Genomic DNA, 72089 nt, shown 5'->3' with positions numbered 1-72089 from the left:
AAGTGAATGTTTCTCTTCTTGGACTTACATAATTCGAAATTTTAATTGTTCTTAGGTTTGAGTAAACTCTAGACATATTTGAAATAATAGCTAGGTTTAATTTAGAAAATATGAATTGGAAATATTTTGAGTTGTGAAGAAGATTTTAATAGAAAGGGGTATATATACACACTTACAAAAGAATAGAAAACAAAGGGAATATGATCATGCATGCATAATATGTACGATATACTAAAGTTTTCCTCTTTCTTGGTTATTTCCTTCTAGAGAATGGCAATAGAAACGTGTAATATATTAACTTACTCCTTTAAAATTATTTTAGTGGTAACTCAATTATATTGCATCGATATATCCAAGAAGATTTAAACCATGGTCTCTAAATATAACATGTGAATTTTCGATGGAATGATCAGTCGGTAAATTTCTGACGAACTTTCTATAAAATGTAATATTTATAATGGCATTATGATATAAATATACGTTAAGAATTGATCACTAAAATACACCTTGAAGACTGATATTACCCCTATTAAATTCCTTATAACTAAATTATTATTTTTCCTTAAAAAAAAGTTGCAAAGGGAATATATGTGCAAAAGTCAAGCATTAGTGTTATTGCTATCAAGTTTACATGTTGCCCTGTTTTAGGGTGATTTTTTATTTGTATCTCTTAATTTGATGTTTATTTTTTATTTAATGAAAAATTACGAGTTAAAATATTTTTAAATTTAACCTAGTTTCGGAAGTAAAATATTTAGAGAATATAATTTTTTATCTTGTGTGATATGAGTTGTGTACTATTGTCTGATAATTATTTTGTAAGAATAAGTTATGCTTAATAATTTTTTGTGGGTTCTGAAATTGAAGTTATGTCTCTATTGTTGACATAAATTTTGTAGGAAACAAGTTATATCTTACAAAACATAACTTGTGCTTTGCGAATTTCGTCTTCCAATTTTTTTTGTCTTGTGAATTTTGCCTTGCGTTTTTTTTTTTTTAGTTTGAGTTCTAATAAGCCTTATATCACCATCTTCTAGATGTATGTATAACATTAGTTTTAGAGCTATGAATATGGGTCGACTCAAACTATTATTTCTTATGAGTTTTGAGGTTATTCTGTTGTGGAATCATCACAATAATTTAGCTTGTTATTCGTTATTGATACGGTTCAATTATTATTTTTCTTTAATGTCACCTTAGAGTATTCCTCTTAATTAAATAATATAACTTGAAGCACCTCTTTAACAAGTTAAATTTGATCAAATTTATGTGTCAGTGTTAAAGATTCAATTTGCACTTAATAATATAAATAATGTTTGCATATTTTATAGTGTTAAAAATAATTACATTCTACCCTTACTCTTTTCCAAATTACAAAAATCTCTTAAATTTAGTGAAATTCGGATACATTCCAAAACGTCACGATACATTGTGTTTCGGTTTCAGATACACGCTTAACATCCTGATACATCACATCTCAGTTTCGAATATATCACCCAATATCTCGATACATGTATAAGGATGCATGTATCTGACCGATACATCACGTAAAGTGATGTATCCGAAAATAAGAAAGTGTAAGAATTAATTTAAAAAAATTTAAATGATAGAAAATTTTAAAAAATATGGTAAATTAGTTGTGAAGAAGTTTTTTTTTCTTCAATACGTTTTTAACAAAGTCAATAAAAGAATGTTAAAGGCTATTTATATTGCGGATATAGGAATATTTTATTCAATTGACACCCTTAGCTTTCTCCTACATTATTTGTGATTAGTTTAGTAGTAGTAGTAGAATCAATGTGCCAAAATCCCTTTTTAAAACAAATTAAGGAATGATATGGAAGACTTAAAAATATGCTAATCCCTTTTATAATTGCTAGATATGTCATTATTGTACAAACAAAAAAATGTTAGATAATTTTTATTATTACTGTAATTTACTTTTGTGGATAGAATTATTTTGTATCGAGTGAAATACAAAATTTCATTTTTAACAATGTTTTCTAGCATTTTTAAAAATATTTTATTTGTATTAATTCTTGTATATGCAAAGAAGAGAAATTATTTCACTTAATTTAAACACATTTTTTATATTAAAACTTCTTTAATATTATAACTAATTAACCATGACGATTTTAATGTTGAAAACCCTAAAGTGTCTATGAATGCAAAATTGGTCTAAATACTGCCTTTTAAATATTTTTATCTGTTATATATTACCGTAACTTATATTACTTTATGTTTAATTTAATTTTTAAAGCTTAAAGATATTACGTTCTAATTCATTGTTCAAGTTACAAAAATTGACTTGAAATTTAAATGGTGTAACATAAATTGAAACAGACACAAAATTAGTGCAATTCACACTTAGAAGGTAAACGGAAAACGGAAAAAATAAGAATGTCGAAAGAATAAATTGATGAAGAGAATTAAGTCAAATTCCTTCACCTAATAAAAAAAAACATCAACCACATGGCTTAAAGTAGAAGGAATCAGTATATTAACACATGTTCATATGACTTAATTAATTTGTCCTAAGAGAGTGTATTGGTATTTTACATTTATAAGTTCACATGAAATTAATCGAATATAATAGAATATTATAAATACTGGTTATGGATGGCTATGAATAGACATATGGGCCAAGTCAATTACTTTAAGTTATAATTGACTATCGTTAATTCACATCGCGTAAGATTCACGAAATTATTTTCTAATAGAATTTAAGGAAATTTACATAAACTTTATTAGTTTATGAGCTAATTACTTAGATACACTCTAATTTGTAATATTACGTATCTTACCAGATTTTGATGCCTTCAGATATATGTATCTGGGATACATGGGTCAAATTTAGGTGTAATTTGCTCTAGATACATTGTAATCAAGTAGATTGTATGTATCTGGGATACATAGAAAATCTCGTTCGCCTCTCTCCCATCTCGCTCACCACTCTCCCATGTATTCGATATCTCAGATACATGTGAATCACTCCAGATATATACATATACATGTATCTAGTGTGTATTTAGTGCGATTTACATGTATTTGAGATTCATACAGATCTCGCTCGCCTCTCTCCCTATTTTTGTGAATCTGGTAGCAAAAATACATGTATTTAAGGGTAAGATGCGTAAGAAACTCTTAATTAATGATAAAATACATAATGTTTTGAAACTATAGTTAATAACAATATATATGACAGTAAAATACGTCTAATTATATAGTTTTTTCCAAAATTGTTTAACAAATTAAAACTCTTTTGATCGAATTATTAATTCAAATCGATTGTCGTAATGTCCTTATGTTGCAGTTGGAGGTTGATGAATATAGACGTACATATATAATTGGCATTTGGTATTATAGCTTGCAATAATATTTTTTTTAATCATGATAGTATTATATATTATAATTGGTCTTAATTAGTATTTTTTATTTTCTCAAAACTCTCTATGAACATGTGATTTATTAACTTGTTTCTTTTTTTGATTTTCTCCACTCGGTGTTCGAAGCCCACATTGGAGCTCCGACTAAATCCGGACCTCGCACTGCAGGGCCATTTGGGGGTGGCGCTCCCAACAAGATTTTCTCCATATCCGGAGCTTGAACTTGAGACCTTTGGTTAAGGTTGAAGCATTCCCACCAGTGTACCACAACTCATGTTGGTAATTAACTTGTTGCTACCTTACTTTGATTCACAAAATAAAATAAAATCATATATGATCGTATATTTCTGATTTGCTGACCTGTGATATATGTATGTGATTCTTCTAGCAACTGCCATTGCATTATCATTTCATACCAACACACAATTATTAATTAATTAATATTATCATGTGTTATTATTACTAAACTTTTTTTTGGTGGGTACTGTTGAGGTGTTAAATCCAATTAGACCATGACCATGCATGTATCTTCTAATTAAGCAACCTTGTTTTTATATATTTCGACTGTATACCAGCCCAATAAGTGCGGGATCAAGTCTAAAATGAGCATGTACGAGCTCGAAAAATAAAAATATAGTATATATTGTGTATTTTTTGTCGAGGAGTTTCGGATGGCTTGTTTGATCAAACTTCTAAAATCAATTTATTTTGAAGAATGTTTTTAAAGTGTTTTTTTCTTTTAAAAATAAGCACTTTTGGTATATGAAACAATTTGTGTTTAATCAATAAAATTTTAAGAACACTTATAAACGGTTAGTGTTTGATCAAACTTTTAAAAGTGCTTCTAAAAACTTGTTTGAATTAACTTATTTTAAAATATTTTGGGAAAAAGGTCTAAAATATATCCGAATTTTGACCGAAATTGTTGTAACGATACCAAACTTTAGAAAGGACCTTTTACCACTCTGCACTATTTAATACTCCATTTTAAAGGTATATATGTGTCCACGTGGACATCATAAATATTGCATAATTATAAATAGTAACGTATCCACGTGGGCACATATATACCTTTAAAATACACTATTAAATAGTGCAGGGGGTAAAAGGTCCTCCATAAAGTTTGGTATCGTAACAACAATTTCGGCCAAAGTTGAAATATTTTTCAGACCTTTTTCCCAAATATTTTTGTACTAGTATTTATGTAAAAGAAAAAAAATGATTTTAATCAGTCATAAGTTAGAGTTTTTAACTTTTGACTTTCGACTAATAAGCCGAAAGTCAAATGTCCATCCAAACAGACTCAAAGTGTAATTTTCTCAAAAGTGTTTTTTCAAAAAAATACTCTAAAGGAAAAACTATTTCTTTTGAAAAACAACTTTTGCTATCCTTCAAGTACTTATTTTCTTTCAAAAGCTTGACCAAACACCTCTTTTTTTAATTAAAAAATAAAAAACACTTTTAACTTCTCAAAAACCTGATTGTGTTAAAACATACGCATCATTAATCCGATTAGTTTATATTATTTTTTGATACTGAGATACAGTTCAATTTGAAACATATCTCTTGATGATTTGGTTATTTACTTATGTCACCAACCATAACCAAACATTGATTTCAATAATAGCGTTATTTTTTTTTATATTTTATTAATAAGTTACTCCATGTTAGTATTAATTTAAATTTAGGCCTAATGATCACGTTGAATATATGTGGGGAAAAGGTTGATTAATTTTGTCATTAATGTTTGGCCCTATTTGTTAGTGCAATTGGGAGACACTTTATTTTTCTCAGTACATTATAACATTTAGACAGCCAATTATTTTCACTTTACTCATAGCCCCCATCTCAACCACCACACGTCCCTACCTCTCATAGTTATTTAAACCGTACACAAATATTTTTAAAATAATATTTTCATATCGAACACACTTAATTGGTACAAGGAATAAGGAATAATTAATGATCTCGGAATGATTATTTTATCATGTAGTATTTGGTTTGAGGTATTATCCTGCATTTGGATAAGGGTATTAGTTAGTTTCGAAATTATTAATCTCACCATTTATATTATAATAATAAGATAAGTTATCATGTATATATATATGATTGAATAATTAATCTCGAAATAACTTTCTCTATCTCATCCCGTACCAAATGACCCTTTAAGTATAGCTACTTTCTAGTAATTTTGCAGTAGTTTTTTGACTTAAGAGCGTTCATGTCTTAAGAACAAGAAACATATATACATTTGTTAATGTACTTGTGTTTTCTTTTGTCACCATTTGTAATAAAATTATTTAATATCTTAATTAAAGGTGACGGTCATATAAAGTTCAATTGGCATTGTAATTATTATGTTTTGCTATTAATTAGCTCAGTTAAAATATAATTGGTCATTGATTATATGTGTTTCATTGCGCTTGTAATGTTAAAAAAATACAATTATATATGTTTTTTTTTATGTTATATAGTGTATATTGGGACAAAGTTCTTAATAAAGTTTTAATCTACCTCTTCATTTTTTTAATTGTTTTTTTGTTTCTCTCATTAGAGGACCGATTAAATTCAAATCGCGCATGCAAGGCACATTTGGGGGTGACATTCCTAATAGGACTTTCTGATTTTCTCCATATCCGACAAGGGCTTGAACTCGAGACCTCTAATTAAGGGTAAAGAGGTCCCACTGCACCACAATCCATGTTGATCTACCTCTTCATTAATATATGATAAGATCAATCTTTTTAAAAGCCAGAGTTATGTGTTTCCTAGTAGGACATGATAGTATGAATTTCCATTTTGGTTTTAAAATAATTAAGACCTAATTTGTGCAAAATGTCAAAAATAAAAGCCCATAAACTTGGGACACGCAGGATCAAAATGGAAGAATTAATCTAAATAGTCGTTCATCGAATTATTTAAATTAAAAATAGCAGACGAACATATTATATATGCGTAATTCATGTTATGATATGTGTATAACTAGTATATAATTTTATATATTTGTGATTATTTAAAATAACTATAGCATACTTTTCAAGAAGCTTAGCCTAAGTGTGTACATATACTTTTAGACCATCTATATTAATAACAAAATATCAGATTAAATTAAAGCCATAAGCATTTGGAAACACGTACAGTTTATACTAGTTCAAATTAGCAATTAACTATTAACATCTAGAACTTGCATTGAGTAATCAGGTGCGGAGCCAAGTAGGGTTAAGTGGTTATCTGAACCCTTCGACAGAAAATTATACTATTTATATATAATTAAAATTACATTTTATGTATTGAAGCCTCTTTGACTTTTTTATATGTTTACTTCTTTGTATTTTGATTTTTGAACTTTTTTAATAAAAATTCTGACTCTGTAAATATATTATGAGCTAATACATTTCAAGGGAAGTATATGGCTATCGAATAGAAATAATTTAAAAGCTCTCAATTATTTCATTTTTAATATGTAAACAGATTAGTTATCACATGTGAGATTAATATATTGTCGAGAATAAACATTATTTGTGAATAGATGGAACTGATTAATTATTTTTCATCAAAGTCAGCCCAAACGTAACACTCAGTCAAAAGATTAGAATTGATATTAATTTGGAATCATATCTTATATTATACGTATAAATATAAATCAATCTACGCAATTGATGATGCTGTATTCAGTATTCTTATCCTCTCCACTGTCCACACTTATATATATTTAAATACATACATTAATATATGTAGCGTTGCCATGTTAAACGTGATGTGAGTATTAGGTTTTGTTTGGTATATATACGGAGAAAAATGTTTTTCAGAAAAATAATGAGTCGGTTTCTTACTTTCTTATTTATTTTTTGTGTTCGGTATGCAAATAAAAATATTTATGAAATATCGTAGATAAACTGTGTTGGAAGATAAGGAGAACACAATCTAAGGAATGTCATTCCTAAACTTGTTTTTCCTACTTCCACACTGATGCATAGTCTTAGGCTTAGAGCTTCACTACTGTAAATAATTTTTTGAGTTTTTATTGTTATTATCAAAACTATTGATACGAGCAAATCATTTTAATTAATTAATTTTTTTACTATGCTCAATTAAGAACATTAAAGATGCTTGAAAAATATTTTTCATTTCTTTACTTTATAAAATAAAATTTATATGTTCTATACGTAAGTTCACAATATAGATTAAAAAGAGAAAAAATTATTATAACATTAGAAAAGTAAAATACGACAATGGTTGATAATTTAGAGGGCAAAACAGGAATTTGATTAGTTGAGTGACCTTTGAGTGCTATAAATATAGTTAAATGAGTTTTGAAGAAATGATTTTACTAGATAATTGAGTGACGATTTTAATAATAAACTCTTATGACCTATGATTAAAAGATGTTTTAATTTTTTTTGTTTAGACTATAGTTTAATTAGTTTTGTTAGGGGGAGGCAAAAAATTCCATTCTTTTCTCTTTAAATTGTTATATTAAATATATTTGGAATAATAAAAAGTAGTGTTAGAAAAGTTTTTTTTTTTGTAATGTTTTTTTTATAAATGTGGAGATATATTATGTTGTAGAATGTTCCCCATAAAGCAAAATAAAATAATAGTATTGGAGAATTTTTCTTTTTCTCCACTAATTAATTATAAAAATGTAATATCTGTAGCTCTTTCGGCATTATATATGTACAACTTTCTATACCATATCTAGCTTTTGACTCACGTATTCCCTTTTTGTTACTGTTTTAAAATATTTAACTTCAGTCGATGATAATTTATAAAAAATAATATTTTTTATTTTTACGAGATAAAAGTAAGATTTGCATAAACTCTATCATTTGTTACCGTTAGCTTTTATTTTTGTATTCCCTTTTTATAACTATTTTTAAATGTTTAACTTGAATATTCGCCGATGGTTCAAAAACAAAATTCTTATCTCTACGAGGTAAAGTAAATTTTGCATACACTCTATTTTTTGCTACCTCTAGCTTTCATTTTCGTATTCCGATCCCTTTTTGTTACTGTTTTGAAATGCTTAACTTGAGTCTCAGATAATTCAAAAATAAAATATTAATCTCTACAAAACAGAAATAAGATCTACAATACACTCTAATTTTTTCAGACCCGTAATTCGTAAAACTAACTTAGATATATGTTGCAAACTCTTTAGGTTCAAATATATATTAGATAACTCTTTGTTAAAAAAGTGGAATCTTCACTCACTATCAAAAAATATTTGAAGGACCATATACGTCCCCTTCTTCATGATTTTGCCAATTCGAATATAGCTGGTTTTATATATACATATAATAACCCAATCTATTAAATACATGGACCTTTCATTGTTTAATTAAAAAAAAAAACATAAACACATTAAAATACATGATGTGTTTTATTGTCGTTTCCAATTTTGTGGTACCAAATTACACAGAGAGGTTTTTGTTATAGATATTTTTATTTTCTATTTTTGTTTCCTAATATACAAACAAATTTCCAGGGTCTAGTCAAGTTTGATCAGGTTACATGACCCCTATTATAGAGTATGGTCACATGCACATTTTTTATATTGGTTTGCAATGAATTATGATAGCTCTTTTGAATTATCAGAATTATCAACGCTATTGAATTTATCGGTGATAAAATTAATTTATGAAATTGTGATTCGTCCAAGCTTGAACGGGTTAATTTATTAACTAAGTCATTTTGATCTCTCAATTTCGATCATATAGACCACTCCCTCTATATGATATTGTTTAGCCCATCTTAACTCAATTCATATTATTCCAACTTATTTTTGTGCAAATGTTGACTATTGATTTTTTTTAAAAAAATGACCTTGAAAATGAACGGCCTTAAATTTTAACTCTGTTTGCTCCATGACTGATGAGCAAACCTTGTAAGTTTAACAAGTTTTTGACCATGGTAACACTATTGACTATTGATCTTGAAAGTTTGCCCATAGGACAAGCAAAGGATCGAAAATTTAAAACCACTTATTTTCAATACCATGTAGCGTAATTTTTTGTATTTTAAGAACGATCAATAGAACGATGATATTGTCAAATTTATCCTAAATTGCCCATTTACTATTTAAGAGGAAACTTTAAAGGAAAAGTTACTGCGATACACATTTTAATAAATAATTACTGATTCTATTTATTATCATTTATAGCAATACTATGATAAATTTGTAATATGTATTAAAACTGAATTATGTATGCAATATATATATATATATATATTAATTGTTTTTTTTAAATATAGAACTATCAGACACATGAGCTCAATAAAAGTATGTATTAGTTTCTTGACAGGTCCTTTGCTTGGGTAAAATAATTAAATCATGCAGTCTGAGAAACTATGTTAAAATTCTTGTGTATTTCGATTCTTATGTAGTTGGACTACCTCTAAGGATATTGACTTGCTTGATCTATGACTGGGCGGACCACCGCCAGGTCAGTGATCCTGTATCGTTGGTATCAGATCCTAGGAACTTTCATGGTATATATATAATTGATGTGAAGAATTTCGGCATAGATATAATCTCTCTTTCATGGATGAAGAAGATATTAAAATTAGTACTCGGTTAGAAGAGGTAGATATACCTCAAAACCTTGATTTGTTAAACAAATGGACTATTCTGAAAGTGAATATAAAAACTATTTATGATTATGGTTGGTTTGATAAAATCTCAAATAAACAGTTGATTTTACAACAGAGCAATCTTTGGCGTTAAACTCATCTGAACAAACTATTCGTTTATTAAATAAGCGAGATATTGATTTATATAGATCTCAATATAAGTTTTTGCATATTGGCATGGTTCAAATTGCTTTTAAACCTTTAACTCTTAAAGGGCTACCTGAGACTTTCTTAGCGGCTTTACGAGATGCGAGAAATTTAAATTTTCGACAATCTTTGATGGGTTCGATAGAATCTACAGTGGCCTATGGTCCAGTCTATTTTAATGCTCAACCTAATTTGCCGTTATCTTTGACTGATTCTAATATCTTAGATGCTTAAACTTTGAATGTTAAAACGCATGGTTATAACTATGCAGCTGGTTCTGAATTAATCTGTTTGTCTTATAGAATCTATTTTAAATTATTTGCTACTTTAAATCCTAGATGTAAGTTATATGATACATCTGATCAAACTATTTTGGTAGAAACTAATTTTGCCAGATCTAAGGTCACTGCTAGAAGACCTATAAAATGGGAAGAAATTAATTTTCCTACAACTTGGACTCTAGATTCTGTTATACCCCCTGAACAACTGACAGATGTTGTCACCAATTCTGAATATTCTCATACTAGTCAAAATTCCGATGCAAAAATTGTATACAGTTTGATGAAAAAAGTGTTCCTTATAGTAGACATTATTTTGCTTTTGATAGAAAACTGGCTATTCAACATATTTCTCCGATAGAACCTTGTTATGGTCCAGCTAGAAATCGCGCTGCTTCATTACATACTTTATCAACAATTATATCTGCAGAAAAACAAAAAATTAAAATTGATCCTCGGTTAAACATTGTTCAAACGAATGATAAATCATCTGATGTTTCTGATAAGGATATTCCTTCTGTATCCGAGATGGATTTTAATCTTAATGATACATAATGATGAGTGAACATCAAATTGATTTTAGTCCAGGTTCACTGGCAAGAAAATATATTCAAAACGACTTTTTAAATAAAAAATGGAACCGATTTAAAACTTGGGTTTTTGACACTTATAGTAAAGAAGATTTAAATAATATTTCTCAAGAGTTTTATGAAACTTGTGCATTACATAATCATATTATGTTCTTTGTGCCTTGGTTTATAACCACTTATTTGTCTTTATTCATCAACGTTCTTGAACGATCTTACAAAGATGAATTAGGTAATATTATTCAATCCATTTATCCTCCTCAAGCTCCGTTTATTTTACCAAATAATACTGGTATTACTTTTACTGCTTTTCATAAATTTATTGATAATGAAGTCGCCGCAGTAAGTATAAATGAAATTAATCGTCTTATTTCTCAAAATAATAATTTGGGTCTATATGTTAAAATTATTGGTGAACATATTTGTTCTCTAGACAAAAAATTAGATAGTCTGTCTAATCTGATTGTTCAAATTGATAATAAGCTAAAATCTGTGAAACAAGTTTCGGAACAGGCTTCTTCGTCAAAACAGTCTGATGTTCATATTCAAAGCCCTCCTGAGATTCAGGATTTTATTCTTAGACCTTTGCACGACCTTGAAAATCTTCTTGATAAAAAGTTTTCTCAATTTGGTGCAAGTGCGAAACCGATAAGTCTCGCTGAAGATTTTGCAGATGAGATGGAAGCCACATTTGATTTCAAAACTCAAATGGAAATGAAAGTTAATAAACTTCATGGGTATCCAAAGAAGAATAGTGGTAATATTGCTTATGCTAGAAAACCTAGCATGCAAACATATTACTATCCCAGGCCTACTCCTCAAGATGTTTTAATAGAGAAAAGAGATTGGAATCAAACTAACACTTCTTATAGTGGAAGTGAGATTTATGAATGGAATCTCGATGGGTTAACTGATAGGCAGTTGACGATTATGGTTCATAGGATGCTTATGTATGCTACTATCTGCAAAAGTGTTAGTAACACTGACAAGACCATTTGCAAGATGATTATTGCAGGATTTACCGGTCAACTAAGAGGATGGTGGGATAATTATATGCTCTCTGATTCGAGAGCAGCAGTAATTAATGATAAGGCAATAAATGAAGGAGTTGATAATTTAGGCTTTGCCCTTGTTCAAAATAGAGAAGACGCTGTGTATACACTTATTTTGACTATTCTTGAACATTTTAGTGGTAGATTTACCAATCAATATGAAACCATTAGATCTCTACTAAATGGTTTTAGATGTAGACATTTAGGTGAGTTTTAGATGGTATAAATACACTTATTTAAGTCGGGTAATGGAACTTCCCGAAAATGATTTAGAATTTTGAAAAGCCAAATTTATTGATGGCTTACCTTCTTTATTTGCAGAAAGAGTAAAAAAGACTCTTAGAAATCCACAAGAAATTATTCCCTATAGTGATTTTACTTATGGAAAGCTTATAGGGGCTTGTACGCAAGAAGGCATAAATTTGTGCAATGAGTTAAAACTCTCAAGACAGCTTAAGATGGATAAGCTTAGAGAAAAGTCTCAATTAGGAAATTTTTGTACTCAATTCGGTTTACCGGATGCTTCAAAAAGCACCAGCCGAGAAACTTCTAAATTAGAATCTCATAGATCTCATCATAAGAAAAGAAGATCTATAAGAAGGACTGGAGAAGAAAAAGATGAGTGTAGGGCTCATCGTAAATCTCATAGATTTACCAGGAATAGGTCCAGGCGAAATCTTGATAAGATTAAGTGTTATAAATGTGGAAAATTTGGGCATATAGCTCCAAATTGTAAGCTGGAAAAACTTAAGACTCTAGAACTTTATGATGATATTCAAGAGAAAATTTATCGTTTTCTATATACTTCTGGTTCCGAATCAGATTATAATGATTCTGAAGCAAGTCATGCAACAGAGGATGAGCAACCTGAGCCTTCTACGGTTCATCAAGATTCGAATGATGCTTGCAAATGTCATAGTGATATTTGTCACTGCGAGCATGATGAATTTTACAAGCTGCAATCTCAGTTCGAAGATATGAATATGTTCACTATCACTGCAGACAATGTGATAGAACTTCTAAAAGAAGTTACCGATAATACTCTTCGTGAAAAGATCATTCAATTGGCAGTTAGTAAAACTAGCTCTTCAACTAGTATTCCTAGTGATAAAAAAGTTAAAGATGAGTTTAATTATTCTGATCCTTACTCCTTCTCTAATAGTTCTAACGAGTATCAAGCGCTCTACTTATCAAACTCAATTTCGGGCTAAAAACCATGGCTCATCAGACGGAGTCATAAAGACAAAGCCAATAAAAGTAGTACTAGATCTTACTGTACCTCAATCTCAGAATCAAGTCGAGAAGCCATACTAAAATTCTTCTATATTTAAATAAAGCTTAGATCCGTTCAAGGTCTATATAAAACAGAAGTTAGTTATCCGGTATAGATATAAATTTTTAGCCGGACATAGTCACAACTTTCAGAACGGAGATTTAAAATGATTTAAAATTTAAAAAAGAGAATTAAATTACCTTGTAATAATGACCAATAGGGCCGATGAGAAATATCAACAACTTTATTTATTTCCGGCGAACCTCCGGCAAATCGAGAGCTTTACAAACTAAGAGAAACAAACAACTTAAAAAAAACTTTAATGAAGAGAGAGTGTTTTTTGACGCCCCTCCTTCAAACTACAAAAGACCTTATTTATAAAAGAAAAATGGATATATCTACAGTGATCTATAGTGATTTACAGTGACCTATCTACAGTGATTTACAGTGACCATAGGTCCCTTATCAATGGGTCCCAAATGTACAGTAACAATTTTTCTACTGTGATTTAACAGTGTATCTACTGTTAATCAATAGTGGTCATCTTGTCTTTCTTTTTCAACTCCCTAAGTAAACCTTCTTCTTTAGACAACATATCCTCTGTCACGGGTTTCGCCGATTCACAAGGCTGGGCCTCTTCATCATCATCTGCGATATCATCACTTGTTTCACTTCTCATTGAAGTGTCTGATTTTTCATAGTGAGTGATATTGAGGAGTAGATTCCTCCTAATTTCATTCAAATACTCTTTTATCATTTCTTCTTTATTTCCATCTTGAATCAGAATTCTTCTGGCAATATGTTTGACGGAGTTGTCAGCAATTATTCCTTTGTGAGGAATAGTACCATAATCTTGGATTCTTTGAGAAATAGAGTCCAATAATTCTTGGCCATATAATGATTTAGTCATGGGATCCTTCTTCATTAATTTATCCCAGAAATTATTATAATAAATCCGATATAAGCATGATATTTGTTCTTCAGTAAAACTTACTTTCGGGGTCCATTTATGGATCCATGGAATCAAGAATTCTATGAAGAAATAAATTTGTTCAATTTGTTCTATATAACAAACATGATCTGAGTGGTATAAATCATTAAGGTCTGGTGAAATCTTAACCCAGTTTTTGTATAACTTTAAAAGGGATCAGGTAAAATCTTTACCGTCGGTCCGTGGTATGACCACCAGTTCAAGAAACCAGTTAGGAATTGGGTCAACAAATATCTTTGCACACACCTTGATAAACCAAGTATGTTTATGTCTTTCATTGTTATAATAAAGGACTTTGCTGAAAGCGTTAATATAATCCCAATATGTGAAATTGGTAGGGATTTTATTGAGGCTGATCTGCCTTTCTTTCATCGAGGATATACCCCAATCTTCAATTGATATAATTTGCTTTATGATCATTTTGGAGAAGTTATAAAGGTTCTCGCTGGAGTTCTAACCTGAGAAGTGCTGAAATTCAACACTACATGTATACGTTAAAATGGTCTCGTAATACGCATGGGTTTTGTATGACTCTCCTGGGAAGTATAATCCGTTAAGTAAATATCGTTGGAATATCTTCCAGGGTTCTTCTTTTCTCTGTATCTCATAGTTTTCAATAAGAAATATCATTTCTTTCTTTACTACCCTTTCATAGGATCTAATATCATCAACCTCTTCTTTCGCCACCAATGCAAAAGTATCACTTTGCTTTTGAGATAAATATGCTTTCAGTTGGGCGTATAATGGATTATTTTCTGAAATATCATCCAGATGTATCGAAGAAGTAGCTTCTTTTGAAGAGCTTGTTAGTTTTACCAAGCTCATTCCTCCCCTTTGTATAATTGGAGAGCTGGATGAGGATCCGTATGACGATCCTGATGTTTTTTTAGGAGGATGATCTTCCCCTTCCGCAAGTATAACTGCCTCGTCCTCTAGCCTTGGTTACCCAAGGAGGATCCATCCTGCAAACATAGCATTTAGTTTTAATCATCTAAAAGGTCTTAAACTTCAGAACAATAAAATCTTTCATATCACTCTTGTTCACGATATCCATTACCATTCCTTCTATAATTCTCCATAAAATACGTTCCTGTATATCTCTATTAAGAGGAACTGCCTTCAAAATTGTAACCAAAGTAATATCAGTAAAGAAGTCAAGAAAACCCATTTTTTAAGAAGAAAGATATTCTCTAGATAAGAAGTCTGGGAGGGAATTATCACTTCCCTTTTTATAATGAATTTCGAAATCAAAAGGGGATAATTGTGCTTACCACCTAGCAAATATTAATTTGGATGCATCATGTTTAAAATCTTTATCACACATATATTTGACTGATTGATCATCTGTTTTCATCACAAATTTCTGATTGTAAAGATCATTCTGAAATTTTAAAACACATTTAACGATAGTTAACATTTCATGAGCTACCATTGCATATTTTTTCTGAGCATCGCTTCATTTTCCTGAATGAAACCGAATAAGGTATTCATTTTTATCATGCGGGTTAATCTGTTTTAATATTCCACCATAACCCATATTGGACGCATCTGTCTCAACGATCTTTGGCCAAGCAGAATTAGCAAGGGTTAAACAAGGCAAATATTTAACTCTTTCTTTAACAGTCTTTACAAGATCTGTGAGACTATTAGTCCAAGGCTTCTTATGATCTTTTTTTAGCCTGTCGTATAACAGAGCTAAATCTCGAGACAATTTTTTGTAGAAGGGGGAAATGTAATTTAAACTTCCCAGAAACCCTGCAATTGCGTCCTATCTGTAATAATATTAGGGAATTTTGATGCGAATTCAATAGATCGTTGAATAGGAGTCATTTTTCCTTGACAAATCAAATGACCCAAAAATCTAACTTCTGTTTGAAAAAGACTCATTTTAGGTTCAGATATGACCAAACCATATAACTATTTTCTTAAAAATGTCTAGAATCTTAATATGCATTTCAAGAGTCTTTGAGTATACCAAAATATTATCAATATAAACTATGATGAAATCCAAATAAGGATTAAAAATATCATTCATAATCTTTTGAAATTTCGAGGGAGCATTTTTTAAACCAAAGGGCATTACAGTCCATTCATATTGTCCAAACGGAACATTAAATGTCGTTCTATAAGTATGGTCTTTAAATATTTGGATTTGCCAATATCTAGATTTTAAATCAAATTTTGAAAATATATTAGCATCATATAGTCTTGATAATAAATCCCTTTTGTTTGGAATAGGATACCTAATCCATTTTAAAAATTTATTTAAAGGTTTATAATTAATTACTAACCTGGGAACACCTCGTTTTTTTTCTGCTGCGTTATTAACATAAAATGCAGTACAAGACCAGGGTGACTTGGAAGGTTTTATTTAACCATTTTGCAATAAATTATCAATTTCCTTTTTTGCAGAATTTGACCAATTCGGTATTCATCTGGCAAGGACGAGATTTGGTAGGAATATTTTCCTCAGAGAAATTATCTTCATATGGAAGAGTTACAATATGCTTTTTCCGATTCCAAAAAGCACTAGGATGATCAGCACAAATATCAATGGCCATTTGTTCAGAAATGAGTTTAATATTTTCCTGTATTTTAGTAGATTTCAAAGTATATATTCATACTACATATCTTAAGTTGTAAATAATCGACATGCTTTTGTTTCATTTCAATTAAAGCATTAATATCTCGAGAAATAGGTTCAGTGATAAAATTATAACTAATATCTTGATTTTTGTAAGTAGCAGAAAATCCTTTAGCGTTTCAATTAGTAAAAGGATAAATTGCATTTATAAATGGAGTTCCAAGAATAATGGGAGGATATAACTTTTTTTTTACCAAGAAAAAGAAGTGGGGAATACAAATTTTATTCTGGGAAATACGAGTATTAGATAATTTATACTTTATATCTAAAGCATGACCAGATGCAGATTTAACCATATGAGTTGTTTTTGCAAAATATTTAGTAGGTACTAAACCTTCTTGAATGCAACTCACATCAGCGCCACTATCGCCACTATCGATCATAGCAATGTTAGTTATAGAAAAAGTATTATCAATTAATATAGTACATTTAACATACCATTTATGAGCTGTAACAATTTGCATCATTTCTAAAAACATATTTTGTTTCGGACCAATATTCAAAGTGTTGGCAAGAGTATTTTCTTCAGCAGTAGATTCATCAATCTTATTTTTTCCTTTGCTATTAGCAGACTCAAGCTGAGTAAGACGGTGATCATAAATATTATGATTTTGTTTAAGAAATTTAATTTCTTCCTTCAAATGTTCAATTTCTCCTTTTAAATCATCAAAAGAGGTATCACGAATAATCATTTTTTAAAATATATTATGTCTGTTTTGTATGAAATTGACACATGATATTATAAGTATATTAAAATGCGTGATAAATATATTATCCATCAATAAAACTTGCATGATATGTGTTCTATAAATTATTCTCTGCAATATGTATTAAAACTGTATTATAAATGTACTAAAAGTGATCAAGTGAAAAAAAAATGTTATTGCTATGAAATATAAATATTTTTTTTAATATAGTATATTTACGTAAGTTTAAATTAGTGGACAAACTGAGTTTTCAGCCCTCTTATTATTAGTCAATAATTGTGTACAATAATAAAAAATATTATCTTCTTTCGAAAAAAAAGAAATTGAATTGCTCAAGGTTTTGATTACTGTAATTGGTTGTAACTACCAATGTAACTTCCTTCGATTAAGAAAGCTTCAATAGAATAATGAAATTTGTATCATTGGGTGCTTTATTTTCTCTTAATTAATAGTCATAACTCATATACTTCTTCCGCTCCGTTTTTATGTGTCCACTAAAAGTATATTTTTTATTTTTAATCGTCATTTTTAATATATATTTTTTTCATATTTCACCCGTAAGACTAATTACTTATTTTTTTTAATTATTTATCAAGTTTTAAGACAAAAAAATTGACTAATATTTATCATGATAAAATATTCATATAAATATATTAGTATTATTTTTAAGGAGCGTACAAAATTCAGTAAAAATGAATGAAGGGAGTAATTTTGGTACATCTTTAGAAATCACATCTTATTTTGACTTTCTCCTTTCTTTTCACATTACAAAAAGTGAAACATTCAAGTCCTACTAGTATTAATTTGTGTCAAAAAGTTCAAAAAAGCTCCAACCGACTATGAAAATGATGGTACTATACACTTAACAACAAAATTGGCGGAACATTTAATTTGGTGGGGATTGTTGTACAGATTTCTTTCATATTTAATCAGACGTCTTATGATTGAGTTTTTATAAATAGAAAATTATCAAAAGTTGACTTATTCAAAATGTTTCCAACCAATTTTTCGTTGGAAATATCGATTTTCAATCGAAATATTTATTAAAAATTTATGTATCTTACGATCAAACTTAAGTTAATTTAGTAAATAAATATCGAATATCAGATGAAAACGAGTGATTGTGTGGATGACAATATTCATGATTCATCTTAAACATGATGGCTATTTGTAGGGACACAATTAGAAGCCTAATTAAACAAAGCAAGTTGCCAGCCAAAGTTTGCCGTCTACACAACATGCATTTGGGCCTAAAGATTTTGACGTATTTTGGAAATTAGTACATAATGTGCTATCACCACTTGTTTATCATTGTCGTCTTGTTATCGAGTAAAAACTCTATAAAAAAAGTTTAAAGTTAAATTATTTTTAAATATAAGAAAATTATTATTTTTTGATTAAATAGTCAGATGAAAAATACTTCAAATCATAATATGGCCATGGTGACGAAAAAACACAATAAGGGTTAAATTATGTTTTTGTATAATCAATGGAGCATTGTTCATCGAGATAAATGATTGGTCTTATCTTTTTGTTCATTTTTAATTAGCTCCACTCCTTTTCTAGGTGATATATAACACGAGATCGATGAACAATTTTTCAGATTATTAAATTTCAACTTAGAACTTATTCTACTCATACAATTAGTAGAATTAATAAAAACCCATCAAGAAATTCATAAAGTAAAAAAATTCTACATAATTAAAAAAAATCGATAAAATTCCATAATAAAAGCAAGTTTATAACAAAAACTCAATAATATTTAAAAATGAAGAAGGTAAGGTTAATCCCTTTTGAATTACTCTTTCACAAAATTTCGATATTTCTGCAACAAGAAACGAAAATAAAATCGAACTAAAGTATTTAGTTTCTTTTTTTTTTGTCCTAAAAATTTACAAATAAAAATTAAAATGCACACAACACATTCTAAAGTCAGAATGGTGGTTCAAATGGAAGAGCCCCATGTATTATATCTAAATTTTCTTGAATTCTTCATATAATTAATTTCTTGATCATAATTTGCGACTAATTAAGCCGCAAACTGTCACTAATGCCATAATTAGCGATTGATCAACTTGGGGTTCCACTTCTAGAGTCAATACATCATCTCCATATGCAAATCCTCTCGACGATTGCTTTTGTTTTAACTGCGATAGAAAAAAATCAATATCAGAATCTTTATACTATCAGTATATATAACTTATATATTTTTTTAAAAACTTTGTATGAATTTAAAATTTTAAAGGACCTACCTCAGCAACAATTTCTCCAGTAGTATTTGTAACTTTAAATGATGATTTCTTGTCCAATTTTTGAATCTTGTAGCAACTTTTAATTGATTTTTCATTGCCCAAATTCACATTACATATCACATTTCCTCTTGAAAATGTGCAATTTTTTCTCACTTGAAACCATGGCCTCCCTTTAAATCCACCACATAAATATCCATTCCATCTACCAAAGACTCTCAATTTCTGCAATAAAACATAAAAAACAAAAAATAAATTTCAACTTCCATAACATAAAATATACTCTTTATGTCCCAATTTATGTGTTACTACTGTTCGAATTTCAAGAGTCAAATAAATTCTATGTTTGAATTCATAGTCAAAGTTAGGGAGTCTGACTCTGGAAATTTGAACTGTGTCACATAACTTGTAACATAATAAAATAATTGTCTTTGTTTTATTACCTCTTTTTTGATGGAGAAGAGAACTTGTCCATTTAGATCCATGAGAAAAACTTCATTGCTACATCTTTCTTGATAATTATCAACTCTAAAACAAAGTTCACCTTTGGAATTAAAAACAGTACATCCATTTCCATGAAAAACTAGTGATTTCATCCATATTGTAAATGTTTCTCTATTAGATGTAACATAAGGAGATGAACAAGAGGAAGAAGAAGGAGAAGATATATTTTCTGGATGAATTTTACCCATAATTAGAGTAAATTAAATTTATAATATACTTTGGAATTTTGAAGAAATGAAATTGTTTGAGAGAAGATTTTGGAATTTGATTTTTGGTGTGATGAGTAATAAAGAAGTTGAAAGGCTATAAATAGAAGTTAAGGAAGCAACCACTAAAAAAAATAGTTGAAGAAATAATCAAGAAAGTAGAAACATTTGACTTTATAAAAACGTGTAATGTTGACGAGGTTTTTTTTAAAAAAAATATTATAACCATTTGATATTTTGGTTTTTACTAATTCGATTAATTCAGATTCGTGTAGGACAAGACTTATTGAAGAGGAAATTATTCTATATCAGAGGTTTCTTCATTATGTGGACTTGAATTCGAGACTTCTAATAAAAGATAGAGAGATCTAATTCATCATTGATGGTAACAGGGGTAGAACTACGTATATATACAAGGATACATGGAGAGTTAATTGATATCGCTTCACTGAAAAAATTACATTATATAGATAGATAGTATGAATATTTCTTTCATGTATATGTTAATTTTTTTTTTGTATGTTTATTTTTTTCATATTTTGACATTTCTCAGTAAAATTGATTGATATTTTCTAAAAGACGAGTAATTGAAGTAATTACACATTCCATATTATTGTAAGAAAACAAGTCAGATTGATAAAGAAATTACTCATTTGAAGATAATTTTATAATATTGTGTCAAAGTCAGTTTAAATAAATAAATATTTATTCAAGATAATTGCAAAATATTATTTCAAAAACATTTAAATAAGACATAGACAAAGAGGTTTTGTCTTTATTTATTCACATCCAGTCTGTCTTTGGGCAAATAAATAAAGTAGAATATGACTCTTCATTGAGTTTATTTTTATTTTTATAATATGTGTCTGTTTGTATACCCTATATATAATATGCTTCTTTTTGGCCATGTGAGGTGACCTTATGGAGAGCCACTAAACCACAAGTCATCACAACATAGATTCATTTTTCTCCTTTATCCTTCTTCACCTAGGAACTAAATATTCTTTTTATAATTTTGTGTCAAAAGATTTTTTTAAAAAAGTTCCAAAAATGTGGCCTATAATAACTCACTTGGCAACATATCGAAATCTTGGAGGCTCACCATTGAAAAATGTAGTGGGATTAAAGTTATCCATTTGTCATAGTCAGATATTTGAAGATCGATTTTTCAAAATGAGAAATTTATATTAGAGAATATTTTTAAAAAAAATAAATAAATCTTATATGTAATGTGAATATAAATTAGTGTTATTTTTTTACGTACTAAACCCTTAAGCCGTGGGTCAACGTGTGAGAGTATCAAATTGATTGACGATATGAGTTATTATCTTTTTATACAATTTGAAAAAATTAAATTTTTGAGTTTAAATTAAATTTACAGTTTATTTTCTTGATACATCAAAAGAGTGAGACTCATCTTTCTTTTTACATTATGTTGGACTTCCATTTATATTATCCACGCCTCAAATATACATGTTATCTTATATGATTTTAGACAATTTTCATATCAGGATCAAACTTATCCTTATTTCTTAATTTACTCCATATTATTGGGCTCCAAGATATATTCTTCATCGTTTCAAATGTCCATTTAATTTCTTAATTACAACATGAAATTTTCTTCTTAGTCATAATTTTAGTGATTTGAATAATCATATGACTTTTTGAGATTATTAATATTTTTAATTCATAAGTCAACTCCTATTTTCTTAGTGACATATTAATCCCAAATCAGTGGGGTTCCACTTACGTTTGTGTAACAACCACTAAATATTTCTTCAAAAATTGAAAAAAAAAATAAACAAAGAGAATTGCATTAACTGTTCAATGTCAAGAGGGACACAATTAAATTAGAGATTTTAATATGCACTTAGGGGTAAATGAAATTAAAAATAAAATGGTGTCAAAAGAAAGGATTATCATTGATTAAATTAATAAGTAGTCGTTGTTAATTGTTTGAGTGCATCGTTTTGCGTGCTTATCCCTTGGATGAGGGATAATTAGGTATCGACACTGACTAACTCTTTATTTTATATTTTATATAAATTTGAGACTGTGAAAAATGTAATTTTAATATAAATATAAATATAAATTTTAAAAATTATAATTCTATAAATACATCAGCCCTTAGATAACAATAAGTTTTATGGCGGAGTGATTATTAGTATTATCTTAATCAGATATTTTGAATTTAAGGCTCGAATAATGTGGACATATCAAGTACCAAGTGAGAAATTTTAAAAAAAACATAAATGATGATTGATTGAGATAAAAATAATAGGAAAAATTCTTTTGGTCAAAAAATTTTGCCAGAATTTGACTGGTAAAATAACATATTTCACACTATTTTATTTTATCTTTTTGAACATTTTTACCCTTTTAATTAAAAAATGAAAAAAAGATCAGTTTATTTTAAAATAAAAAGGATATTATAGACTTTTTAATTTTATGGCCATTTTCGAGCTAATCTTAACAAAAGTGAAAATATATATTTTAAAACAAGTGGATATATTCGTATTAAGCTTTGATTTAAATTAGAATTCACATATTATATCAAATTTTTATTTTTAGACATGTCACTTTTATATATTATTTAATGATTTTTTTTTCATTCTCAAAAATTTGAACTCGAGACTTGTACGCAATAATAGCTATTATCAAAAACGAGTAAACTCACACACAACAAAAAAGTTGATGATGATAGTCCACTTGGAATTTCACACTAACTAGCATCATGAAAAGTTTAAAGCTGGTAAAAATGACAGCCATATTCCTCTTAATTAGTGGAATTAATAAAGTCAGGCACCAACAGTAACATATCCTCGACTTATAGGATGTGACATTTCATAATATTCCATTCGTTTTAATTTATTTATCTGATTTTAATTTTGATATAAAAAATGTTAGAAAAAAGATTTAAAAAAATTTATGATCTTAAATTAAAGATAGTAGAATGATGTACAAAAATCTTCTTTAGTCTCGTAATTAAAATTAAGGAGTTGTAAAAGAAAAGATACAGAGATTTTAAACGGATTAACAAAGAAAGTATGAGACAAATAAATTAAAACGAAGGAAGTAATAAGGAACGGCCAAAAAGGAATATTATCCTTTAGAAGGATTTTTCTAATATTGGACGGCAAACGCCACTATGTACCGACCGCAAATAAAGAAAAGAGAAGTTATTTTGATTAGGAATTATGATGAATTTGACTTTAATTTGATATTATTAGATAACACTGAAACTAGACTAAGGTTAAAAGTCATAATATGTAATAATAATTTAGAAGGCTTGAATCTGTCATAGTTCTCAAACATTAATATTTTTATTTGTTTTAATTTATGTGATATTCTTAATTTTTTAAGAGTCAAATAATTTAAGTTTGATAGAAATTTACGTATCGAATTTTCAATTTTTTTTAAATGAAATTTATATATTTATTAACTACGTAAAAAGTACTACAAGCTGCAACAATTGACAATTCAAAATATTTAAATGATATATGAAAATTTTATAGTAAAAAATAGATTTATTTGAATCTCGAAAACTGAAATGTGTCATATAAATTGGGATTGAGGAAATTTAAACTTCTTGTTATGAAATATTTAGAAAAAAAAATAACAAGGTATTATTTATTAATTTAGAAATTTTCTTGTACGTTATTGTTTACCATCAATGTCTCAACGGATAATCACATAAATATTATCACATGTTTAAGGCCGTAATTTTTTCTTATAACTATACAAATGTTATCAAATATCTATTATCTTGAGATAAAAAAATGCTCCCCTTTTTCTTAGACTACATTTTAAATCAAATTTACATCACATATATTAATTAAAAGCATATATATAGGGGAGTATTATTCTCAAGATTTCATTGTCAAATAATCATGTAAATCCCATAATTATCAGTATATCATAAATTAAATCACATAAAATATATGTTATCTCATTTATCGTAACAAGACAAATAACAGTCAGATGATGGACGTGGCATGTTTTTTGAACTAAAACTTATCACATGTTAACTTTTAAAAAAGTTGATCCAAATCCTTAAAATATGATTGGATAATATATATAGGACAATGAGTAAATTTAAAATTTTAGGATAATTTCTAAAAATAAATAAATTCTAAGTGCGGGTTGATGCATGCACACCAAAAAGTTTGTGTTTGATCGACAAACCCATTATTATTTTTATAAATTTATCACTATGATTAGAACAAATTAAATATCCACTTAGGGTAATGTTTTTTTAAAAAAAAAAATTAATAGTGGTGGTAATGTCTATTGAAGAAATTTAGGTTGTCTTTTTACTAATTCTTGATAACGTAACGTGCATGCTGACATAATTGGTGAACTAACTTTGGAAATCATTTTTAAAAAAAAATGATTTAATGTTCATATATATTTTTTAAAATAAAAATAATTAATTAGTCATTATGTCCTAGTAAGCAAGCATTTACTTGACAACCTGTTAATTACCTAATTGCTGGGACCATCGATCAGCAAATACCATTTTAAACACCACCTTTTCTAGCACTCCGTGTTCGATAACCGTAGAGAATTAAAATCATATTAATTTGGATTTGTGCATAGTATTTTGAAGGTGGTATTTTTAGAATGACGTTTCTAATAAGATTTTATTTATACCTAGAGGCTATAGGGGGATAATTTAATATGGGAATCCAACATCGGTAAACCATCAATTGGAATGAGTCTGACTCTGAAGCCATGAAAAAAATGGATCTTCGACCAAGAGGATTGTCCATGTTCATATAAGGAGACCAAATTTTTCATCTCTAGCCTATGTGAGACACTCAACACGAATCCGAAATTTCTGATTAAGAATAGAACACCACCTTTTTTTGGCACTCAGTATTCGATAACCACATTGAACTCAGATTAATTTGAAGTTGTGCATTGTATTTTGGGGGCGGTATTTCTGGAGGGACGCTCCCAACAAGATTTTTTCATATTTAGAGGGATAATTTAATTTGGGGATCCAACATCGGTAAACAATGAACCATGATAGAAACGAATCTTCGACCGGGAAGAATTTTCCAAATTCATATATGGAGATTAAATTTACGATCCCTAGTTGATTTGGGACACTCAACACGAACTAAATCTTTCTGATTAAGAATGAAATTTCAATCATCCCACTATAATCTATGTTGGTAGAACACAACCATTTGTATTTTACTATTTTTATTATCTATATAATCGAACGTCAGCAAGTATTCAAATCTTTTTGGAACATCAAATTTCGAAAGTAAATGAAAAGCAACTTAAAAAGTGTACATAGACAAATTCAACTTGAAATATATACAGGAAAAATAATTAAGTTGCTGATGCTTAACTTAAAACAAGAAAAAATGAGCTCATTGGTAATCATGAACCTAAAATAAGATCAACAACGAATACGTTTGAAGTAATTTATCGTATGTGATTTGGATAATTATTCCTTAATTAATTGTTAATTAAGATGATGTTTTTTTGTCCTAGTGTATTAAAATAATCATATTTAGTTCATAGTTTATATAAAATTAAAAAATAAGACCTCATCTTAGCTACATTGGCTTTTCATGAACAAATTTGATGATCTAGTGATATTCATATAATTATTTCAATATATGTGACCCTTGATGTATTCTTTTATTGATTTCCAATGGATTTTTAAACCAATAAAAAATAAAAGAAATATATAAGCGAAAAATATTAAAGAAATAATTTAAAGAATGACAACCTAATAAAATTCTTTGGTTATAATTTGTCTAATTTGGACATAGATTGTAAATGTTGTCATTACAATAAATAAGGATATTTTAAGAGTTAAGTTCTCTCACCAGGTCCTCCATACAAAACGGTGTGCTTATATTTTCTATTTGTTCCCCTTGGTGGAATATCGTAAACCCTATAAAAATCGAGATTATCGGTGTGTGGGATCGTATTTACCTCTATCGTCTCACCTTTATAGTTTAATGCTGTAATTCCATTGCACGAACCATCATACCCCTTCATATTAGTAGGGAAAAAACTGGAGCCCATTGGTGGTTCAGGTATGTCTGGTGGGCTATAAGCGACTCCTCCCCATTCAATGTGTGTAGCAAAGCCTGCTAACTGAGTGAAGATGTTTTGAGGCCAAAAGCCAACTTCTCTATGCGTTTCCTGAACCAAAACCCACCAGTTTCCGTTCACTAGATCCTTTTGTTTCCAAATGAAGATATATAATTAGTATCTCATTTTATATTATTTTTAAAATCAATTATTGAAAGAGAAATGTAACATATACCCGATCGAGGTACATTGGATATTCCCATAAGTTATGAATATCTCCACGGTGTGAAACATTACTAAATGGCGCTCCAACGCCTATCTCGGTGTCTACCAGTACAAATCCAGGACATAGTGTATTAAAGCAGCCTATATTATCAGCCTAAATATATATATATAATTATATATAAAGTTTTAACAATTTCATGAACGCAAAATAAAAGATAATAAATACTCATAAAAAAATAACTAACCTGAAAATGTATAAACATCCTAGTTAGGGTATCGCCATATAATGTTGGATCCACCTACACAAGAAATACAATCATCATAATAATAATTGAATGGTAGTTTGTTGATATACTTTCTAATAACTTCCATTTTATATTCTAGAGGTGTAATCCTCTAAACACGAAATAAGCAATAGACAAAAGCTTACTCTCCAACCAATTTGTATAATGTCTGATAATTTTTGAACTTTCAATCGACATCCACTATGTTGTTGACCTTTAACATAAGGATTCCATAAAGTAGCTGACATTCCAGCTCCCCCGAACTTGTAATCCAAATCAGTACGAGTTGACACTATTGCAACCTTCAATATATTAACAATTTTTTTTTTAAAAAAAAAAACTAAATTAAACCTAGCTGAAAAGACAACAAAAAACTAAGAAAATTAAAAGTTCATGTACCCTGTATCCTTGTGTAGATAAGAATCTTTTTTTCAATCCACTGTGATTCCTAGTCTTTGGAAAAGTAATAAATAAAAATATATGAGATTTGATGCTAATTGTGAAAACAAAACATCTTATATATTATTAATATAAATATAACAAATTATATATATATAATAAAGATTCTATTGATTGGAAATGAATTATTATTGATAAAGCAATAATTAAATTGATTTGACATTATCTTACCTCAAAAAATTGGGTATGAAATGCGAGATCTTCTGGTGGTGGCATATGTTTTTGTCTGATAAGATCATCTTTTGTAATTCTTTTAATAGGAACTGATCCAAAAGGACAACCACCATCATTTAGCCATATCGTCGATGCTTCTTTAGATTTTGAGGTACCTAAAGTTTGCTTTATCCTAGATAACGTAGGCTTCATCTGTCCATCCAAAATTGAAATTCTATATCAGTATATCCCTGTTAAATGTTGCTAGCTAGTGAAGTAGAAAATAGAGTGACATGCCTTTGGATGAAAATTGTGGTTCTTCAACAATGGATGATCAAATGCAGGTTGCTTGTAAAAATCGATACAATCATATATATCTCCATACATGGTCTGTGACTCAAAATGTAGACAAATAAGTTATTTGGTCATAACAATTGCATATATCTTGTCATCCAAATTCTAATTCGAAATAAATACCTTAATTGTTTTGATTGCAGGTTTGTTCAAAAGTTTAAGTTGACTTTCTAACTCTTGATCCTCTACTTCGGATAATTTTATTTCTCCTTGAACCACATGATAATTATAACTCAGAAGAAAATATAATACCAACGTTTGTTGAATAATCCCTTGATTTATCTGCATTGCCTGAACTTAGAGAGAGCATATGTTAAATAGATTTAGAGAGGAAATAAAAAAAAAATGTTATGCAAGTTAAGTAATGTAGTTTATTTTAAAGCAAGATTATCTTAACTTTATAAAGATTTTATTACATTAAATGAAAGTTGACTGTTTGCTTTAAACTTTAAAGTAATCTACAAAAAGGATATATTATTTGACCATAGAGATTATTATCTCATTTTTTTAAAAAAAGGCAAAATCGATTTATCCCTATTTATTGTTTTTTTTTTCAATTTAAAAGGTTAATGTGTTTCTTACGAGCCAATAACAATAATAATATTTCATTATATTTAATGTAATTTTATAATTGATATATTTTGGTTTTGTTTTTGATGTAGTATATATCAAGACATAATACCAAAAATTTGAGTACATTCACCCAAGATCAATATATCAACCATCAAAAAATTATTTCAACAAGCGATCTCGGTTTACGTATTATTCTTTATAATTATTCTTTAAACAAATTACATGACATCAAGATTATGCAATTTATAGCATATGTAGAATTATATATGTATCTGTGTATCTAAAAATTATAGTTGTCATTACTCTCACATACCTCCGCGTGATTTACAATAAGTATGAGATAATATTATTTCGTTAATTTTTTATTTATTTTTTTGCAAAAATGGACGCTAATAACGCTATTTACTAAATTTTCTAACGATCAAAATATAAATATCCATAATTCCACTTTAATTAACGGGCCTAATATTTTCCTCCCCCAGCCCAATAAGCATGAAAGCCCAGATAAAGTCGAGAAAAATAAAGCCCAATAGCTGTCTGCATTGGGAAAATTGCGAATTCGACGACTATTTATATTAATTTTTCAATAAACAAAGATTTTATCCATAAATCATCCTGAAAATTGTAAGTCCTTATGTGCCAATAAAATCAATATATTTAAATTTACTTGTCCAACCAATTTGTACAATATCTTTAGAATTTTTAATCGACATGCGTTTGTCGCCAAACTTATTATTTAAATTATATGGAGCTCTAATTATTACACGTTGGATAGAAGAATGTAATTTTATCAAAAGCAAATTAATGAACATTGCTAAATAGAACTTTGCAAATTGCAAATATTTATCATAATCACAATATTTTTTTACATATGTTTATCTATCCTTGCCATATGAGTTCCCCCATAAAATACATAATGTGGAAAATCTACATTTTCCCAAAATGGTTTATCAACGACTTGGTATAGTGTTTGATTGTCAAGAAATATTGGTGTCTTTATTACGTTTAGCGTTTCACCCTTATCATTTAAAACCATAAGTGCCCGACAATAAGCATCATGTGCAGGTGCTATACGTACAGGAATCATGCCAGAGCCCATTGGGGCATAATGTTCAAAATCTTCTGGAGGAGTATATGTCACTCCACCCCACTCGACATTTGTAGCAAAATCATTTGCTAATGCGGTGAAAATCCAATTAGGCCAAAAACCAACTACAACTTGTTTTTCTCCAAGCAAAAGCCACCAATGTTCATTTGCAAGATCCTTTAATTTTCACAAAGAGGGTGTATGTTAGACATTTGTAAAATTCTTCGAAATTCTAATTTAAGTAATTATTAAAAAAATTGGTTAAGTAGATAAAAAAAATAACATATATTGTACCCGAACAATGTACACAACAATCTCCGGTTGTTGTTCATGATTCCCTCTTCGAGAAACATTGGCAAATGCATTATCAAGAAGTATATTATTGTTTACTAACAAAAAGCCGGGACATAGTGTATTGAAGCAATGTGTATTCCCAGCCTAAAAAATATCAAACATTTAAAGAACGATTATCTATTGAGGTGAATAGCTTGATTGAAAACGAGATAGAAATCATTTAACAAGGCACTTAAGAAAACTTACTTGAAAATGTATAAAAAACCTTGTTTTTCTGTCTCCGTATAATGTTGGATCTATCTAAAACAAGAAATAGCGATCGTGACCATTGAAACTATTGTAAGTAAGAAAAAATAGTTAAGTTACATAAATAAGGTATTAAACTTACTCGCCAACCAACTTGCATACTATCTTGTCCTTTTTGAATCTTCAATCGACACACACTTTGTTGTTTATCAAAAACATAATGACTCCATAAACTAGCTGCCATTCCAGCTCCACCAAACTTATTTTTATGATTTTTTGGAGTATGAACTATTGCACGCTGAACATAAAAGATAATTTTTTTATAAACTCATTACATAGATTATCTAAATTAACTTAATGTTCATTCATTTGAAATTTTAGTGGAGCCAAGAAGAATTGGGCAAATGATAAATTTGTAACCAATTTATTCTACATGTTGTTACTTCAAATTCAACCCTACAAGTAATAACAAAAAAAAATAAAAAATTAATAAATAAATAGGGATTCAATTTCATAGTCATATACCTTGTAATTGTATCCTCCTGTTGGTTCAACAATTTTATTAGTCTGCACATCAGTAATAAAATATGTCAAATTTAACATAAAGTATTTTCTCCTTTTTATTTTATAATTATAGAAAGTTTTAACCTATAAAATGAAATAAATTGGAGTAACATTATCTTACGAACCTCTGATTGGGGTTCATATGCGAAATCTTCTGGTGATGGCATATTTCTTTGTCTAATAAGATCATCTCTGGTAATTTTTTTGATAGGAACGGTTCCAGAAGGACAATTGTTTTTCTCTAACGATATCTTCGAAAATATATCAACAGTTGAGTTTTTCGAAATATGTTTTATCGTAGGTAAAGTGGGTTTCATCTGCAAATCAAAAACTTATTTTAATTTATCTGCATCCAATACTACATTCTTCTGAAGTTGTATACATAAAAAGAAACAAAAATACTTACCTTGGGATGAAAATTGTGATTCTTCAATAATGGATGATCAAATGCAGGTTGTTTGTAGAAATCCACACAGTCATATGTATCTCCCCATTTAGTCTATGGATCAAAAGGATTTTTAACTTACTAGTAATCTTTGTTGCATAAATTACACATAAAATGTTGTACAAGAATTTGTCGAGAATTTACATACCTTAATTGTTTTGACCACTGGTTTGTTTAAAAGTTTTAATTGCTTCTCCAATGCCAATTCCTCTTGTTCTGACAACTTTATTTCTCCTTGAACTCCGTCGTAATTAAAAAGCAAATATAATACCAGCAAAGTTGGTAGAACATTTCTTTGATTAATCAACATACTCTGAATTAATAAAAAATAATTTTTATGAGCAACTGTGAAATATACATACATATATATGTAATATACAGAAAGAAGTGTATTAATTTGGTAAAAAATGAATTCTTCTATGGATTTATAGAAAATTGGATCGAGTTTGAACCATAAAAGGAAAGGTGCTTATTTTGTGGAATTTATTTGCATAAACATTTAATAATTGGATTTTGGTTAAAGTAAAATTAAGTAACGGATATCAAGGGAGAATATTTTTAAAAAATAAATAAAATGTGAATTGATCGTTTGTTACAACTATTACGATATTTGGGTTTCTTAACCAAGATCAGTAGTAGGATATAACAATTCCTTAATAAATAAAGTTAGAGACATATCAAAATTCCAAACTTGAATATATGTCAGCCATATTAAATTTGATAAAAGTGGGTAGCTTTTAATTGTATTATTTAAATTATTATAAGTGACCCCTCAATGTGAGGAAATGGGACATTTGAGCTTTTAATATGTATTGATATTTTTATATCCACTTTTATATATTTTTTTGGCCCTTTTTAGTGAAGGGAATATTGATATGACATCAAGATTTATCAGTCAAAAAAAGTGTAGTTTCTATAAGAAAAAATAATGGACCATTCACCTATAAGTAAGGGCCACCTAATCTCTCATTTACATCAACAATGATTTTCCATTAATTTTAGGAATCACATAGTTTTAATATGAAATTACAATATATCCCTCTTTAGTTTGTAATTACATTAATTCCTTAAAAAGTAACACAAATTGGATACATAATATGTAGCTCGGATACATTAAAGAGTATCTCGGATACATTATAACATAAACCAGATACATAATATGTAGTTCGGATACATTAAAAACTAGCTCGGATACATTATAAAATAAACCGGATACATAATATGTAGCTCGGATACATTAAATACTGGCTTGGATATATTAATATGTAGCTCGAATACGAAATAGAAGGGGATATTAAAAATAAGGGAAACATAAGACGTGTATTTCAGTAATATAGGAATAGAGATGTGGAAAACTAACCTAAGACATTTCTATAAATGATACTGTCTAGTTAAAAACCTTAGTAGGAAAAAAATTGTATGAAGGAAAAAAATATACATATCTAGCTACCTTACTAAAAATCTTGCAAAAATTAAAAAAAAAATTGGTAAAATAAAATCTCGGGTAATAGAAACTTTATTATATATATATGGCTTTTTAGTTCAATTTGTAACTGCTGAAGAATTCTCCATTTTATCTAAATTCATCAAATTATTGTTAAAGGCAAAATAGTACATTAGCATTTATATCCTTTTCTTTTTTGCACATTGGTTTAGTTATTTTTTAATTTTTTTTTTCCGAATTAACATCATATTTGGTTATACGGTCAAAAATATTTTCAATAGTTCAATATTATGTAGATATGATCCAACAAAAAACATTCAAAGTCTTTTCATATTTGGTCAAATGAAGTCAATTATTATTTTGGATATTAACACAAAATGGCAATCAACATTTATTAAACAAAAGACCTTTCAGATATGGTCAAATGTAGTTCAGAAGACTACACATAAAATCAACATCTTGTACATAATAGTCAACCGAGTATTTTCTACATCTCTATCTTATAAAAAATAATGTCTTCCTTATTGTAGCAAAGGTATCAATACTTACACCTAGCAAATCAAATTCAGGTTGAGCTTTCATGTTGTATTAATTAGTCTAATTTCTTCAAAATACCTAAGAATCATGCCTATAAAAAGAAATGATTTCAGGATGCATCAAAGAATTATTCAACAAACGTTATTGATATTATATCTTATTTTGAGTTATAATGAGGTGGAAGGACAAAAAAAGCTATCCAAATTAGAAGATGCGGAGTTAGAGAAACAATTAAAAAATTTGAACAAGCCTGCCGTAAAAACAGTAAAGGTATTATTTTTTCAAAAAAATTATTTTATTGTATTTGTAAATCCCTAAAAACATTTTATTAGATAATACCACTTTTTGTATTAGATAAAAACATTCATTTGTCACATGATTTTTGGGAAATGGTGAACCTTCCATTTCCTTCTTTGTGTAAACTCTTCTTGTAGCTGAAGACTAAACGGGTTAGTTTGTTTTGATTTGTTTGTCTTGCTTTTTTAAAATATATTTTAAAAATTTTTTTTATCCTTTTTAGACACTATTTAATTTTATTTTTTCACATAACATGTTTAAATCACAAGATTTAAGAGCAGTTTGTTACATTTTATATAGTTAATTTAAGATCACAAGATTCAAAACAAAATTATTTTCTGAAACTCTATGTCAAGTCAAATCAAACCAATAAATTAAAACGGATTAAGTACAATTTTTACATTTTATCTTGCAAAGTGGGGATAAGGGCATAACAATCAGAGGCGGAGCTAGGTGGAGGTTTGGGTGCGGACGAACCCCACTAGCTTTTCGGTATAGTCTGTATTTGTATTAGCAAATTAAATAAATATATATGTGTATTAACTTGTGAATCCTCCATAAAAAATTAATTGATAGTTCAGTAGTAAGGAAGAGCGATGAAAATGCTTTTCATATATTTGTTGTGGGTTCGAACACCACTATCAACAAAAATTTCTCTCTTCCTTTTCAAAGGAAGTATTGCTATGCAATATTTTTCTCTTTTCTTCTAAGATCTAGAACCCCCTAACTCCTAGTACTGACTCTGCTTCTATAACAATGGCTTAGGACACACCTATCAGAACTACTTTTTGTTAACAAATAATGACATGAATGAACCTTTTCTCAAAACAAAAATAGCATAAATGAACAAAAAATTTAACAAATGTCCTAGATAAGTCTTTTTTCAAAAATTGATGGCATATTTGAGATTTTCCCCCTTTTTTAAGGCAATAGTATTACCATTTACTAACAATTGTTCTCGTGAGATTGTTTTGTGTTTAACAGGTACATCTTATTGTAACTTAAGCAACTTATTTTATTAATTTTTTATTGTTTACAGACTAAATATGGAGATACATACGACTGTGTAGATTTCTACAAACAACGTGCATTTGATCACCCATTGTTAAAGGACCATAATTTTCATCCTAAGGCATATCTCTACTCTTTTTTCATTTCATTACCATTTTGTTCATATTGGATATAATAGTATTGACGTGCAATTAAACATCTGATTAAACAGATGAAACCTACTTTATCTAGAATCAAGAAAGATTCAACTTCCTCATCGGCAACTAATAGGTCATCGACAATATGGTCTAAAGATGGAGGATGCCCTTTTGGAACTATTCCTGTTAAGAGAATTACAAGGGATGATCTTATAAGATTAAGACGTATGCCCCCGCCAGAAGATGACACATTCGAAGATGAATATGATATTGTAAGATGATTTATGCCAATTTACTGCTATATATCTTGAATATTTCAAATCTAAACATAAATTAATTATCTAATGCAGAGCAACAACAATAGTGAGCCAAATGGAGGATACATATCTTCACAAGGATATAAGGTGGTATATGGCTATAAAATTCAGTATCTAATTTCCATGTTTTATTTAATTGGATTTGAAGTAAAAAAGGAACAAGTTATTCTTAGGTTAATTTAGGTATTCTGTAAGATTTACTAAAAATAATTAACTTTTTTATTTAGGTTGCAATAGCTCGGGTTCCATATAATCCAAATAGCAAGTTTGCGGTAGTTGGAATGGATACTGCTTTGTACAATCCTCAAGTTAAAGGACAACAACATAGTGGATCTCGACTAAAAATTCAAAAAGGATCAGATATCTTACAAGTTGGTTGGAGAGTAAGTTTATATCAATTTTTTTGTTCCATTATTCTATCGTTTTGTGGAAAAAGGATGTGTGCTAACCATTGAATATTGTGATTTTAAGATGTATATTAGAACATTTGTTAGTAAATACTAAATATTCAATAATTATAAAAATAATATCTCTATTTTGTGCTTTAGGTGGACCCAACGTTATACGGAGATACTAGTACTAGGCTTTTTATACATTTTCAGGTAACTATCTTTTGTATGTCGAGTTCATTAAACTAGTAGATCTTTAAGTTTATAACTATTTACCTTATTTTTAAGAATTCATGTATGATATGTATCTATACTTTTAGGCTGATAAAATTCATTGCTTCAATACACTATGTCCCGGCTTTGTACATGTAAACAAGGACATACCACTTGATGGTTCATTCATGGAGACTATTTCACACCGTGGAGGGGACCCTTGGGGTGCTAAAATGTACATTGATCGGGTATATTTTATATTGTTTTTCTTTTTCTTATTTAGAGCTTTTATACAAATATAGGTATTATAATCAGGAGATCACATAAAAATTGTTATTGATTATTTATTTATTTTTTGAAAAAAGGACTTAGACAGTGGAAATTGGTGGTTTTTAATGACCAAAAGCTTTGTACGAGTAGGTTTCTGGCCACAAAGTCTCTTCACAGACTTGAAAAGTTTTGCAACGAACGTTGATTTGGGAGGAGTTGTATATAGTCCACCAGGTGTACCGGAACCTCCAATGGGCTCAAGCTATTTTCCTATTGATAACTCTGCCTATGATGCTTATTGTTCTGGAGTTACAATTTTCAACGAGAAAGGAAAATCAATTGAAGTAGATAAAGCAATCACACATACGGATAATCCTAATTTGTACAAAGTTGAATTTATACAACTTTTTGATGATGCAGATCAAATGTATTTTGTTCTTTATGGGGGACCGGGTGAAAGTACACATGTTTAGTAGGAATAAAATCTTCCAAATCATGAAAAAAGTAGAAGATAATTTTTCTATATATACCTTTAATTTGAAAGTTATGTTGCCTTTCAAAGAATTGCAAAGGGAAAAAAATTCAATTCTCTTTATTATTTTTTTCTAACTACATACATAGGAAGTGCTATCAATTTTGAGAAATATAATTGAAATGTGCAAGTAATTGAAAAAAAAGTAATGCTTCTCTCCCATTTATTTCCTATATTTAAGTGAGATCTTCATCCCTTAATAAACATACTCTGAATTAATCAAAAATAATTTTATGAGCAAATGTGAAATGTACATACATATATATACAAAAAGAAGTGTATTAATTTGGTAAAAAATATTTTTATAAGAAAATGTGAAATATACATACGTGTATATATATATATATATATATATATATATATATATTAGGGGTGTACAAAATCGAACCAAAAATCGAATCAAACCGCAAATTGAGTCAAATCGAACAAAAAACCCAACTAGTGGTTTGGTATTGAAAAAAAAAGCCGACTATATTTGGGTTGGTTTGGTTTTAACTAAAAAAAACCAACTCGAGACCAAACCAACCCGACATTATATGTAATTTTAAAATTTTATTTTATACATAAAAATATTTACATTGATATAATTTTAAAATATTCCTTATACTATTTCATAGTTTTTATCTTTTAATATATTATTTCAAGTTTAAAACTTAGAATTCTGAATGGTCCAATAAAGATTATAGTTCATAGATGTTGATAATTATAATAAAACTTAAATCAAAATCAAATTAATACTAATGCAAAAAGAAAATCAATTCAACACTAAGAATGAAAATAATATTGAATATTTGTTCTTTAGTTTTACATTGGTTTAGACAATTAAAATACATAATCTAATTTTAATTTTCCTTAAACATTTAGTAATGTAACTGATACTTATTAAACTTATTTTAGCATGAATTAGTACTTTTAAATTATGATCATTTTCATTATGACTTTGCAATATTTATTTTATATGATGATTTCATTATTATTTTTTATTGAATATTTTAGTGTCATCACTCATCTCATATTTTGTGTTATTTTCTTAAGAAACACCTTAGATAATTGTAATTTGGTTGGACTAAAGAAATATTTGGAGCACAAGTTAATTATATGTTTGTATGCAAACTTTACCGAAAAAATCCAAAAATTTGAAAAAATCCGAGGTTTATTAGTTTGGTTTGATTTATAAATTTAAAAATTCAACACAATGGTTTGCTTTGGTATTTGAAAAACCCAAACCAACCCGAGGTTGAAAAACCCGAAAAAATCTGAATTTTATTAGTTTGATTTGGTTTATAAATTTAATTTTTTTACACAAATGGTTTGATTTGATATTTGAAAAACCCAAACCAACCCGGTCATATACACCTCTAAATTATATATATATATATATATATATATATATATATATATATACAAAAACAAGTGTATGAATTTGGTAAAAAATGAATTCTTCTATGAATTTATAGAAAATAGGATGAGAGCTTGAACCATAAAAGGAAAGGCGCTTATTTTGTGGAATTTATTTGCATAAACATTTAATAATTGGATTTTGGTTAAAGTAAAATTAAGTAACGGATATCAAGGGAGAATATTTTTAAAAAATAAATAAAATGTGAACTGATTGTTTATTTCCCTTTTATGCTAATGTCCTCGATTTTTATGTATGATTCAATGTCAAAAACCACCTAAAATATCTATAAATTTCGAATTTCATATCTGAAGTATCTATGATGTTTTTATGTTTGCTATATGTTTCACATATAGCAAACATAAAAATCATATTGGTATGTTACAGTTATAGTTTGCATAATTGTTCTCCATAACAAATTTTATATTTGCTATGGAGCTTTTGATTTGTATAATTCGCTAGATACATCCAGTTTTATACAAATTGTTCAGTTTTGTATAAATTCATTTATACATTGTAATTTGTATAATAAGATCTGTATTTGTATAATTATAAGTTTATAAGACGAAATATATGTATTTGTATTTGTATATACACTTTTCTCTCGCTTTATACAAACACAAACACATTTTATACATTTGTATACTGAATGGGTAATTGTATACCGAAAATGGCTAATTGTATACCGAACCAGATGACAAAAAAAGGGGATGTTTGCTGCGAATTACAAATAAAATAAACTATGGCTATAGAATTTAATTTGAATTAATAGTTTGCTATTTCATATAATTTTTCCATTATTTAACAACACATTTCAACAATCATTTGTTCCCGTTTTCTACATGAATGGCGATAATATTTAAGGTAGGAAAAAAAAACAAATGATTGTTGATGTATATTTTGATAAATAGTTGGTGACAATTCAAGTAGAATTCACACGCACCTGATAATTTAGATATAAATTTTGAAAAATTGTAATATTATAACTATATATTTTTATTGTTAACTCTTTATGTATTAATCACTACATTTAAATGTCATTTTTTTAAAATTTTGAACGTTAATATTTTGTGGTAATAGAATAAATTAAAGGGAGAAACAGGTGATGAAGAAATTAATTATGCAAAGAGATTATTACCAAGAAACCTTTTAATTAAGAGTAATAACTTTACGAAATTCAGACTGATATATTGACTCAATTCCACCGTAGTCAAACTAAAAGGGAAAATGTCACTTCCAAGTAGAAAATTAAAAAGATATAGTGTCAAAAATACATTTAAACTATTATTTTTTTTGGTTTTATACCTAAATTATTGATAGTGTGAGTTTCATACTAAACTTGTCACCTAACTCTTGTTTTCTATATCAGAATAAGTCAAACATGGAAACAAGCGAAGAGTTTCTTCTCCACATTTTTTAATGACCCATTTTTGTCCTATTTTAACAAGTACAAACATCAAAAGTAAAAAAAAAATACCTATGACTCCGTGGTGAAGAAAATACTTTCTATCTGATTCTGATTCTGATTCTTGTGCGGGCGATATCGTAACTTACGAGATGTATTGCATATTGAAAAATAATCTGCAGTATACAGTCATATGTGTCATTGGTGGCAATAATTTGCAATATACAGCCAAATATAAAAGAAATTCCAGTAACTTACAAGATATATTGCATATTGAAAAAGATAACAGTATTGAAATGTGAATCAAATCACTTGTCTAAATAGCATGTTGAATGAATCAAAAATAGCCTCTTTATTTTTAGGAGGTAGTGATAAAAGACTACGGTCTAAGTAGTGTGGAGACTTAAATCATTACTTTATTAGGCACAATTGCAAAAACGATTAGATTACAATATGAGTACACGATTCCTTTGCGTGAATTTAGGACACGTAATGATAAATTAGTTAATTCATCTGGCAGCTAAAAAAAAATCAAAAGAGGAATATAAAGATCATAGGTTCAAATTGTGAAATCATGCTTGCATCAGGATATGCGATCTATATTAGTTATGGTAGTGGAAAGGATATTGTTTGTCCGAACTTCCTTTGACAATATAAGGTCATAATAATTTTTACTTGCATATAGTAGATGAATTTTCTTGACGAAAATCTTGTCTGCCCGCCACTTCCTTCAGGGGCGTAGGCACATGTATGTCAGGTGTCCAATTGGACACCCTTTGTCGGAAAAAAATACCACATATATAAGTAAAATGATGCACAAAGTGATTAAATAATATATTTTGGACACTCTTGACATAATAGGTTCTATAGCCTAGTGGTTTAAGATGTCTTGAATGCGTGTTTAGACATCTTTAATGAGTCAGTGCTTGCGTGTTTAAATCTCACTTGCAACAATTTTTTCCCTTTTCGTGAAATTTCTGGCTCCGCCACTGTTTTCGTTATACTTTGCGTGTATGTGCACGGGCTAGCCTTATTCCCTTTCTATTATTTGTACTCTTTACCATAACAACAAAAATTGAAATAAACTTGACAATAATTCTGAGTTTATGTTCATCACACATGATTATATTGTTCTATCATCAATAATATAAACAACCACTTACTTTATAGTCTATATATATACACACAAAGAGGAACCTTAAGCAAGTACACCAAACGAACGTGGATCTTTTGTCATTTTATAATATCAAGTCATTTTCACCATTAAATTAAAAACACTGGTTTTACAAGTAAGCTTATGCTCGAACGTAACTCCAACCCATATATATGCTCCTTAATAACCCTTAATAACAAACATAATTTTTTCAAAAGAACACACAACATTTCAAAAGCCCTCTATTCTTCTCATTTAGTAGTATCTTGTAAACAATTAAATCCATTCGATTTTGCATGAACTCTTCCTCCATCTCTATCCATTTGGCAGATTATTGAAATTTCTTTCAACTTATAATATTTGAGCAGATTATTGGTTGTACAACTTTATGACGATGTCGCTCACACAAGAATCAGAATCAGAATCAGATAGAAAGTATTTCCTTCACCACGGAGTTCAAGCTATGATAGCAGTAATAGTTATGGGTGTTGTTTTACTTTTTATATTTCTACTTGTTAAAGTAGGGCAGAAATGGGCAATTAAAAGGCGTGGACAAGCAACTCTTCGCTTGTTTACACGTCTGCCCTATTCTGATATAGAATTAGGTGGTCATGACACTACATGTCGGATATGTTTATCCGACTTTGAATCAACAGACAATATCTATATTCTTCCATGCACTCACTTGTACCACAGTGAGTGCATTTCAACTTGGATGTGCCGCCAAATTACGTGCCCAACCTGTCGTCGCAATTATGGCAATATCTATACGTCGTGGATCACTTGTTTGGTTTAGTTTTATTATTCTACGTACTATGTAATAAATGTTCTTCGTACTATGTATTTTTTTTAAAAACGTACTATGTAATAATTATGCTAATAAGTAATAAAAAGTTTGACCGCCAACTTCACTTATCTATTTTATCAACAATTTTAAGGTATCATTTTTGTGAATTGTGGCCCCATTAATTTTGTAATTTGACACAACTATTAGTTTGTAAAAAGTTATGTATTAAAAAAATGTGGGCCTCACTAGAATTGATCATTTTTTATCTGAAATGGTAAGATTCTTTCAAGCATAATTCTTATTCACATTTAATTTGTATTGGACCATTTTAAATTGTATATGTCTTTTAAGTTAATTATAATTAATATAAATATTTTATTATAATATATGATATATAATCTTATGTTTTGAGAAATGATTTGAAGCATGGGCGGATCGATTCATAGTTATGGGGGTGCCATGGCATTCAGTGAACTCGATCAAATTCTGTTTAGATATGTATATATGTACATGGTATTATATAAATAATAAACTTGCCACTCCCTACACAAATAGGGCGTCAATTTGTGTTCCTTGAAGGTGCGAGTTCGATTCCCGCATGGGTGCATTTTGTGTTTGCAACATTTATTTATTTTTGCAAAAAAACGACTTCCGCTGCAATTAGAAATTGCCTTATTTATTAAGCCGTGGCCACTACATCACATTTATATGCTTTATTACTATATTATATAACATAGTTAACATATTACTTTAATTTTTATTTTGTTGACTTTTTTTTTTCTTTTCTAATTTAAGCATAAAATATTACTTTTTCATCTCAATTTATGTGACACTTTTTCTAAACTACCACAATTTCACAAAACAATGCTACTTTTCTATGTTAGAAACTACTATTGAATAAGTTAGCACTTCACGTGATTATAAAAATCTTATTGAATTTTCTTAATATTCCCTTAATTCTCGATTATCAAAACTATTAAAACTTTATTTAGTCTTGAATTTTTGAACACATTGTTTCTTAAGCTTTAAGCTATGCATAATATTTGTATTGATGCATAATATTATGATATAATATCTCCTCTTTTAACCAATAAAAAGCTATGCATTATTGTTATTTATTTTATTTTTATTTTTCTTTAATTTTAGAAATTTCAATCATCTAGAAATACTTGAATTATATATAATAATAATCTATATAAATGAAACAGTAATTTATATTTTCTTTTTAAAGCTGAATCTTGAAAGAAAGAGATGAACTTCAAAATAAGAATGTAATGTTTTTATATTGAGATGCGTACAAATTTAAACTTAATTTTACTTCGTTAATTAAACAAACAAACACATAGATATATGTATCTATAGGATCATTGAACATCATAGATTTTCTATTTCTTGAGAAGATGACTTTTCACATTTTTGGTCATACCAAAGAAATAATTCAAGAAAGTAAAAGATTTTGGGGTATTTTCAATTTTCTTCTCATATACAAATATAATTATAAGCCAATATTCAGCAAATATAATAATACCGAAGGAATTATATAACTTTAGAAGATTTCCTCCAATGACTATGATTTCATTTGATAGTAATCTATTTTCAATTTGCAAAACAACACAAACATATATCACAAGTAGCAATATAATATTATAAAAATATTTTAAAAATAAAATAAAAATAAAGAATTCAATGAGATTAGTCACCAGACAAAAACACAAACATATATCACAAGTAATTATATAATATTATATAAATATTTTAAAAAGAAAAAGAAAATAAAAATAAAAAAGGTTACATTTAAGAACATTCATTTCTTTACGTTTCGAAAATGTTTCTTCTTCTGATTAGTTGGTTAGAGGCTTTTGGAGTTTTCATCATGATTAAGATTTTAGTGTGTTAATTATTTAATTGTTAATTGTCTTTTGGATTTCCTTGACCCATAAATACATATATAGTTACAACTGAAACGTATATGATTAAATTAGTGCAGCTACAACTTTTAAAGGTGAAAAAGTATGTGGACTTATTTAATTATATTCTTAGTGAGTAAATTATTTAATTGTTTGTTTTCTTAGTGAGTAAATTATTTTATTTATAAAAAAAAAAATGCCTAAAAAATGAGAAAAATAAATAGCAATTTTAGAAGAAAAATAGCTCGCACAGTAAGTAGAATATATAGCAATTTTAGAAGAGAAAAGATGATGAGGAGAAATGGATGAAAAATGTTGTAAAGAGGTGAAAAATAGAGAGATAGATTTGGGGATTTAATTTGGTAAATATTTATTTGGTTAGTTGGGCCGGGTTTGAATTTTTTTAAAAATCCAGTAATTTAATTAAAATTGGATTATTTTTGTTGATTTAGAGTTTTTCATCCAATTGAGGGGTACGGGTGACATGTTTGTAGACGACAAGAGTATAAATAACTCAATTTTAATGGTAATGGCAAGATCAACAAATAAATGAAAATTGAGAGGTATTTTGGACCATTTTCCTTTTTTTTCTTCCTTTGCATTTCTTTGAAAGACAATATAACATTCAAATTAAAGGTATATATAGAACCAATAGGAATAATTTTATTCAACTTTTTTCATGATTTGGAAGATTTTCTTTCCTATTAAACATGTGTACTTTCACCCGGTCCCCCATAAAGAACAAAATACTTATGTTTTGCACCATGTGAAAGTTGTATAAATTCAACCTTGTACGGATTGTCGGTATGTGTGATTGTGTTATCTACTTCAATTGTTATTCCTTTCTCCTTGACAATTATAACTTCAGTACAATAAGCATCATAGGAAGTGTCTTCAATAGGAAAATAGCTTGAGCCCATCGGAGGTTCCGGTACACCTGGTGGACTATATACAACTCCTCCCAATCAACATTCGTAGCAAAACTTTTCAAGTCAGTGAAGAGACTTTGTGGCCAGAAACCTACTCGCGTTAAGTCTAGTGACACTAAAAGCCACCAATTTCCAGCTAAGTCCTTTTTTTTAAAAAAAAAATACTAATAATAAGTTGTCAATAACAATATTTATGTTATCTCCTAACTATAATTCCTATATTTGTATAAATATTCAAAGACTCTAAATAAGAAAAATAAAAACAATATAAAATGTACCCGATCAATGTATACTTTCACACCCCAATGTTTCCCTCCACGTTGTGAAATAGTATCCATGAATGAACTATCAAGAGGTACGTCATAGTTTACTTGTACAAAACCGGGACATAGTGTATTGAAGCAATGAATTTTACCATCCTAAAAAAATAGATATATCTCATACTTGAATTCTTAAAAATCAAGGTAAATAGTTAAACTAAAGGTGTGTTTTGTACGAAGGAAAATGTGTTTCTAGAAAAATGTTTTCTTGGAAAAAACAAGTAGATATCTAAGTTAGTTTCTCATGTTGGTTGGTGAGTAGAAAATATTTGTAATGTTTGGTTGGTAAGTGAAACACATTTTTCAGAAAATATCTTTTATTTTTGGCTTGAGACTAGAAAATACTCTTTAGGAAAATAATTTTTTACCTGAAAATTAACTTGAATAATCGATCTAGGACCCGACCCTGACACCCGAACTAGGACAGGTTCTCAACGACCGTTCCAAATTATTTAGGAAAATAATTTTTGACCTGAAAATTAACCTGAATAATCGATCTAGGACCCGACCCTGACACCCGAACTAGGACAGGTTCCCGACGACCGTTCCAAATTATTTCCCTGAGATCCAACCCATGCCCTGACCCATAAATATTTTTCAAAAATATTTTTTTTAAATAAGGTGGCGGGGGGGGGGGGGGGGGGTTGAGTGTACAGAAATATATATATATTTTTAAAATGATCGAGGGGGAGGGGGGAGGGGTGAGGAGTAGGTTTGTCATAAAAAATGAAATTTTATGAATTCGAAATATTTTTCAATAAAAATAATTTTTAAAAAAGAAATTGACATGGGGAAGGGGGGGGGGGTGGTAGGGTTGGGTGATGTAAAAAATTAAAATTATAAAATCTGAAATATTTTTCAAAAATATTATTTTTTTTAAATTGACTGGGGTTGGGGTTGGCTGGGGGGGTAGAGGACAACATAAAAAAGAATTTTTTAAAATTTGAAATATCTTTCAAAACCAATTTTAAAAAAAACTGATTGGAGTGGCCTGAGTGGGGGTTTAGGGATTAGGGGTGGGGAATGACGAAAAAAATAATTTTTTAAAAATTTAAAATACTTTTCAAGTATAATTTTTTTTAAAAGAAAATTTGACGAGGTTGCGTGTGTGGGTGGGGGGGAGGTCGCGTAGTTAGGGAATGAGATAGGGTAAAAATGAAATTTTAAAATTTCAAAAAAAAAATTCCAAATCAATTTTTTTTGGGGGGGAGGGGGGGAGGGGTAGGTGTGATAGGGGTTGGGTGAGGTAAAAAAATCTTTAAATTTGAAATATTTTTCAAAAAATATTTTTTGAATTTTGTTTGTTTGTTTGGTAGAGGGGGGCTGGTTTGGGGGTTGGGGATAAGGGTAAAAAATTATTTGAAATTAAAAAAATAAGAAAATTTTAATTTATTTTTTTTTGGATGTGGATGGTCGGGTACGGAGTATGGGGTAGGGTAAGAAAAAAAATATTGTAATTTTAGGATGAAGTAGGCTTTTGGAAAATGTTTTCCTTTATTTTTTTAAGGGAAGTCATTTTTCTTAAATTTGAGGAAATTAAGTTGATTTGGAAAACATTTTCCAAAACATTTAAGCCAACTAAATATGAGAAACTTAAAAAACATTTTCCAGAAAATATTTTCCTTCAAACCAAACACACCCTAAAAGATGTACTAGTTTAATGAACTCAAAAGGGAAATCACCATGGTACAAAAGATAGTTACCTGGAAATGTATAAAAAAAACCTAGTTTTAGTATCCCCGTATAACGTTGGGTCCACCTAATGCACGAAAGAGAGATATTATATTATAGTTATTAAATATTGAGCATTTACTAACAAATTTTCTAATATACATCTTAAAAGCACAATATTCAATGGTTAACACACATCCTTCTTCCACAAAACTATAGTGTCACGACCCAAAAATGGACGTGATGACACTCGTCTTAACCCACCAAGACAAGTCAGCCTAAAACTCAACCATTACAATAAAATGCGGAAATTTTTATAATAAACTCAAATATACACCCAAAATCTGGTTGTCACGTGTACAAGCCTCTAAAGTATTACAATTGAATAAAAAGAAAATAACAAGTCTCATATTACATTGTTTCTAGAGTAGAACAAGATCATAAACAGGAGTAAGAAGGATCGTTGAGAAGACAAACAACTACCTCACAAATCTCCCAGAAGCCTTGGAAAATAAGAGAATGACAAGTACCACAAAAATCCAGGCTCGTAACCTACAAAAATTTGTAGAAGCAAGGGGTGAGTACCAAACCACACGGTACTCAACAAGTAAACCTCTAAACACGAGTTAAGGGGATAGAATACAAGTACTCCTTACACCCCAACCGAACCTTCATAACTACAATCTGTATAAAACCAGCCCAACCTAACAGTTCACAATTTACAAAGCACATAGCTCAACACAACACTCTAACAATTTCATATCCTCAACAACAACAATAGTTTCATATCCTCAACAACAACACTCTAACAATTGCATACCTTCAACAACAAGCTCAATATTCATCAGTCACAAGTTCCATAGAAAGACACTCACAAGATCAGCAACACACAAGATCAAGTTCACCAATAATAAAGAAATGCAATGCAATGAAATGCAATGTCAAGTATAGTGATGCATGTCTGACCTAATGATACACACCCGCTGTCTCTCAGTCCGGGACCCATGCGGGATATTTCTGTCCATACATCTATCGCGGCGCGCGATACGACCCTCGATAATAGTAACCATCGCAGCGCGCGATACGTTCCTCGAAATATAGTATCCGTCGCGGCGCGCGACACGTCCCTCGAAATATAGTATCCATCGCGGCGTGCGATACGTCCCTCGAAATGGTACATCCTCTTTATTTTCTTATTCTTTCTCAATGCACATAACACTTGTCACAACCATGTCTCAGAACAATGCAAATGACATGTTCACACAAATAATGAGGAGATGACCATTTTCATAACATTGCACAATTCACAACAACACAATCATACTACAACATCAACAATGATTCAACAAGCCTTTCAAACAATTCTCAACACATCACACAAACAATTTATCACATTGCCTTTTATTATCCCTTTCTCATCATTAGAATTAATCAATGTGGACAAGTCAACCCATCACCAAGCCTCATTACCCTAAACACATATTACAAGGAAATACATGAATTCCATACACTTAACAAGGGTTTAGAAATTCACTTGCCTCAAATAGTCGAACAATCACTCCAAGACTTGAGTCTTTCCTTTCGTTGAACTTCCAACTCAAAGCAATCTATTCACATTAATAATTACAATAAGATTTCGAAACTAACCACACTCAGATTACTATAGGTCTAGCCTAGACCCAAAAACTCACTCAATTTATAATCAAGTTCTTAATCTTGGTGCCAATTAACATGTCAACTCTCATGTTTTTTCTGAATTTCAAGCCTATGGTTAAGTTCCAATTTCTCCAAATATCATAAATATAATGGTATTCATATAATATCATGCACCTAATATTTAATTACATGTCTCAATATTTCAAAGCTTGAATCATATGTGATAATTATAAGAAAATTGTGAGACCAAAAATTAATGTCATAACCACTAAACTTAACTACAACATACGACCTAAAATTTCAAAACCAAAACCATTAGTTGATTATCATAATTAATTTAACAATCATGTGGCCATCATTACATAATGATTGGCCACTGATGCATTCCCTTCCAATTCCAAACATACGTACATAGTGGCAGAAGTTAATTTACAACAGTCAAACTTTCAACTCGTTTCACATTCAATTATAATAATAATAAAATAATAACAGTAACGAGTCAATATGCACAAACTTGCCTATATTATTCAAAAATCTAGTCTCAAGTGATTAACCCATCATTAGATCATTAGATTCATTAAATGATATCGCCATTACATAATTCTTAAATATAATATACTTATCATTATTTCTGGCCGAAATTTCCAACAACAATAACTAAAATTTAGACTTTCTCTCAAAGATATATAATTATACTAATGTATACTATCTATCCTAGAATTACTACAAATAATAAAAGTTGAACTTGAGGTTTACCTCAAGCACGAAACAATTTTCTTGCGGCACCAACTACCTCCATGTTGAAGCCGTAGGTTAATTATTGCCAGACTCCTTTCTTATTCCTTTTACTAAATAAAATAATATGTATTAAAAGTAATAAACCTAGTAACTTATTTTAATATTTCAAACTTGTCCTATTATTGTTAATAATAAATAAATTACTCGCAAATTAATTAACTATTGTTAAATGACTATTCAAAATTATAAAAAAAAATGACTTTTCGGGTCCGGGTCATTACATATAGAATAATGGAATAAAAAAATTGATATAAACTTACTCTCCAACCAACTTGTAAGATATCTGATCCTTTTTGAATTTTTAGTCGAGATCCACTATGTTGTTGTCCATTAACTTGAGGATTGTACAAAACAGTATCCATTCCAGCTCCCGCAAACTTGCTATTTGGATTATATGGAATCCGAACTATTGCAATCTAAATAAAAAGGTTAATTATTTTTAGTAAATCTTACATAATACCCAAATTAACCTAAGAATAACTTGTTCCTTTTGTTTTACTTCAAATCCAATTAAATAAAACATGGAAATTAGATAATGAATCTTATAGCCATATACCACCTTATATCCTTGTGAAGATATGTATCTTCCATTCGGCTCACTATTGTTGTTGCTCTGCATTAGATAATGAATTTATGTTTAGATTTGAAATATTCAAGATATATAACAGTAAATTGGCATAAATCATCTTACAACATCATATTCATCTTCGAATGTGACATCTTCTGGCGGGGGCATACGTCTTAATCTTATCAGATCATCTCTTGTAATTCTCTTAACAGGAATAGTTCCAAAAGGACATCCACCATCTTTTGACCATATTATCGATGACCTATTAGTTGCCGATGACGAAGTTGAATCTTTCTTGATTCTAGATAAAGTAGGTTTCATCTGTTCAATCAGATGTTTAATTGTATGTCAATAACATCATATCCAATATGAACAAAATGATAACGAAATGAAAAGAGAGTAGAGATATGCCTTAGGATGAAAATTATGGTCCTTCAACAACGGGTGATCAAATGCACGTTGTTTGTAGAAATCTACACAATCATATGTATCTCCATATTTAGTCTGTAAACAATCAAAATTAATAAAATAAGTAGCCTAAGTTACAACAAGATGTACCTTTTAAACACAAAAGATTCTCACGAGAACAATTGTTAGTAAATGGTAATACTACTGCTTTTAAAAAATAAAAATAAAAGGAAAAATTCTCAAATATGCTATCAAACTTTGAGAAAAGACTTATCTAGGTCATTCGTTAATATTTTGTTCATTTATGCTACTTTCGTTGAGAAAAGGTTTATCCATGCCATTATTTGTTAACGAAAAATAGTTCGATAGGTGTGTTCTAAGCCATTGTTATGCCTTTATCTCCAATTTGCAAGATAAGATGCAAAAATTGTACTTAATCCATTTTAATTCATTTGTCTGATTGGACTTGACATGAAGTTTCAAAAAGTAATTTTGTTTTGAATCTTGTGATCTTAAAATAAATAAATATAGAATATATCAAGATGCTCTTAAATCTTGTGGTTTAAACATGTTTTGTGAAAAAATAGAATCAAATAGTTTCCAAAAATGGAAAAAACATTTTTCTTAAAACAGATTAAAAAAAAAGTAAAACAAACAAATCGAAACGGACTAACCTACTCAATCTTCAACTACAACGAAAGTTTACACACAAAGAAGGAAAGGGAAGGTTCTCCATTTCCCAAGAATCATGTGACAAATGAATGTTTTTCTCTAATACAAAAGTGATATTATCTAATAAAATGTCTTTATGGACTTACAAGTAAAATAAAATAATTTTTTTGTAAAAAAAAATACCTTTATTGTTTTAACGGCCGGCTTGTTCAAACTTTTCAGTTGTTTCTCTAACTCCGCATCCTCTAATTTGGATAGCTTTTTTTGTCCTTCCACACCATTATAACTCAAAAGAAAATATAACATCAATAACGTTTGTTGAACAGTCTTTTGATGCATCGTGAATTCATTTCTTTTTATAGGCATGAATCTTAGGTGTTTTGAAGAAATTAGACTAATTAATACAACATGAAAGCTCAACACTGAATTTGATTTGCTAGGTGTAAGTATTGATACCTTTGCTACAATAAGGAAGACATTTTTTTTAATATATAGAGATGTGGAAAAGACTAAGTTGACTATTATGTACTAGATTTGACTTTGTGTAGTCTTTGAATTACATTTGACCATATATGAAAAGATTTTTGTTTAATAAATGTTGATTGCCCGTTTGTAATTAATATCCAAAATAATACTTAACTTCATTTGACCAAATCTAAAAAGACTTTGAATGGTTTTTTATTGTTCATATCTACATAATAAAATATTGAAAATACTTTTGACCATATGACCAAATATGTTGTTGAGTCTGGAATCAAAATTAGATTTATTTTGAAAAAATTTTTGAAAACGAACTAGACTTATGTGCAAAAAATATATATATAAATGCCAATGTAATATTTCGACTTTAACATTGAACAAAGCTCTTATTTGAGGATAGTTTTAAACAATAATTAAAAATTGAGGAGTGTTTTTGAACCTTTATTTTCGATGAATTTAAATAAAATTGAGAATTCCTCAACAATTACGAATGTGCAAATAATGACAAGTAGTACTTGTAACGATTGGACTAAAAATTTAGGAAAAATCATTTAATTTGTCAAAAACATCATGTATTAGGTAATTCATGCATTGTACTTAGTTTCTCACATCTCTATGTAGTTATCGGTATATCAAATTAAAAATTAAATAAAATGTTTTTAGGGATTTACAAGTACAATGAAACCAAAAGTAAAAAAAAATCCTTTACAGTTTTGATTGTTGATGTCACGACCTAGACCACTGTGATTGACACCCACACTTACCCTCCGGTGGGAGAACCATTACTGCAACCAGAGGTGTATGCTGGAGGGGGTCATCGGGTTCACATGAACCCATGCTCCCCTCCTGAAATCATATATAGTAGTGTTATATTTTTAATTTTTTTGTTAAATATAGATGTGTGAACCCACAATCGAAGTATCATTTAATGTAATGATGATTGGGTGCACCTCTCAGTGAGACTAGAAATTTGAATTTTATATCTATCTTGTACTATTTTTCTTTTTAAAATTAGGTAGCACCTCTCTAACTCGGTATTGATAGAATTTTTGGCATTATAATTAATTAATCATTCAATTTTGGACCTATAGATTTAAAATTTTAACTATTTTCAAGATACGAAACTAAGTGTCAAACTAATTAGATTCACCTTTTCACAATAGTGCGGTGTGCACCCATCATTCCGAAATCCTACATACTTCCCTGACTACAACCCGACTAATCAACTTATATATGCACGACTGATTAACAGACATGAAATATCAATACTGAATTTGATTTGCTTATATATGATACTATGAGGAAGATGTATATTATATAAAAATGTATAAAAGACTAAATTGACTATACTAAAACTAAAAATAATTTTTTTATTTAATAAATGTTTATTGCTCATTTATAACTAATATCCAAAATAATAACCTGAATATAGATTTTAGTAGAATATTTGATTGAATCAACAAATATTTATTGTTGATGAAGATTGATGATTTATATTTGCATAAGATTCAAAATAAGTTTTGACCATATGACTAAATCGATCGGTGCTCGAGTTTGAAGATTTTTAAAAAAAAAAAAATTAATCAGAGCTTTTTCTAGTTCTAGAGGAATTGAAAAAAAGTTGTTGGTAGAGTTGAGATTTGTGAGGCACTGCAACACACGAATTCGAATTGAGAAAGTTACATGCACTTTAATATCTTGTGACTTGTATGATCTAGCAAATAATAGAAAGGGAACAAGGGTAGCCCGGTGCATATTCACGCAGAGTCTGGGGAAGGGCCATACTTCAAGGTGTGTATATGTAATGTGCAGTGACGGAGATAAGATTTTCTTTAAGAAAATTCATCATTTACTATATGCATGTAAAATTCGTTATGACTTTATATTGACAAAGGAGGTTCGAATAAACCCCATCTCACCCTTCGGGGTGGCCCAGTAGTTTGGACTTGGGACTTCCATTTTGGAGGTTTCACGTTTGAAACCTCTTGCTAGAGAAAGCAAAGGATTTGCCTACTGGGTGGAGCTCGTTGCATTGGGCTTGTCTAGTGTGGGTTACCTCTCCTATGTGGTTTGCAAGCTATTGCATAGAAGTGGGGGTTTTACCTATGCACACCCAAATGATAGCGACTGCAGGTTTTCCTTGTCATAAAAAAAAATTAAAAAAACAAACCCCTTTTCCGCGACCACTAGCAATGTAGACTGCATATTCTGATGCAAAGCTTGATTTCATGACTCGAATCAATTACCTTTGTTTACCTCTTATTTTTCAAATTTCGAATTTCATATCTGAAGTATCACTAATTATTTAACAACACATTTTAACAATCAATTGTTCCCGTTTTCTACCTGAATGGTGATAGTATTTAAGGTAGGGAAAAAAACAACTGATTGTTGATGTATATTTTGATAAATTGTTGGTGACAGTTCAAGTAGAATTCACATGCATCTGATAATTTAGATATAAAATTTGAAAAATTAAAATATTGGAACTATATCTTTTATCTTTAACTCTTTATGTATTAATGGCTACATTTAAATGTCAATTTTAATTTTGAAACGTTAATATTTTGTGGTAATAGAATAAATTACCAAGAAACCTTTTAATTAAGAGTAACTTTGTGAGATTCAAACTGATAAATTGGCACATTACCGCCGTAGTCAAAGTAAAAGGGAAAATGAAACTTCCAAGTAGAAATTAAATGGATAACATATACCGTCGATTTTTTAAAAATCTTATTTAGCTCTTATAAATAAAAATACGTAAAAAGTTAATTTAGTGATTTTGTGTTTTATAAATAAAAGTACGTAAAAAGTTAATTTAGTGATTTGGTGTATCAAGAAGAACAAATATATTTGTTAATTAATTTAATCAAATAAAAAGAAAAAGTATGAATGTAAAAAAGCAAATGTAGTAGTCTTTTTTAAAAAAATATTATGACCATAACTGACTTGAAAGTCTGACACCATTTATATACATTTTTTCCTTTTATATAGTTGTACATGAAACTTTACTATGTGTACCCCATTAATGATATGATCATACAAAAATTAATATTTTACTGTTAAGAAAAAATTACTGAAACACACGTCTTATGTTTCCTTTATTTCTAATATCCCTTTTTATTTCTAAAAACCTCTAAAATTCCTTATTTATTTAATGTATCCGAGCTACATATTAATGTATCAGAGCCAGTATTTAATGTATTCGAGCTATATATTATGTATCTGGTTTATGTTATAATGTATCCGAGATACTCTTTAATGTATCTGAGCTATATCCGGTTTGTGTTGCTTTTTAAGGGATTAATGTAATTACAAACTAATGAGAGAGAGATTGTAATTTCATATTAAAACTATGAGATTTATGTAAGTTATACATAATTTTACAAAGACGAAAAGGCATGCTAGTTAAATTAAGGATACTATTATCCAAATATTATATCCAAGCAAAAAATTACTAATTTTTTTTTGAATTATTTCAAATAATAGTGCCGAAATTCACTTGTACACAACATTAGCCAAAGATATGCTTAGTTTGTGAATAATTAGATTACCAAATAACCATTATTTATATGAATGACCACTTTTTAGATATCTCATTTGATTACACTGGGGAATTGGGCTTGGGATTTGGGGTTTGGGCCTTTGGGGGGCAACTGGACTAGTAGGGGACCAATATTTAAAGGAAAAATTTCAGAAATTCCACATTTTAGTTTACTTATTACCATTATCCCCTATAAGTTTTACAAATCTTCAAAATTCCTAATTTTTGTTCATCAGATTAATGTATCAGTGCTTATCTTATTGTATCTCGCGCATTAGATTAATGTATCAGCGCTTATATTATTGTATATCGCGCATCAGATTAATGTATCAGAGCTATTTAAGTATTGATACATGCGCGAGATACAATAATATAAGTGAAATTTGAAGTGGGCAATATTTAATTTAAAAAAGAATTAAGATTGTTTGTATATTATTTTGTGGAAACCACAAATGGAGGGGGACTAGACCTTACCCCTGATATACATACGCAGATTGAAAGCAATCAAGGCAAAAAGAGAATTTGTTTCACATTCCTTAAAACTATTTAGATATTTTTTAATAACAAGTCATTTTCACCATTAAATTAAAAACACTCGTTTTACAAGTAAGCTTATACTCGAACGTAACTCCAACTCATATATATGCTCCTTAATAACAATTACATAATTGTTTCAAAAGAACATTTCAAAAGCCCCCTATTATTAATTCTTCCTTTTTCTTCTCAATTAGTATTTTGTAAACAATTAAATCCATTTGATTTTGCATTGATCACATTATTAAGTCTTCCTCAAGAACATGTCTTGTTAACTGACGCAACATCGACATTGTTTACATTCGATTTCACAAGTACTTGAACACAATTTTCCAATATAATACACTTTCAGGTATATCATCACCAAATGTATGTTTGTCGTTACCATTATATTACTGCAATTTATTTAAACTATGATAATATTTCACTGCAGATTAAACTATTGACAATGTCGTTCTCATAATCAGTTCATAACAAGTACATAGTTAACCACCTAGTCCAAGCTATGATAGCAGTAATAGTTATGGGTGTTGTTTTACTTTTTATGTTTCTACTTGTTAAAATAGGGCAGAAATGGGAAATTAAAAGACGTGGACGAGCAACTCTTCGCTTGTTTCCACGTCTGCCCTATTCTGATATACAAAACATAGAGTTAGGTGACCGTGACACTACATGTCGGATATGTCTATCCGACTTTGAATCAACGGAGAATATTTATATTCTTCCATGCACTCACTTGTACCACAGTGAGTGCATTTCAACGTGGATGCGCCGCCAAATTACGTGCCCAACATGTCGTCGCAATTATGGCAATATCTATACGTCGTGGACCGGCTGTTTAGTTTAGTTTTATTATTCTACGTACTATGTAATAAATGTTCTTCGTAATATGTAATTTTTTTTTATTTAAAAAAACGTACTATGTAATAATTATGCTAATAAGTAATAAAAAGTTCGGCCGTCCACTTCAGTTATCCATTTTATCAACAATTTTAAGGTATCATTTTTGTGAATTAATTTTGTAATTTGACACATTTATTAATTTGTAAAATGTCAAGTATTAAAAAAATGTGGACCTCACTAGAATTGATCATCTTATTCACATTTCTTACATAGTAAATAAAATAAATGTTGCTCTATTAATATAAAAATATTTTACGGTCTTTGATTATATTTTGTACTCACTTTGTTCATTTGTATTCGGCCATTTTAAATTTTATGTCTTTTATTTTTTAATTAATATAAATATTTTATCATAATGTTCATATTAATTAATATAAAATTTTATGTCTTGAGAAATAATTTGAAACATGGGCAGATCTATTCATAACTGTGGAGGTGCCACGGCACCCAGTGATCTCGATCAAAATTCTGGTTAGATATGTATCGAAATTCTGTTTTGATATGTATTTTGTGTTTGCAACATTTTTTTTATTTTGCAAAAAAGGGCTTCTGCTGCAATTAGAAATTGCCTTATTTATTAAGCCGTTGCCACTACATCACATTTATATGCTTTACTATATTATATTAACGTAGTTAACATGTTGTGAAGCATTAATTTTTATTTTGTTGACTTTTTTTTTTCTTTTTCTAATTTAAGCATAAAATATTATTTTTTCATATCAATTTTATGTGACACTTTTTTTTAGATTACCATAATTCGACAAAACAATGTTATTTTTTTACGTTAGAAACTACAAGTGAATTAGTTCTCACTTCGAGCGATTATAAAAATCTTATTGAATTTTCTTAATATTCCCTTAATTCTCGAATATCAAGACTACTAAAACTTTTTTTAGCCTTGAATTTTTGAACACATGTTTCTTAAGCTTTAAGCAATGCATAATACTTGTATTGATACATAATATTATGATATAATATCTCCTCTTTTAACCAAAACTAAAAAAAAAATTGTGCATTATTGTTATTTATTTTCTTTTTATTTTTCTTAAATTTTAGAATTTTTAATCATCTAGAAATACTTGAATTATTATAATAATAATCTATATAAATGAAGTAGTAATATATATTTTCTTTTAAAGTTGAATCTTGAAAGAAAGAGATGACCTTCAAAATAAGAATGTAATGTTTTTATATTGTGACGCGTACAAATATAAACTTAATTTTACTTCGTTAATTAAACAAACAAACACATAGATATATGTATCTATAGGATCATTGAACATCATAGATTTTCTATTTCTTGAGAAGATGACTTTTTACATCTTTGATCATACCAAAGAAATAATTCAAGAAAGTAAAAAAAAATTAGGGTATTTTCAGTTTTGTGCAATTATAAGCCAATATTCAGAGAATATAATAATACCAAAAGGAATTATATAACTTCAAAAGATTTCCTCCAATGACTATGATTCCATTTGATAGTCATCTATTTTCAATTTGCAAAACAACACAAACATATATCACAAGTAGCAATATAATATTATATAAATATTTTCAAAATAAAATAAAAATAAAGAATTCAATGAGATTAGTCACCAGACAAAACCACAAACATATATCACAAGTAATTATATACTATTAAATAAATATATTAAAAAGAAAATAAAAATAAAAAAATTCAAAGGGATTAACCTGACACCAAAGCAATTTATCATATATAGGTAAAGATAAAAAAAGCTTACATTTTAAGAACATTCATTTCTTTAGAAAATGTTTCTTCTTCTGATTAGTTGGTTAGAGGCTTTTGAAGTTTTCATCATGATTAAAGAAATGCATTTTAGTGAGTGAATTATTTAATTGTTAATTGTCTTTTGGATTTCCTTGACCCATAAATACATACAGTTACAATTGAAACGTATATGATTAAATTTGTGCAGCTACAACTTTTAAAGGTGATATAGTACGTGGACTTATTTAATTATTTTCTTAGTGAGTAAATTATTTAATTGTTTGTTTTCTTAGTGAATAAATTATTGTATTTATACGAAGAAAAAAAATGCCTAAAAATGAGGGAAAAAATATATGAATGGAGGTCATAGAGAGGTGTCATATCACCTTCTCTATGTTACTTGTCACGACTCAGACCGTCGTGATTGACATCTACACTAACCCTCCAGTGGGAGAACCATTTATATTAATTAGCTAACCAAAGAACTACACAACTTAATTGAACTAAGACATTTAAAATTACGGAAGCAGGTTTAAATGCTAAGGAAAAGAAATAGGGAGTTCTCATAAACTCCAAACAAAAGTCTAACAACCAAACAAATGCGGAATAATACCTAGAACCTGAAAGTCAATGTACCAAAACATCTAAAATTCAACCATAAGTTGAAACAAGAAGGGGGTACAACCCCAAACTAAACATAAGAAATCTAAAGAACTAGTCTAAGTCCGAAGAGTGGATATAAACAGAAAGAGAACTCATGGCAGCCCAGAAGAACTGGCTCACCCTTGAATTCAAACGATCATTGATCTTCTAAACGAGGTCTGTCAATAGCCGCTTGAAGATACTTTGTACTCAACAAAGAAAGAGCAAGTGCAGTATCAGTATACGACACCAGTGTACTGGTAGGATCACGCGGCAATCCCATTAAGTGCAACATATATAAGCCATCACAACATCATAATAACATGCATACACCAAACATATACAATATCAATATCATTTACGAACAATGAACAATTTCACATTTCTCAAGAGATATACAGTTATATCAAATTAATGGTCCTCTCATGGAACCCACACCTAAACTGTTAGCGTACCGGTACGTAGTACTCGATCCAATATTTATGTCGAACATGACAATCGATCCCATGTTTATGCTAGAACGTGGCAACCGATCCTAGTTAGTGTGTTGGAACGCAACACCCGATCCATTTAATTAACAAGTCACAATTACAATCACAAGTATACTCTCAAATCATAAAATTAAGTCATGATTCATGACATTCATCATTCATCTATCCTCATTTACAACTAGTGTGATCAATAATGCAACATTCACATACATACACATATTATAATGAAGCAAGAACAAACATACATTACACAACATGAAATCACAATCATCACCTACCTCAAAACAAGCTTGAATCCCCTAAGAAACTTGATTCTTCCCTTTCCGAACCGGTTCCACTTGTTCTTAGCCTACAAACAATCACAATGATGCGAGGATCAATAAACAACACCTATTTACCCAGATTATAATAATAATATCAATCCTAGGTCAAACCATTGATCCCCATACCCAGATTAGGGCTTTTTTCACCATAATTTCCTTATCAAAACCCTCCCCCATCGATAATTACCCACAAAACTAATTTTTACGGATCGAAAAATGAATTCGGGGAGTGAAAACCATACCTTAATTTAGCCAAAAAAAATGGTGAAAAACTGTCAAGAAAACGCATAGGGTCATTCCTTAGCTCTCAAAGTTGAAAAGGGAAAAATAAAACGTTTTTGGGGTTTATTTCCGACTTAAGTCGCGACTGTCCCGCTAGAGCGGCCCCCATCCCGCCACAACGGCCCTGCCCTGGTGGGGATAATCCCGTCTTAGCGGCTTGCACTGAAACAAAGAGCAAATTTAAGAATTTGAATACCCTAATTTCACAACATACCTTCAACCAATGACACTCAGAAAATACCCGTACATTCACGCCAAGATCAGTTTCGGGAGTTCTACTCACCCGAATTCAATTATGTAAAGTCGTACGGGTTCCTTAACGTCTTAGCTATCTACTCATGTGATCAAAATCATAATTAAATCACCCAATAGTTACCAGATTTCCCTAGACCTTTCTGACTACGATTTCGTCCAAATCTGGACTAGGTTGGGATATTCCAAGTTACTAGGAAAAAGTTTCCGACCCAAAAATTTTCCCCATTGGCTTTTCTATATTGACAGGAACCGGCTGTTAAATTATATATATATATATATATATATATATATATATATTTATTGTAGTTTGTAATTCTCCGTTTGCCCTTAATGAGATAATTTATAGTCACACAAATATTTAAGCTTTGTTTTAATCCTTCTCCTCCAAAAATTATCTTCTCTTTTTTGTCAAAATTTTGGAAACACGACGCCGAGTTTTTCTTACATTTGTTCTATTATCTAAATCATTTCAATGTATATGAAAAAAGAAATAATTTAGCCTATGATAATTTAAATTTTATGGAGAATGTAAATTTACAAAATAAAATACATATTTGCATTAAAGAACGATACTGAATTCTCATATGATTTCTTTGGTTTTTTTAAAATTTTTATTATTTTGATTCAAATTTTTAACATTAGAAATGCAAATAATTATTTCATCATTAAGTGTATTTAGAATATGAAAATTCACCGAGTACAATTTTATATAGAGAATATTGTTGGAATTTTTCTTCTTTGCGCCAAGTTGTCATTTTTTTTTTATTCATTTGTCTTTATAAACTCACAATACAAATAATCGAAACGAAGTCTGAAGTTGATATTTACAAGGTAAGAAATATGTTAAATATTTTATTGATTTAATGAAAACGTTTATTTAAAAGGAGATACATGATTTAATGAAAACGTTTATCAACCCAATTTTAATTAAATTACCTAATTTCTTCTTTTAATCTCAACCCGACTCACTAGACCAAATAAATTCATATCAAATCAAATTCTCAAACCCATCTCTGTAGCTTATCAAATTATGGATTTTTTTCAGTTAAAACAAATTAAGAAAAACAGGTCGCACAATAAGTAGAATATATATCAATTTTAGAAGAGAAAAGATGATGAGGAGAAATGGATGAAAAATGTTGTAAAGAGGTGAAAAATAGAGAGATAGATTTGGGGATTTAATTTGGTAAATATTTATTTGGTTAATTGGGTCGGGTTCGAATTTTTTTAAAAATTCAGTAATTTAATTAAAATTGGATTATTTTTGTTGATTTAGAGTTTTTCATCCAATTGAGGGACACGGGTGACAAGTTTGTAGATGACAAGAGTATAAATAACTCGATTTTAATGGTAATGGCAAGATCATCAAATAAATGAAAATTGAGAGGTATTTTTGACCATTTTCTTCTTTTTTTTCCCTTTGCATTTCTTTGAAAGGCAATATAACATTCAAATTACAGGTATATATAGAACAAATAGGAACAATTTTCTTCAACTTTTTTCATAATTTGAAAGATTTTCTTTCCTATTAAACATGTGTACTTTCACCCGGTCCCCCATAAAGAATAAAATACTCATGTTTTGCACCATATGAAAGTTGTATAAATTCAACCTTGTACGGATTATCGGCATGTGTTATTGTTTTATCTACTTGAATTATTTTTCCTTTCTCGTTGACAATTATAAGATCAGTACAATAAGCATCATAGGAAGTGTCTTCAATAGGAAAATAGCTTGAGCCCATCGGAGGTTCTGGTACACCTGGTGGACTATATACAACTCCTCCCCAATCAACATTCGTAGCAAAACTTTTCAAGTCAGTGAAGAGACTTTGTGGCCAGAAACCTACTCGCGTAAAGTCTTGTGACACTAAAAGCCACCAATTTCCAGCTAAGTCCTTTTTTCAAAAAAAAAATACTAATAATAAGTTGTCAATAACAATATTTATGTTATCTCCTAACTATAATTCCTATATTTGTATAAAATATTCAAAGACTCTAAATAAGAAAAATAAAAACAATATAAAATGTACCCGATCAATGTATACTTCCGCACCCCAAAGCTTCCCTCCACGTTGTGAAATAGTATCCATGAATGAACTATCAAGAGGTACGTCATAGTTTACTTGTACAAAGCCGGGACATAGTGTATTGAAGCAATGAATTTTACCAGCCTAAAAAAATAGATATATCTCATACATGAATTCTTAAAAATCAAGGTAAATAGTTAAACTAAGGGTGTGTTTTGTACTAAGGAAAACATTTTTTCCTAGAAAATATTTTCTTGGAAAAGATAGGTGGATTTCTAAGTTATTTTCTCATGTTGGTTGGTCAGTAGAAAATGTTTTTTAATGTTTGGTTGGTAAATGAAACACAATTTTCGGAAAATATCTTTTATTTTTGGCTTGAGGCTAAAAAATACTCTTTAGGATAATTATTTTTGACCTAAAAATTAACCCGGATAATCGATCTAGGACCCGGCCCTGACACCCGAACTAGGACAGGACCCCGACGACCGTTCCAAATTCCGAACCTGAGATTCGACCCATGCCCTGACCCATAAATATTTTTCAAAAACAATTTTCTTTAAAATAAGGTGGCGGAGGGGGGGGGGGGGGGGGGGTTAAGTGTAGGGATGACGTTAAAAAAGAAAATTTAAAATTTTGAAATATATTTCACAAATATTTTAAAAAAAAAAAATTGATCAAGGGGGGGGGGGGGTGAGGAGTAGGTTTTGGCATGAAAAATGAAATTTTATGAATTCGAAATATTTTTCAATAAAAATTATTTATTAAAAAAGAAATTGGCCAGGGGAAGGGGGATGTGGTAGGGGTTGGATGTCGTAAAAAATTAAAATTATAAAATCTGAAATATTTTTCAAAAAACAATTTTTTTTAGACGGGGGTTGGGGTTGGCTGGAGGGGTAGAGGGCGACATAAAAAGAAATTTTTTAAAATTTGAAATAATTTTCAAAAACAATTTTTTTAAAAATTGATTGGAGTGGCCTGAGTGGGGTTTAGGGATTAGGGGTGGGGAATAATGAAAAAAATGATTTTTTTAAAATTTAAAATATTTTCAAGTATAATTTTTTTAAAAAAGAAAATTTGACGGGGTGCGTCTGTGGGTGGGTGGGGGGGGGGGAGAGGTTGCACAGTTAGGGTATGGGATGGGGTAAAAATGAAATTTTGAAATTTTGAAAAAAATTTCCAAATCGATTTGTTTTTGGGGGAGGGGGGAGGGGGTAGGTGTGGTAGGGGTTGGGTGAGGTAAAAAAATCTTTAAATTTGAAATTTTTTTTGAATTTTTTTTTGTTTGTTTGGTAGAGGGGGACCGGTTTGGGGCTAGGGAGTTGGGGATAAGGGTAAAAAATTATTTGAAATTACCAAGTATGAAAATTTTAATTTATTTTTTTTGGATGTGGATGGTTGGGTACGGAGTATGGGGTAGGGTAAGAAAAAAAATATTGTAATTTTAGGATGAAGTAGACTTTTCAAAAATGTTTTCCTTTATTTTTTTAAGGGAAGTCATTTTCTTAAATTTGAGGAAGTTAAGTTGATTTGGAAAACATTTAAGCCGACTAAATATGAGAAAATTAGAAAACATTTTCCAGAAAATGTTTTCCTTCACACCAAACACACCCTAAAAGATGTACTAGTTTAATGAACTCAAAAGGGAAATCACCATGGTACAAAAGATAGTTACCTGGAAATGTATAAAAAATCTAGTTTTAGTATCCCCGTATAACGTTGGGTCCACCTAAAGCACGAAACAGAGATATTATACTATAGTTATTAAATATTGAGCATTTCTAACAAATTTTCTAATATACATCTTAAAAGCACAATATTCAATGGTTAACACACATCCTTCTTCCACAAAACGATAGAATAATGGAATAAAAAAATTTGATAAAAACTTACTCTCCAACCAACTTGTAAGATATTTGATCCTTTTTGAATTTTTAGTCGAGATCCACTGTGTTGTTGTCCATTAACTTGAGGATTGTACAAAGCAGTATCCATTCCAGCTCCCGCAAACTTGCTATTTGGATTATATGGAATCCCAGCTATTGCAACCTAAATAAAAAGGTTAATTATTTTTAGTAAATCTTACCGAATACCCAAATTAACCTAAAAATAACTTGTTCCTTGTTTTTACTTCAAATCCAATTAAATAAAACATGGAAATTAGATAATGAATTTTATAGCCATATACCACCTTATATCCTTGTGAAGATATGTATCTTCCATTCGGCTCACTATCGTTGTTGCTCTGCATTAGATAATGAATTTATGTTTAGATTTGAAATATTTAAGATATATAACAGTAAAGTGGCATAAATCATCTTACAACATCATATTCATCTTCGAATGTGACATCTTCTGGAGGGGGCATACGTCTTAATCTTATAAGATCATCTCTTGTAATTCTCTTAACAGGAATAGTTCCAAAAGGACATCCTCCATCTTTTGACCATATTGTCGATGACCTATTAGTTGCCGATGAGGAAGTTGAATCTTTCTTGATTATAGATAAAGTAGGTTTTATCTGTTCAATAAGATGTTTAATTGTATGTCAATAACATCATATCCAATATAAACAAAATGATAATGAAATGAAAAGAGAGTAGAGATATGCCTTAGGATGAAAATTATGGTCCTTCAACAATGGGTGATCAAATGCACGTTGTTTGTAGAAATCTACACAATCATATGTATCTCCATATTTAGTCTGTAAATAATCAAAATTAATAAAATAAGTAGCCTAAGTTACAACAAGATGTACCTTTTAAACACAAAAGATACTCACGAGAACAATTGTTAGTAAATGGTAATACTACTGCTTTTTTTTTTTAAAACAAAAAAGGAAAAATTCTCAAATATGCTATCAAACTTTGAGAAAAGACTTATCTAGGTCATTCGTTAATATTGTGTTCATTTATGCTACTTTCGTTGAGAAAAGGTTTATCCATGCCATTATTTGTTAACGAAAAATAGTTCGATAGATGTGTCCTAAGCCATTGTTATGCCTTTATCTCCAATTTGCAAGATAAAATGCAAAAAATGTACTTAAGCCATTTTAATTCATTTGTCTAATTGGACTTGACATGAAGTTTCAAAAAGGAATTTTGTTTTGAATCTTGTGATCTTAAAATAAATATATATAGAATATATCAAGATGCTCTTAAATCTTGTGGTTTAAACATGTTTTGTGAAAAAATAGAATCAAATAGTTTCCAAAAATGGAAAAAACATTTTTCTCAAAACAGATTAAAAAAAAAGTAAAACAAACAAATCGAAACGGACTAACCTGCTCAATCTTCAACTACAACGAAAGTTTACACACAAAGAAGGAAAGGGAAGGTTCTCCATTTCCCAAGAATCATGTGACAAATGAATGCTTTTCTCTAATACAAAAGTGATATTATCTAATAAAATGTCTTTATGGACTTACAAGTATAATAAAATAATTTTTTTGCAAAAAAAAATACCTTTACTATTTTAACGGCCGGCTTGTTCAAATTTTTTAGTTGTTTCTCTAACTCCGCATCCTCTAATTTGGATAGCTTTTTTTGTCCTTCCACCGCATTATAACTCAAAAGAAAATATAACATCAATAACGTTTGTTGAACAGTTTTTTGATGCATCGTGAATTCATTTCTTTTTATAGGCATGAATCTTAGGTGTTTTGAAGAAATTAGACTAATTAATACAACATGAAAGCTCAACACTGAATTTGATTTGCTAGGTGTAAGTATTGATACCTTTGCTACAATAAGGAAGACATTTTTTTATTATATAGAGATGTGGAAAAGACTAAGTTGACTATTATGTACAAGATATTCACTTTATGTGTAGTCTTTGAACTACATTTGACCATATATGAAAAGATTTTTGTTTAATAAATGTTGATTGCCCGTTTGTAATTAATATCCAAAATAATACTTTTAACTTCATTTGACCAAATCTAAAAAGACTTTGAATCGTTTTTTATTGTTCATATCTACATAATAAAATATTGAAAATACTTTTGACCATATGACCAGATATGTTGTTGAGTCCGGAACCAAAATTAGATTTATTTTGAAAAAAAAAATGAAAAAGAACTAAACTTATGTGCAAATATATATATATATATATATATATGCCAATGTAATATTTTGACTTTAATATTGAACAAAGCTCTTATTTGAGGATAGTTTTAAACAATAATTAAAAATTGAGGGGTGTTTTTGAACCTTTATTTTCGATGAATTTAAATAAAATTGAGAATTCCTCAACAATCACAAATGTGTAAATATTGACAAGTAGTACTTGTAACGATTGGACTAAAAATTGAGGAAAAATCATTTAATTTGTCAAAAACATCATGTATTAGGTAATTCATGGATTGTACTTAGTTTCTCACATCTCTATGTAGTTACCGGTATATCAAATTAAAAATAAAATAAAATGTTTTTAGGGATTTACAAGTACAATGAAACCAAAAGTAAAAAAAAATCCTTTACAGTTTTGATTGTTGATGTCACGACCTAGACCACTGTGATTGACACCCACACTTACCCTCCGGTGGGAGAACCATTACTACAATCAGAGGTGTATGCTGGAGGGGTGACCGGGTTCACATGAACCCATGCTCCCCTCCTGAAATCATATATAGTAGTGTTATATTTTTAAATTTTTTGTCAAATATAGATGTGTGAACCCACAATCGAAATATCATTTAATGGAATGATGATTGGGTGCACCTCTCAGTGAGACTAGAAATTTGAATTTTATATCTATCTTGTACTATTTTAATTTTTAAAATTAGGTAACACCTCTCTAAGTGGTTATTGGTAGAATTTTTGGCGTTATAATTAATTAATCATTTCAATTTTGGACCTATAGATTTAAAATTTTAACTATTTTCAAGATACGAAACTAAGTGTCAAACGAATTAGATTCACCTTTTCACAATAGTGCACTGTGCACTCATCATTCCGAAATTATGGATACGCCTCTGACTACGACCCGACTAATCAACTTATATATGCATGATTAATTAACAGACCTGAAAGATCAATACTGAATTTGATTTGCTAGGTATATATGATACTATGAGGAAGCTGTATATTATATAAAAATGTATAAAAGACTAAATTGACTATACTAAAATTAAAAATAATTTTTTTATTTAATAAATGTTTATTGCTCATTTATAACTAATATCCAAAATAATAATCTGAATACAGATTTTAGTAGAATTAATTGAATCAACAAATATTTATTGTTGATGAAGATTGATGATTTATATTTGCATAAGATTCAAAATAATTTTTGACCATATGACTAAATCGATCGGTGCTCGAGTTCGAAGAATTAAAAAAAAACTTATTTAATCAGAGTTTTTCTGGTTCGAGAGGAATTGAAAAAAGTGGTTGGTAGTGTTGAGATTTGTGAGACACTGCAACACACGAATTCGAATTGAAAAAGTTACATGCACTTTAATATCTTGTGATTTGTATGATCTAGTTGATAAAAGATTTACACAATGTATAGACTAAATATACATATATTTTACATATAATATACACACAGATACATATAATATGCATACCATCTATACATGATCGGTGTATATCTTGTATTTCAATTATTTTTGCACATATTTTGTAAGTTAGTTGATCTAATTATATATATTGAAAAATATCTATTTGAATTTAATCGAACCCCATATAAATATTGGACACTATATAATTAAAAAAACTTAATTACTTGTCTACTTTAAATAATAGAACATGATTATCTTATACATGTGTCACGAATCAACTAACTATAGACCCATAATGCTTTACAATTGGCAGTATGAAGACACATAATCATCATCAGTGCTAATTAATTATTCTTTTACGTATTTCAATTGAATCAGGAAGACCTGGAAACTCTAATTGATGAAAAAAATAACATCTAAGATATGCTTTTCATTTATTTATTTATTAGTGTGACGTAAAATGGTGATGACTTGTAAATTAAATACCGTGTACAAATTGTGTAGGGTGTGCACTATTCGGATTAAACCAAATAACCAAACCAAATCAAATCGAATTTTTATTTGGATTGGTTTTTTCGTTTTTCGGATTGATTTTGGTTAATAAATTACTTTTTTTGGTTTTTTGATTTAGTTTCAGATTTTAAAAAATAAAAACTGAAATATATATATATATAATATGTTTTAAGTTTAGAATTAAGTTGGAGTTAATTTTTGGTTATTGTCTTTGATGATGATTACGTTTATATTTTATGTTTGAATTACATATATAATAGGTATACTTATAAGTATTGTGTTTTAAGTTTTACTTATGATTTATATTGGAAAGTATATTTAAGGGATTAAATATTATTACTTTGGTTATGTTATTAATTATTGACATAACCGAAAAAAGCCGAACCAAATAGAGGAAAATCTAACCAAACCAAATTTATTTTGGATCGGATTGGGTTACACTTTTACAAAACCAAAAACCAAAAAATTCAAACCGTATAGTGTAAAACCAAACCAAAAAACCGAATGCACACCCCTAATTTTAATTGTGGTGTATATTACTTCTTCTTTTTTGGTATATATTACTTATAAGTTAAAACTTGTTATTGATATAACTTAGCTGGAGGACTTACATGAGAAGATGTCAAATTACATTTGGGACCCTAGGAAGATTCTTATATATAGAAGAGGGAAATACTCAATTAGGATTATGCTATGAACTTATCTCTTATTTCTTAGTTGCTTAGATTAATCAGGAACCTCCCTCCATTCTTCCTTTTTATTTCGACTTCTTCCTTTTGAAGGATTTGTTACTAGTTTGAAGCAATCAAAATGATGAACTCTTATAATTGTATGTGTAATTCTAATTATCCATTTTAATACAATATAAGTTCATTACAAAACTCATATAAATTGTGACCAATTATCGTTAAAGAAAAGATTTAAAACGGAGTTTTTAAATTGCGTAAAAAATATTAATTATTGAATCACATATTAGGTAGTCAAAGATAAACATTAGTTTATAATTTGTTATTTACAAAAAAAGATGACTAAAGTTGTCATTACAGTGTTACTCCCTATATTTCATTTTAATTGGATTTTATATTAAAATATATATTTTTATTTGTCCATTTTAATAAACTAAGAGAATTATTTTTTTAATTATTAAAGGGCAAGTAAAATAAACTTGGGAGTGTCGAGTCTAAGCCAAGTAAATGAAACAGAGAAGTACTATCTAGCCAAAATCTTTAAAAAAGAATATTTTTTACCAGAGTTTAATTTATCCTATCAAATTACCTAAAAAGATAAGATACCAGTAATTATTTATTATATTCAAAATTAAGATTGTAAAATGACAAGTTATACGATAATAACAACAACAACCAAAAAAAAAAAAACATTTTTTATTTTTTTTTAAAAAATGATTAATTAATTAATTATGCCAGCCATTGACATCAAAGGATACTCTTTCCCTATCTGTAATATGACTTTTTTTGGCAGCTTCCAACTTCCCTTTATTTCTAGTTTTACCTACTCTCTTTATATTATTCTTCATTTTTATTTCTCTCTATTTTCTGAATTTTTCATTCACCTATTAGGAAAAGAAAAATATATATTTATCATATAGATTATAATCATGGGAGAAGAAGAATCAAGCCCTTTAGTTTCTCCATAAAATTATGAGCACAAAAATGAAGAACCAAATGAGAAAATTGAAGAAAATAATACACTTGCAATTGTTCCAATTTTAGATGATATAGAGAAAATATCTTCCCATGTTCAAGAAAGTATGTACTATTTTTATTACTGCTTGTTGTTTCTTTAGCCTCGATTATTGTACTATTTTATTGTTTGTATTTATTGCTATTGCTTTTTCAAAAAAAAAATTATTGCGTTTATGATTTATTGAAAACAACCTTTGTGACTTATTTTAAAAAGATATGTATTGTAGTTTGCAAAATAAGTAAGATAATATAACTAGGATTTATCAATGATCTCGAGTTTAAACATTGAAAAAGAAAAAAAATCACGTTAGGAAGTGTTTCCCCTTTTTAATGGGCCTTACTCTGGGCAAATCTTGATTAGTGGGGCCCCAAAGTGCATATTTCCCCTATTTTATTGGTGAAGATATGTTGAGTTTTTAATGGTATTTTTGTGTTTATAGATACTGCACTTGCAAAGGTTGAATCAGAGAAAAGATTGGCTTTGATCAAGGCATGGGAAGACAATGAAAAAACAAAAACTGAAAACAAGTATGAATGAGTCCTTAATGTTGCTCGGACCTTCCAAAAACGTTGTTGGACCCCTGTTGGATCCTTGGAAAATGTATTAAATTTTGAAGGATCCAACATAAGTTCTGTGGTATTTTTAAAGACTATGAGCAACAGAGGAACCCTTACATAAGTTTAGAACCTTTTTATATATATTTATATGTTGTGTTGTGTTGATTATATATTGAACATGTGATGAACAAATATCAGGGCACTTAAAAAGTTATCAGCAGTTGGATCTTGGGAGAACACAAAAAAGGCAACTATAGAAGCTGAATTGAGACAAATTCAGGTGAAACCATTGTTACATACTACTAACTAGTACATAAAATCAGGGGCCGAGCTAGGTGGGGTAACCAGTACTACTTTTCTAGGCTTATCTCCTAATCTATTAAGTACTATTTTTTAGACTTTTATGTGTTTCAAAATCTCATTCTTATGATTTCTTATACTAATGTTCATATTAAGAAACATAAAAGTGAACACAACATAGTCTAGTGGACCTATATGCATGCATGGAACTAGGGAGCAAAAAAATTGTATCCGAACCCCTTTGTTGGAAAATTATACTGTTATACATGTCTTTTTTCAATGTATATATAATTTGAATCTCGTTGGTTTCTTCATATGTTTACTTCGTTATACTTAGAATCTCTTAGTGAAAATCATGTCGCTTCCCACCCTATAAGACCTTTTTTCGTACATTTTGCTAGTCTCTAGCACATATATGATATACATGTACACGTACCTTTGATTCCGAGCAGGAAGAATTAGAGAAGAAAAAGGCAGAATACGCGGAGAAGATGAAGAACAAGATGGCTGAAATTCACAGAGAAGCAGAAGAAAAGAGAGCAATGATTAAGGCGAAAGAAGGCGAAGATATTCTCAAGGTTGAGGAAATTGCTGCTAAATTTCGTGCTACTGGCAATATGCCTAAAAAGTTCTTGAGATGCTTTGGCTACTAAATTTTGCTTCTTTTGTCAAAAACATTTATCATATATTTTGGTTGTGTGTAATTGTTTAATGATCATTATGTGTATAGACTACAGAGTAAGTTGTTTATATTATTGATGATAGAACAATCATGTGTGATGAACATAAACTCAAGTTATTGTCAAGTTTGGTTCATTTTTTTTGTTATACTATTGTGGTAAAGAGTACAAATAATAGAAAGGGAACAAGGGTAACCCCGTGCATATTCACGCAGAGTCTGGGGAAGGGCCGTACTTCAAGGGGTGTAAATGTAATGTGCAGTGGCGGAGATAAGATTTTCGTTAAGAAAATTCATCATTTACTATATGCATGTAAAATTCGTTATGACTTTATATTGACAAAGGAGGTTCGAATAAACCCATCTCACCCTTCGGGGTGGCCCAGTAGTTTGGACTTGGGACTTCCATTTTGGAGGTTTCACGTTTGAAACCTCTTGCTAGAGAAAGGAAGGGATTTGCCTACTAGGTGGAGCTCGTTGCATTGGGCTTGTCTAGTGTGGGTTACCTCTCCTATGTGGTTTGCACTATTGCATAGAAGTGGGGGTTTTACCTATGCACACCCAAATGATAGCGACTGCGGGTTTCCGTTGTCATAAAAAAAAATTAAAAAAATAAACCTCTTTTCTGCGACCACTAGTAATGTAGACTGCATATCCTGATGCAAAGCTTGATTTCATGACTCAAACCAATTACCTTTGTTTACCTCTTATTTTTCAAATTTTGAATTTCATATCTGAAGTATCACCAATTATTTAACAACACATTTTAACAATCAATTGTTCCCATTTTCTACCTGAATGGCGATAGTATTTAAGGTAGGAAAAAAAACAACTGATTGTTGATGTATATTTTGATAAATAGTTGGTGATAGTTCAAGTAGAATTCACATGCATATGATAATTTAGATATAAAATTTGAAAAATTAAAATACTGAAACTATATCTTTTATCTTTAACTCTTTATGTATTAATGGCTACATTTAAATGTCAATTTTAATTTTGAAAGTTAATATTTTGTGGTAATAGAATAAATTACCAAAAAACCTTTTAATTAAGAGTAACTTTATGAGATTCAAACTGATAAATGGGCACATTACCGCAGTAGTCAAACTAAAAGGGAAAATGAAACTTCCAAGTAGAAAATTAAATGGATAACATATACCGTCGATTTTTTTAAAATCTTATTAAGCTCTTATAAATAAAAGTACGTAAAAAGTTAATTTAGTGATTTTGTGTGTTATAAATAAAAGTACGTAAAAAGTTAATTTAGTGATTTGGTGTATCAAGAAGAAGAAATATATTTGTTAATTAATTTAATCAAATAAATAGAAAAGGTATGAATGTAAAAAAGCAAATGTAGTAGTCTTTTTTTAAAAAAAAATATGACCATAACTGACTTT

The 72089-nt window shown here is 29.1% G+C and overlaps 7 protein-coding genes and 1 pseudogene across 7 annotated transcripts in view; 2 read left to right on the top strand and 6 right to left on the bottom strand.

The window, feature by feature from the left end:
- Positions 1-99, bottom strand: part of LOC125827173 (protein LURP-one-related 11-like) — an 839-nt gene extending 740 nt beyond the window's left edge. The window contains exon 1 of the mRNA XM_049506533.1: positions 1-99. This exon is cut by the window's left edge and continues 158 nt beyond it. Within this exon, the coding sequence (XP_049362490.1) occupies positions 1-76 (76 nt within the window). The 5' untranslated portion in view covers positions 77-99.
- A 19492-nt stretch (positions 100-19591) lies between these two features.
- Positions 19592-20706, bottom strand: LOC125827171 (protein LURP-one-related 4-like). The gene is made up of 3 exons (XM_049506531.1): positions 20391-20706; positions 19951-20172; positions 19592-19845 (listed from the first exon to the last, which is right to left on the bottom strand). The coding sequence occupies exons 1-3, from the start codon at positions 20637-20639 to the stop codon at positions 19711-19713; spliced, it is 606 nt and encodes a 201-aa protein (XP_049362488.1). The 5' UTR covers positions 20640-20706; the 3' UTR covers positions 19592-19710.
- Positions 20707-26492: 5786 nt separating this feature from the next.
- On the bottom strand, positions 26493-28480 carry LOC125827167 (uncharacterized). Its single transcript, XM_049506527.1, has 8 exons — positions 28316-28480; positions 28136-28228; positions 27857-28051; positions 27626-27679; positions 27373-27528; positions 27188-27241; positions 26953-27096; positions 26493-26864 (listed from the first exon to the last, which is right to left on the bottom strand). Exons 1-8 carry the CDS (start codon positions 28478-28480, stop codon positions 26493-26495), a joined length of 1233 nt encoding a protein of 410 aa, XP_049362484.1.
- A 1150-nt stretch (positions 28481-29630) lies between these two features.
- Positions 29631-31711, bottom strand: LOC125826733 (uncharacterized). Its single transcript, XM_049506077.1, has 8 exons — positions 31550-31711; positions 31363-31455; positions 31082-31273; positions 30918-30959; positions 30535-30690; positions 30393-30446; positions 30147-30290; positions 29631-30029 (listed from the first exon to the last, which is right to left on the bottom strand). Exons 1-8 carry the CDS (start codon positions 31709-31711, stop codon positions 29631-29633), a joined length of 1242 nt encoding a protein of 413 aa, XP_049362034.1.
- A 1758-nt stretch (positions 31712-33469) lies between these two features.
- LOC125827166 (uncharacterized) lies at positions 33470-36489 on the top strand. The gene is made up of 8 exons (XM_049506525.1): positions 33470-33652; positions 34719-34811; positions 34902-35099; positions 35178-35231; positions 35372-35527; positions 35693-35746; positions 35854-35994; positions 36112-36489. Exons 1-8 carry the CDS (start codon positions 33470-33472, stop codon positions 36487-36489), a joined length of 1257 nt encoding a protein of 418 aa, XP_049362482.1.
- Positions 36490-43903: 7414 nt separating this feature from the next.
- On the bottom strand, positions 43904-50587 carry LOC125827165 (uncharacterized; annotated as a pseudogene).
- A 10345-nt stretch (positions 50588-60932) lies between these two features.
- LOC125827162 (uncharacterized) lies at positions 60933-65126 on the bottom strand. Its single transcript, XM_049506523.1, has 8 exons — positions 64895-65126; positions 64042-64134; positions 63754-63951; positions 63622-63675; positions 63324-63479; positions 63106-63159; positions 61437-61577; positions 60933-61301 (listed from the first exon to the last, which is right to left on the bottom strand). Exons 1-8 carry the CDS (start codon positions 65075-65077, stop codon positions 60933-60935), a joined length of 1248 nt encoding a protein of 415 aa, XP_049362480.1. The 5' UTR covers positions 65078-65126.
- A 3740-nt stretch (positions 65127-68866) lies between these two features.
- Positions 68867-70787, top strand: LOC125826732 (remorin 1.4-like). Its single transcript, XM_049506076.1, has 4 exons — positions 68867-68906; positions 69566-69680; positions 69909-69990; positions 70463-70787. The coding sequence occupies exons 1-4, from the start codon at positions 68867-68869 to the stop codon at positions 70661-70663; spliced, it is 438 nt and encodes a 145-aa protein (XP_049362033.1). The 3' UTR covers positions 70664-70787.
- Positions 70788-72089: the final 1302 nt, after the last annotated feature.

Source organism: Solanum verrucosum, unplaced genomic scaffold (assembly GCF_900185275.1).
Source record: "Solanum verrucosum unplaced genomic scaffold, falcon-dt-bn FXZP01000060.1, whole genome shotgun sequence".
NCBI lineage: Eukaryota > Viridiplantae > Streptophyta > Magnoliopsida > Solanales > Solanaceae > Solanum > Solanum verrucosum.
Note: the sequence above shows the minus strand (reverse complement) of the source record. Positions and strands in the feature narration are given on the sequence as shown.

Bases quoted from the DNA above. Each gene is read 5' to 3' on its own strand.
- LOC125827167 (XM_049506527.1), bottom strand. From the start codon at position 28,480: ATGCAGATAAATCAAGGGATTATTCAACAAACGTTGGTATTATATTTT. The intron at 28,229-28,315 runs GTATTTATTTCG...TTTGAGTCACAG, and splicing joins CTGCAATCAAAACAATTAAG to ACCATGTATGGAGATATATA. The intron at 27,680-27,856 runs GTAAGATAATGT...ACTTTTCCAAAG, and splicing joins TTCATACCCAATTTTTTGAG to ACTAGGAATCACAGTGGATT.
- LOC125826733 (XM_049506077.1), bottom strand. From the start codon at position 31,711: ATGTTGATTAATCAAAGAAATGTTCTACCAACTTTGCTGGTATTATAT. The intron at 30,960-31,081 runs GTTCGTAAGATA...ACTGATGTGCAG, and splicing joins CATATGAACCCCAATCAGAG to ACTAATAAAATTGTTGAACC. The intron at 30,030-30,146 runs GTACAATATATG...TGAAAATTAAAG, and splicing joins TTGTTGTGTACATTGTTCGG to GATCTTGCAAATGAACATTG.
- LOC125827171 (XM_049506531.1), bottom strand. From the start codon at position 20,639: ATGGGTAAAATTCATCCAGAAAATATATCTTCTCCTTCTTCTTCCTCT. The intron at 20,173-20,390 runs GTAATAAAACAA...GTTTTATTGCAG, and splicing joins TCTTCTCCATCAAAAAAGAG to AAATTGAGAGTCTTTGGTAG. The intron at 19,846-19,950 runs GTAGGTCCTTTA...TTTCTATCGCAG, and splicing joins CTGGAGAAATTGTTGCTGAG to TTAAAACAAAAGCAATCGTC.
- LOC125827162 (XM_049506523.1), bottom strand. From the start codon at position 65,077: ATGCCTATAAAAAGAAATGAATTCACGATGCATCAAAAAACTGTTCAA. The intron at 63,676-63,753 runs GTAAGATGATTT...TATCTAATGCAG, and splicing joins TCGAAGATGAATATGATGTT to AGCAACAACGATAGTGAGCC. The intron at 61,302-61,436 runs GTACATTTTATA...TTTTGAAAAAAG, and splicing joins CGGAAGTATACATTGATCGG to GACTTAGCTGGAAATTGGTG.
- LOC125826732 (XM_049506076.1), top strand. From the start codon at position 68,867: ATGCCAGCCATTGACATCAAAGGATACTCTTTCCCTATCT. The intron at 69,681-69,908 runs GTATGAATGAGT...AACAAATATCAG, and splicing joins AAAACAAAAACTGAAAACAA to GGCACTTAAAAAGTTATCAG. The intron at 69,991-70,462 runs GTGAAACCATTG...GATTCCGAGCAG, and splicing joins CTGAATTGAGACAAATTCAG to GAAGAATTAGAGAAGAAAAA.
- LOC125827166 (XM_049506525.1), top strand. From the start codon at position 33,470: ATGCCTATAAAAAGAAATGATTTCAGGATGCATCAAAGAATTATTCAA. The intron at 35,232-35,371 runs GTGGTATATGGC...TTTTTTATTTAG, and splicing joins TATCTTCACAAGGATATAAG to GTTGCAATAGCTCGGGTTCC. The intron at 35,528-35,692 runs GTAAGTTTATAT...TTTGTGCTTTAG, and splicing joins TCTTACAAGTTGGTTGGAGA to GTGGACCCAACGTTATACGG.